The 72,089-nt window shown below is 42.6% G+C and overlaps 2 protein-coding genes across 3 annotated transcripts in view; one reads left to right on the top strand and one right to left on the bottom strand.

Annotated features, from left to right (window-relative positions):
• The first annotated feature begins 18,113 nt into the window (after positions 1-18,113).
• LOC147610745 (pentatricopeptide repeat-containing protein At2g33680-like) lies at positions 18,114-42,637 on the top strand. Of its 2 annotated transcripts, none has more exons than XM_086785217.1 (4): positions 18,114-19,062; positions 19,143-19,222; positions 39,441-39,625; positions 39,709-42,637. In XM_086785217.1, the coding sequence occupies exons 1-4, from the start codon at positions 18,921-18,923 to the stop codon at positions 41,993-41,995; spliced, it is 2,694 nt and encodes an 897-aa protein (XP_086641343.1). In that variant the 5' UTR covers positions 18,114-18,920; the 3' UTR covers positions 41,996-42,637. The 2 variants fall into 2 exon arrangements, with proteins under 2 accessions (XP_086641343.1, XP_086641342.1); XM_086785216.1 differs by having other exon boundaries at positions 18,121-19,062; positions 39,706-42,637.
• A 28,612-nt stretch (positions 42,638-71,249) lies between these two features.
• LOC147610744 (uncharacterized) overlaps positions 71,250-72,089 on the bottom strand; it is an 895-nt gene continuing 55 nt past the window's right edge. The window contains exons 1-2 of the mRNA XM_086785487.1: positions 71,735-72,089; positions 71,250-71,429 (exon numbers count right to left, since the gene is read on the bottom strand). The exon at positions 71,735-72,089 is cut by the window's right edge and continues 55 nt beyond it. Coding sequence (XP_086641613.1) covers positions 71,356-71,429; positions 71,735-72,059 — 399 coding nt within the window. The 5' untranslated portion in view covers positions 72,060-72,089 and the 3' untranslated portion in view covers positions 71,250-71,355. The remainder of the gene's footprint in view (positions 71,430-71,734) is intronic.

Below are 72,089 nucleotides of genomic sequence, written 5' to 3'. Positions count from 1 at the left end.
CAAACTCATTCTAGGTACTTTTATGCTCCCTTAGGTGAAATTCGCTGTGGGCATCACTTTGTCACTTTATTCTATTAACAGTATCATCCATTTCCACATTGTTAAGAGTGTGCACAACTCGTATTAGGGGAAGCTTCACACATTTGTTGGCCATGCCGCTCTTACTTTCGATGATATGGCATGGGCTTAATGAAACAAATTGTGGGAATTACACCCCAACGCCATAACCTTCTTAATGTGAGAGTACCAGACCGAGGACCAAATCAATGTAGATTACCTGAGGAGGTTCAAGCACAACAACGGAGGGATACATGCATAAATGACTTGCAACCACCTATCTTGCAAGCCCTTCTCCCCCCAGCCTCAACATGTCAATTTTGGATCACTATGAGCACCTATATTGAGCAATTCCAAAATCGGAATTGTCTGCTTAACCTTCCCATAGAACCAATGCCATATTTTAGCGAGGAAGCACTCCTTCCTCTACCACCTTCTCCAGAGGTCGGCTTTTGTATAGGGTTGTCCTTGCATCCTGAAGTGATTGATACCATCTTTCCAGCAAAAGTGGACACGGATCCACCGCTAGTGCAAGGGTAAGCTCATCAACTCCACAATAAGATCAACAAGCCAAGGCACTTTTCTCCCACTGGGTTTTTCCCCTCGGCTATATTCGGTGATTGGCACCAATAACAAATTTTATTCTTTTCTTTTCTTTTCTTGTTTGTTAATAAGACATTTTGCAGAGATCTCAACTAAAAACAAGAGCATACAAAACGTCCCAATAGTCCACCTACTGTGCACACAAATTTGGAAGGGGGGAGACATGCAATGCCTACAAAGAGCAAAGAGAAGCAATCTGCACAACATCAGCAATGCATCAATGCAAACGCACAACATCAACGAGCACTACAAAACAGGTGTATTCAAATCATAATCTTTTGTTCTTTATGTGCTTTTCACTTTTGCATATATTGTTTGCATGTTCACACACAGTTGGCTAGTTTAAGTTTTAAATTAGTTGTTACCATGTGATGAGTGATTTCTAGATTCTTAGAGGACTTAGTAGAAGGTATTTCTATTTGAAGACGGTGTAAGATATATGCCAACAGAGTATGCCAAGTTCTTATGCTCTCGAAGTATATTAGTTATCCCTAGTGGGAGCTACCTCTTAGATATGGGCTAGGTGCTACGATTAATAAAAAATTTACGAAACTCATGCCTTAAAAAATATATACATGTGAATCAAGACATGACGTGTCTATGGCCATGTGGAATGCTTGGTAGGACCTTGGGTTGTCTTAGCACCTTGGGGCCGATGCCTTGGTTTCCATGGGGTGAACACTGACGTCTAAAAGATTAAGAAGAAGACCTTCAAGGACGTTATCGCCTTGATAGATGCTAGTAGGACTCTGGGGTATATTATGGGTCCTCGTGATCGATGCCCTCATCTTCAGGGGGGACTCCTTATGTCAAAAAATCCTTATGTCAAAAAGAAAGAAAAGGGTCTGTCGCCCTTGAGATACTTAGCGGCCTTTAGATTCTCTTGGCGGAGGTCTCTTGGCCATTGCTTGGGTCTCATTGGGATGGAACCTTCCTCTTTATCAAGCTAAAAGTAATAATTCTCTTTAATCTTCTGCTCTTTACACACACACACACACACACACACACACAAAGAGAAAAGAAAGAAAGAAAGAAAGGTCCAATCACCATTGCTTATATTTAGGAGTAGGTTACCACTTAGGAATAACTTAAACACTTGTAGGACATTGAGACTCCGGTCATAACCTGCGGTGTACAAGCACACTTGTCTTTGCATAGCACTATCTACCACTTAGTCTTACTTTGCATAGCACTATCTACCACTTAGTCTCACTTTGACTAGTCTTTACTCACTTCTTTTAGCACTCTTTAAAACTCTAATCAGCCTTTCACTTGCATGCTTACGTGTGAGATTGTCATTGCTGTTTTTTTTCAATAAAAGGCTTTACTTGTCTTCCATTGTTTTTTGCAGCTTTTGTTTCTACCGCGCCCGAGGACGTGTGCGATTTAGGAAGGGGGGAATGTTCCACGGGAATACTCACGGGAACACGGATTATGGAAGGAGGCCGAAAGCAATTAATGCGAGAGAGTGGGATTATAGCCATGGGAACATAAAGACGCACATAATTTTTTCATATTTTTGTGCCGAAATGCAATGTAAATCGTTTTAGGCCAATGTGGGTTCTAAATGAGAGTTCTAAGTGTATTAAGCAAGGCTCACTTATGGGGTTGTCCGCCCATGTGTGAAAGAGGCCTAGGGTTAGGGTAAGTGACATCTCTACAAAAGAGATGTTAGCTAAAGAAAGTGGACGTTTTTTGGCCATTCTCATAAGCTATTGAGTGAAGCTCTTGAGCTCTCAAGCTATGGCAACTCTCTAACTCTCTCTCTATTGTACTCTAATGAGCATCAAGCTCCAATGAGTATAGCTTCACTTCATTCTCTTAATCTGTTTTAGCATCATTAAAGTAGATTAATCTATGATTAGTTGAATGCTTCTTTCTTTCTCTTGTGTATGCTGCATGCTTGCAGTGTGTGTGTGTGTGTAGTCTCCATTGATGCAAGCTCTTGCCCACTTCATTGGCAATGAGTTATTCATGGTGGATAGACTCTCTCTATGAGCTTGTGGGTTTGTGAATGTTACATTCTATGCTTGCTTCAGCTTGTGGGTTAGTAGATGCACGCTTATGGATTTGTTGGCATTAGGAAAAGCTAAGATTTAATCAATGTTTGAATGGGATTAAGAGACTGCCATGCATTGCTTGTTCTCTTGATTAGTGTAGTGGGTTTAAGGGATTGAGAGATTGATTGAGGTGCTGAATGGTTGAATCGTCAAGTGGTGGTTCGTGTATGTGAGCTCTCCCGCAAGGGATAAGCCTTCATGCACTAATCGGGTCGAGTCCTCGGATTGACATTGTGTTTCTTAACACATTTGTTGATCGGTAGTACTCTATGAGCACTATATTACACGGTAGAGAGAACCGCTCTACAATCGTGCCATCTCTACTATAAGAGACATGTTCTTCCTCTCAGCCACACCATTTTGTTGAGGTGTGTATGGCACTGTACATTGATGCCTTATGTCTTTTTCAGCCATATATGCATAAAATTCCTTGGACGTATACTCCTTCCCTTGATCTGAATGAAGGGTGCCAACTTTACATTCACGTGCATTTTCAGTGGATATGAAGTGCCTAAAGCATATAAAAACCTTTGACTTTTTCTTTAATGGATACACCCAACTATATCTAGAGTAATCATCAATAAAAGTGGCGAAGTAGAGATATCCCCCAATAGATGGTGTCCTTATAGGACCACATACATCACCATGTATAAGCTGTAATTTCTTAACAGCTCTCATAGATCCATCCTTTGGAAACGATGCCCGATGCATTTTACTAAGAATACACCCCTCAAATACATGTCTAGTAGGGGTCTCAAGAGTTGGCAACTTAGAGACCATATCATTGTTGAGATTCAAGCTCGATGTCAGCTTGTGCTAGTTGCACTATGTGCTAGCATGTTAGGTAGTAACATGTGTGAGACATAAACGACCACATCCAGCTGGTCATAGTGTGTGGACATTAGCTAGGGTTAGCTGTGTGTGGACACAACACATGTAGTGTGTTGTAGCTTATGGATTATGGGTTTATGCAATTGTGTGAGAAGGGACATGGCTTCCCTCTATAGATAGGGTTTGACTAATACATTAGGGTTTGCTCCTGTGGGTGTGTCTCCTCTCTCTCTCTCTACCTATTTTTCATCATGGTATCAGAGCCTGGTGCTCTCTATTAGGGTTTATGAGTGAGTGAGAGAAGAGGGAGAAGAAGTTGTGAAGCTTGCCATTAGAGCTGCGAAGCTTGGAGCACACCCATTTTTATCAAATCTGAGAGCTTGGCCTATCGGGTAAGGAATACTAAACATCCTTGAGCGGATTGCAGGTGCAAAAACACAAACAATATCAAGCTTGAGTTGCCCAAAGCAAAAGAAAAATTCCTATTTTGCAAGCTCTCCATTGAAGCTTGAGTGTGGTGAATGTATGAGGCAAATGGTTGCAAATCTGACAAAGAATCATGTATCTGGCAAATGGGAATGTGTTGGCAACTCATGTGTAAGCCCTACAATGAATTTGGAGCAAGTTTGATGCATTGGAGTCATTGAAAAATTACTCTTTTGAAGCCCTCACAAAAACAGAGAATAGAGGTCCATTTTTTATGCAATTAAAGCCGGTCTTTTGCAAAAATCAACACGTTGATGGATTGTGTGCATGCCTAGGAGTGTTAGGAACCTTCATGTGTCTTCAATAGCCACAATTAACTCTCCAAACCTCTCCTACAGCAGGCGGCACAGCCTGAAGGCTAGAAACAAGGTAATTTTTGGAAAGTCTTACAAAGTGGAAGCCAAATTCAAGCTTGGTGATTGATTAACTTCAAAATTTTCTTAGCAATTTTGTGACGTGGTTGGTTGGAGCAATTATGCATTTTAAAGATAATTATGAACTGATTAAATAGGCTGTAAATAGTGATTAGTGAAATAAAGGGTCATTAATTGGCTAATTACTCTCTCAACTTTTAAAGCTAATTATGAGTTGATTAAACAAGCTGTAAACAATGTGATTAATGAAACAGAGGGTCATTAATTGGCTAATTACTCTCTCAACTTTTATAATTGGTCTAATTCCTTTAACATGGAGTTAGTAGACATCATTGCTAAGTTAATGAATGCCTGGTCTCTCAATTTGGACAAGAATTGAAGAAATTAGAGCACTTTTACTACTGGTTTTTCTCAAAATAGAGAAGGGGATTTGATATTTTTGGTATGTATGCACCTTGGTTGGTGCTAGTATGCAACATTGATCTTGTTTGGGTGTCAATGCAAGTTATCCACACTTGATTGAACCACTACATTGCAATTTGAAGCCTTGGAAAGCGCACCAAAATAGGGTACTTTAGACTGCATATGCCAATTCAATTTGAATGCAATTAGAGTGTTTTTCTACATCAACAATGAAGTTCGTTGAGTACTTTAGAGTATTTGGAACGCTTATTAGAGTGTGGTTGAGCTGAGGAAGGATCATTTACAGAATTGGACGTGTGCAGAAGGTGCATTTGCATTGAGCAAATATGTCAGACAACCCAATATAGATTGTGGGTGAGACGTTGGATAGAAAGAACTTCCAGGCATGGAAGTACAAGATTAAAAGTTTTTTGAAAGGAAAAGGATTTTGGAACCTTGTTACAGGTGTGGAGCCAGAGCCGGATCTACCCCGACAAGCTACACAACAACAAGTTGTGGAGCCAGAGCCGGATCTACCCCGACAAGCTACACAACAACAACTCATAAATAGTGGTCAGAGAGAGCATACAAAGTTTTGCATTACTTATCTATATGTATCTCGGATGCTATACTCATACATATACATGAGTGATTTGCACTGCCATCATGAGTGCTTGATGCAAAATTTCCACCATGTTGTGCAAAATGTCCACCATGTTGTGCTCTACCCCCTTTCAAATCATTTTGTTTGCGGTAACAATCACATGCCATATGACCAAGCTTTCCATAGTAATGACATTCCACATTTTGCATAGATGCTTGTTGGCCTTGCCAACGTCCTCTTTCACGAGGATTACCTCTGCCTCTCTGAGGTGAATATCCATGACCACCTCTAGCACTATATGAAGGCTGAAAATTTTGTTGTGGTGACCTATCTTGCCATCCATGACCATTACCACCATGACCTCGTGATACAAATCTCCCCCTACCTCCGCTGAATCCCCTTTGTGAATAGAAAGCTTGATTCCTGCCATTATCATCATGGCTAGTAGATGCATCATGAAAAGAGTCACTGAGTTTGATTTCCTCGTTTGATTTCCTCAACAAACAAGAGGGAAACCAACTCATCAAAATCTGGTAAACTTGTACTCCGAACAGAGATAGATGTATCAAAAGACTTGTACTCCTTGCCCAAGACCATGCAAGGCAATGTCTACCAAATCATCATCAGGCATGGGGTCATTGATAGTTGCCAATGCATCTGCATACTTCTTTATCTATTGTACACAATCATGAATACTCCTTCTTTTCTGCTTCACATTATGAATTTGTTGTCTCAACTGAGACTAGCACTAGTATCTGTATCAAACAGCTTTACCAACGTATCCCATGGATCCTTGGGATTCTCAGCGTGAGTTGGAGTAGTAAGAAACAACCTACTGTTGCTTTATCTAGTACAGAGGCTGAATACAGGGGTGCAGCCATTGCTACATGTGAAGGAGTATGGTTAAAGAGTCTCGTTGCTGATTTGGGTGAGCCTATTGATGGCAAGGTTGTCATTCATTGTGATAACATGAGCAGCAGTTGGCCAAGAATCCAGTTTTTCATGCGCGGACCAAACATATAGAGGTCCACTATCATTTTGTCAGAGAGAAAGTGTTGGATGGTACAGTGGATTTGCAGTATGTAAAGACTGAAGTGCAGGTGGCCGACATCTTTACAAAGCCACTTAGCAAAGAGAAGTTTGAGTACTTCTGTACTATGTTGGGAGTATATGGGATGAGCTTGAGGGGGAGTGTTGAGAGTTTTGATAGCCCAAGCTCATCTACATCTTCATCTATGGCAGTACATCATGAGCTTGAGAGGGGTTGTTGAGATTCAAGCTCGATGTCAGCTTGTGCGAGTTGCACTATGTGCTGGCATGTTAGGTAGTAACATGTGTGAGACATAAATGACCACGTCCAACTGGTCATAGTGTGTGGACATTAGCTAGGGCTAACTGTGTGTGGATACAACACATGTAGTGTGTTGTAGCTTATGGATTATGGCTTTATACAATTGTATGAGAAGGGACATGGCTTCCCTCTATAGTTAGGATTTGACTAATACATTAGGGTTTGCTCCTGTGGGTGTGTCTCCTCTCTCTCTACCTGTTTTTCATCAATCATGCCTTTAAAGGCATAACAAACTGCCATAATTCAGATGGCCAAATCGTGCATGCCATAATTTTGCATCACTCATAGTACGAGTCATAGAGACTGAGCAAGCATCATGCTGCAACTTCTCAAATACATCCATCTTGTATAGGCCATGAAACAAGATACCTGAGACAATGATAGAATAACCATCATTTCTATCCTGAACTGTACATCTGTCATCCACAAATTTCACTATCAAGCCTGACAAGGCTAAGGCTGAAACTAACAGCAAGTTCTTCTTAATGTCTGGCACATATAAAACTTTAGAAAGAGTAAATGCGCCCCCATTTGCAGTAGTGAGTACAACTCTACCAACTCCTTTGATAGGATATGAGGAACCATTTACACATGTGATGGTTCCTACACTTGGGAAAGATTTCAGAGATGAGAACAAATTTTTTTGTAAAGTAATGTGCTTACTAGCACCACTGTTAAAGTACCAAGCATTCGATTCTGCCACCACTGACATGCATACATCATGAACAGAAGGGTCATAACTGCAATGTACTGTCCATGCCCAATCATCTTGAGCAAAACTTGCAAATTCCTTCTTCTCTGCACTTTGGTGCAGATGCATCAGGCACAACTATGCCCGATTCTTTCTTTTTCTCCTTTCTAGCCTTTTTTTGCACTCATTTATGTAGTGCCCTAGTTTCGTACAATAGTGACACTTGCCCTTCTTTTTAGGCTTATCACCTTCTTTCTCTACATCCTTACCTCAGGATTCTAATTTTGGCTTATAGCCACCATGTGAAGAAGCTTTACAAAGGCCTTTCTGATTGGCAACAAAAGCTTGGTCACCAACTCACATAACAAATCTGTTTTGCCTAGACTACTCTTTTTGCAAGAGTACTGAAACTAGGTCATCAAATATAAGGGCATTTGGATTTCCCTTCATCACAAGTCTAAGGGTAGAGGCAAAACTCTGATAAGAATCCGGCAATGCATTAAGAACTGTGGGCACCAATGTACTATCAGGATATATTTCATCCATACTAGCAAGCTGCTCCTTAAAATCTTTGATCTTGGTCAAGAAGTTGTCCATTGAGTCTCCCTCATTCATGTGCTCAAACTCCAACTGTTTGCCTAGATGTGCAACACGTGCTTCGTTGCATACCTAGTATAATGCAACAAGTGCATCCCATGCTTGTTTTGAAGTCTTACATGATCGAATATGAGGAATAATGATTCGCTTCACAGAAAGTGCAAGCAATGCATGTGCCTATGCATCTCTTCCATCCCATCTCGTTTGAGCAGCAGTGGAAGGTACTAGTGATGCATGTGGAGGAGCCACATCTATATCAAATTCTACTTCAAATGTACCTGCAGCACTTGGTTGCACTGGTAGTTGTGAAACAAGATAAGTTTCACTACCACTGACCACATTCCAAAGGCCTTTAGCAACCAGTACATGGCTCATGATATAGGACCACAATGGGTTGTTAGTCCCATTAAGGTTGTCCTCAGTAGACAACAAGTTGAATACATCACTACTGCCAGTCATGACTTTCTCCAAATGCAAAATCTTTCAATACATTAGTATTCACTGAATGCAACCCTGGATGGCTGCCAACTGACTGAATCACCTGCAAAGTGTATGAAAAATAATAGAGTAGAGAATAGAGTATTAATGGCAAAAGTATGATGGTCGATGTTGTTGAAGACACTGTCGATGTTGTTGAAGACACTGTAAATGCTGCTGCACAACAAATCTTTACCACTACACTGCCCAAACACCCAGAATTGAGTAGAACCAATCCAAAATGACGCCTCTCCAGAATGTCTGCAAAAACCTTGCGGTGCCCAAAACGTGTCCGAATCACGCCACGGACCCCGAAATTATGTATACTTTGTATACAGCACACTACAGTATAAACCTTTTTCTCCGAAGAGGGTATCTCAATCGAAGACAAAAAAACAGGGTCGTGAGAGGAGCGAGGCAGACTACTAGATCACGTGTCAACACCAAATCTGTGAAATTAGCAATGTTTTCCTGAGTCTGAATAGACATCTTGAATGCCTTATATTGTGGCTCAAGACCATGTAGACAGACTTCCACCTTATCATCATCATCTACTGAAACACTAATAGATGCAACGGATTCCACAATACCCTTGATCTTCAATGCATAGTCATTCACAGACATACTCTTTTTCTCCACAGTATGAAGTTCATTCTTCAAATGTATCTTTTGTGCCTTGGTATTCATTTCATAGAGTTTTACCAAGGTCTCCCACGCCTCCTTGGGGGACTTGGTATCCTGTATGTGACCAATCATGGTGTCCTATATGCTAATAGAGAGCCAATACATAACTTTTCTGGCTCCTTGGTTCCAATCCTTGAACTCTTTCACATCTGCAGGAGCAGTCGAATTGATCTCCGGTATCTCTGGTGCCTCTTCATGCTCACCTTCTATGTAGTCCCAGTAACCCTTTCCCATCAAGAAATTTGTTAACCTGAACCTCCAAGCATGGAAGTTGTTCTTATCAAGCTTCTCAGTAACAATCTGGTTTATGCCATCATTTGACATCTTGCCAGACACACAAATTTACCAGAAAATAATCAGAGATCATTTGCCAGTGCCTCCCGTAGAGCTCCCGACAAGGGTGTAGCCAACACAAATAGGAAAGAGTAGTTGAAGCTCTTACCCTCATACCACTTCCTGTGCTTCTCTTGCTTGCAGCTCAGCCCTTAGCATGAACCAGGCTCTGATACCATGAAAAGATGCAAGGGAGAAGAGAGCTTGAGCTCTTGCAAGCACACACACACTCACAAAACCCTAAAAAAGAACACACAAGGTGAGAGACTGAAAATCTTCTTCTTCTTCACACAACACTCAACACACCATATACAAAGATAAGAGTACACACATATGAAACGGTACTCATTCAAATACATACTAGGGTTCTCTATAGTGTGAACCCAACTAAATGAGCTGGTGCTATAACTATGCCAGTCTCTAGAATGGATGTCACACAGCCTGTCATCCCACTGGCTGCATATCACCCATGATCTCACTAACCATGCCAATGGTGTAAGTGTGGGGCCTATCTCCCAGGCCGGTCCATCAGTGTCCACCGCCTCACTAGATGAGCTCGATATCTCAACAAGCTAGATGGTCCTTTCATCTTGAGCAGGCACACAAGTTATCTATGATGAAGACTTTTAACCACTTTTGCAAGCTATATGGTACTTTCATCTTGAGTGAGCACATAAGTCTTCTATAAATACTTCTAACCACTTTTGTAAGCTAGATGGTCCTTCCATCTTGAGTGATCACACAAGCTATCTATGAAGACTTTTAACCACTTTGGCAGGTAGTGCTAAAATGAAGTGTATCAACCATTGAAACGTGGTAGTGTATTTATTAATCAAAAGGGCATGATCCTATAGGAAACAAATGTTCCACCCATTGTGGTAAATATGATCTTGTGCTAGACACATTTGATTATATCCTAAGAAATCATCCAACAAGGCTTCTTCCCTAATCACACATTCTAAGACATGATTTGTGTAGGGTAATGGCATAGGGCAGTATGGATAATGGCCTTTTAATGTTGTAGCATTGACATTCCTTAAGTCTCTCACATGTAGTAGGTTATAGAATCTTCACCCTTTCTACTCAAGGGAATATCAAGAATAAAGATACATTTTTTCTACCTTGACAACTGCATAAGAACTTTATGAAGGGACTCCATCAAATCCTTTGGCATAGTACCCTCAAAGGGCAAGTATGAAGAAAAAAGAGCCCCTAATCCCATCCCCACTAGAAGACCTTACAACAAAGGAAAGAGACAACATAGGCTCACCATATGTTTACCCAAGATGTGGGTTGTTTTGGTGTTCAATTTGACCACACCAACACTGAATGACCGTATTTGAGACCAAAACAAGAAGGCTTCTAGTGTGCACATTATTGTAGTTGAGCAAAAATCACGAAACGACTCATTGCTATGAGAACAAACCCGTAAGGAGGCAACAACTAGCCTTATCTGCTCAGGCAAGATAGCCCTGAGCCTTCTTATACCTATTATTATTGTCCATGATTCTTGCTTCCATATTGGCATAATGCACCTTAGCGTCTAACAATTTTCATCACTCAGTATAGGGACCTTAGTCTCTATACTTAAGTTTTTGTTTAGTGTTCTTGATGTTGTACATTTGCACCATGTCTCCTACGTCCATACACTTATCCTTGAGTTGGTTGTTAACCTTTGTTTACACCTTAGTTTTTCAACCATCAATCTTTAGTAGTGGATCATAATCTTCGCTCACTTTAAAGGCAGCTAACCTTTCCATGAGAGCGTTTCCCCCAAGGTTATTCATGGTTGTAATTCTGAGCCTTAGAACTAAGTGTTCCATTGGCATGATTGCATATCAAGCTCGAATGCGATATGTCATACGATAGGCCCATAGAGTTGAGTGTAACTTGTGCTTCTAATCACTCCTTGATGCTTTTATCATCTTGGTGAGAATAGTGCACAAAGTCTTATTTATGCTTTTGGCCCAATTGTTCGCTTGTGGGTAGTAAGGTATCAACTTTTGTGCACCACCAGGAATTCCTTGAGTAAGAACTCCACCACTTCATTGATAAAATGTGTACCATGATCATCCACTATTTCTAGTGGGATAATCAAAATGGATAATCACATTCTCATAGAGGAACTTGGTGGTAGCTCTCGTGCTAGCTTTTTGCGTTGGCCTCGGCCCATTTTGTGAAATAGTCTATGTTAACAAAACACAACTGGGTTCCCTTAGTACTAGGGCTAATGGGACCAAAAAACTAAAAAGGGATAATGAGATCAACAAACTAAACCCCATTTTTCAAAGAGTTGTTCCAAAGTTACTAAAGTCAAGGGCATTCGGTCCTTCTCGTGGACAATGGCAAACCTTTAGCATTTGTTACAGTGCTTGAGAAACTCCGTTGAGTCTCCAAAGAGTGTAGGCCACCAAAGTCCAATCTGGAGAACCTTGCAGGTAGTCTTGTCCCCCCCGACAAATTGTCCTCCACCTATGCCAGAATGGGCTTGTTCAAGAGCGGTGACAAAGTCATCTAGATGCACTTTCTCATGATGTCAATTGATAGGTGGACACCTTTCTAATAATGAGGTGTTTGGCTTTATCTTTTTTGATGGGGTGGGAAATCCATTGGGCAAGAAGTTGGTGATTTCTTCACTCTTGGTATATGTGGCAATGTGGAATAAAAGAGCATTCGCAGGAAGATGATCTTCCACCCCTAGAGGGGGTTCTCCACTTAGAAATCTAGAAAGTTGGTCAACATGGACATGCATAAACCCCTTTTGCAAAATGATGGGTGGTGATATCAAACTCCAAAAGAAAAAGCAACCATCCGGTGATGTGCCATGTGGTGCAAGGCTTATTCAAACCAAATGTAGCAATGCTTGATGGTCAATAAAAAACATAAAGTAGGTAATGCATGCACTTCTTCATAGCATATATGGCTAACCCCTCTCTTTTAGTGGTGGTGGTGTTACACTCGTTGTCATTAAGTTGGTGACTCTACCAAAGGTCACAAGGAAATCCATGTTATGCTTCCTTGGCTATGCTAGCATGCATCCAATAGCAAAGGATAAAGCGTCTATATGCACATGGTGGAAGATTAGATCCCAAGTTGGGGGATCTCAGGATATGTGCACTTGCCCATTTGAAGACAATCAACAAATTATGCAAAAGTCTAGCATATATGGCATATAGAAAGATAAATCTTCTATAATACCCTACATGCCCCATAAATCTTTGCACCTCTTTATAGTTGATAGGTGGTGACAAACATGGATCTTGTTTTCATGCATGGAGATGACATTCTTCTAAGAGATAATATATCCAAGGATGAAATTGTGTTTAAACTAGAAATGGCAAACACGGATCTTGTTTTCATGCTTGGAGATGACATTCTTAGAGATAATATATCCAAGGATGAAATTGTGTTTAAACTAGAAATGGCAAACACGGATCTTGTTTTCATGCATGGAGATGACATTCTTAGAGATAATATATCCAAGGATGAAATTGTGTTTAAACTAGAAATGGCATTTAAGTGGGTTTAACAAGATGCGATAAATTCTGTAACTTTGGAGACTAGCCAAAGATGAGCAAGATGCTCTTTCCACTTGGAGTGCATGCAAAGATCATTTGATGAATATCTCTAGGATATTTTGAAGGAGATCCTTGAAAGATGGACACATCAAGCATTGGAAGGTGGTAGGGGCATTGGTCAAGCCAAATGGCATGATGCAATATATGTAGGTTCCCCGAACACCATTAGCTAGTTCAATCATCACTTGGTTGTAGCTAGAGAATCCATCCAGCAACAAGCGATAAGCTTATACTTTGGTGACTCTATCTAGCATATCGTATGTGTAGGGCAAGGGATAGTGATTGCAAAATGTGGTGGTATTGACCTTTTTGAGGTTAACACACACTCTAAGGTTTCTGTTCTTTTTGAAAACAACCACTCGATGTGAATCTTGTACACAAACCCCATGTTACAAAGCTTGTCTAGCCCTTCTTCATGTGGTAGGCTCTTTGCTTGGATAGTTTTACACTTTCATGCATAGGGATGGTGTGTTTCAAGATGGCAGCCCCCTATCCAGGCAACCCCTCACCACTCTCTCTCCTTCTTACTCACCCTCCCATCCTCACCAACCTCTCCCTTGCTAGCTTTCTTCTGGCTCTCTCTCTCGATCTCTCCCTCTCCTAGCTCTCCCTCACCCACCCTCTCTCGCTCCCTCTCTCCGACCCCGCTAAGCCCATCTCTCTCTCTCTCTCTCTCTCTCTCTCTCACACACACACACACACACACACACAGAGCCCCTCCCCCGTTCTCTCCCTCTCCACGTCTCAGTTCCTCCCTCTCTCTCCCTCTCAAATCGGCAGTACTCTCCTCTCTCTCTCTCTCTCTCTCTTTCTAGAAAATTTCCCCCCTCTCTTGGGTTGTACTTCTCTCTCTTTTATATAAGCTTTTTAAAGCTTAACCCACAAGCTTTTTTAAGCTTAAAAAATAAACCCTTTTTAAGCCTGATGTTGGCACTGTGTTGTTGCCACATGGCTGATAAATCCCATATACAAGGTTTGATAAAGGGGCATACGAGTATATTATGCACTCAAAGCTACTTTTCCATTCATGTGAGTTGAGAGACAAGTAGCTTTCTCATGATGTGCATCTCTGTCACCTATGTTTATGCACACGATGCTATGATGGTTTATTATCTCTGTTGCTATGCGATGGTTTCTCTTTGCCCAGGCTTTTTTTATGATGTTATCTCAATTATCTACCGATGGCCTTGGGCCTTGTGCCCTTGCAAGTCTTCCCTTGTTTGTCGATAATTCCTTTTTTAAGGAAGCCTTCTGCCAACGTCAAACCGTTGATGCGAAACCCTGCCAAACTGGGCTCTAATATCACTATTAAAAAAAAGAGACATGGGGAAGCCTCAAACAACTCGATGTTTAATATGGTAGGGTTCAACCCTTTATATACAAGTTATGAAAAGCAAGAACTCTAAAAATATTGAAAAGCACTTTGCTAAAAACACCTTAGTAGGAAAAAGCTTATAGCCTAAAAAACCCACTTTCACATACATACTAAATTAGGATTGTTTAGACATGTGCTCGGCAGAACATGCTAGAGTGCTCCGATTTCAATGTTGTTTGGTCTGGTTAACTTATCTTAAATTCCTTGTTTAACTTGAGCTTGTTATTTCTTCAACATTGCCAACTTAATAAGTCATTGCATCCTATCCTTATTTAGGGCCTTATCATTTGGAATATGTAAGCAAGATACTCTGAAATTTATTTGCTCCATTCGGGCACCAAGTCTAGCTTAAATAAATCTACATCTAGTAATTCATCATCAATGCCTATGGGCAGGTTCTCTGTTTGAAATCCTTGACATATGGTCTTCCAATGCATGTTGTTTTCAATTCCTAACTATGACCAAATAAAACCCCATCAATAAAAGAAACTATCTTGTGATATGCCTAGTTGTACATGGTTTATTATAAGATATAACACAAGGATTGATGATCTACAAAGAACACAAATTTATTGGTAAAGAGGTAATGCATGTACTTCTTAACCACATAAACCATTGCCAATCCCTAATGCTTTGTGGTGGTGTAGTTCATTTTATGCCTCATTTAACTACCTACTCACAAAGCACACTAGGCAATCCAATTTGAATTCACCAAGTTGTGCCAGTACACAACCAATTGCAAATTGAAGGCATCTATGTGAACATGAAAAAGCACGTCCCAATTAGATGCAATTAGATGCAATTAAAAATAGGCACAATAGCTGGTGCTTTTTTCAATTCATATGCCTACTCACATTCCTAGATCCATTCAAAGATTATGAGTAATCGATTTAATGGACAAGATATCTTAGCATATAATACAATGAATCTATAATAATACTTTATATGACCCATGAATCATTACACTCCTTTATAATTAGTGGGTGGTGACAATTGCAAAAATAATTAGTGGGTGGTGACAATTTCAAAATAAGCTTCATTTTACTATCTCATCAATGGAAATTCCATTTTTTGATGCAATGTATCCCAATATGACACCATGTTTTACCCAAAATTTGTCAAAATAATGGGGAGTATGCATAACGGAAGCAATAGTTGATAAAAGATAAAGCAACATATATGAGAGAGATCAAGAACACAAGATGTATAGAAAGCTTTTATATTACCTTCTATTTCAGCCACTCCAAAGTTGGCTTAACCTTTACTCTCAAGTGTTGTGTTACTTGTGTTACAAAAAGTAAAGCCTCGTGCCCTTTATATAGGGTTCACCAAGGGCTAGGGTTGGGCCAACCCTAAATCCCTTTTCCACCCACACGCCCACTTGGGAAAGAAAAAAGGGGATTGAAGGGGAACTTAGCCTTTGCAAGGCTCTGATACCATGTCAAAATAATGGGGAGTATGCACAATGGAAGCAATAGTTGATGGCAAGATAGAGCAACATATATGAGAGATAGCAAGAACACAAGATGTATAGAAAGCTTCTATATTACCTTCTATTTTAGCCACTCCAAAGTTGGCTTAACCTTCACCCTCAAGTGTTGTGTTACTTGTGTGACAAAAAGTGAAGCCTCCTGCCCTTTATATAGAGTTTCACCAAGGGCTAGGGTTGGGCCAACCCTAAATCCCTTTTCCACCCACATGCCCACTTTATTTGGGGTGTGTTCACACCTACATGATCTCTTTCTGTCACCCTTCATCACTTGTACATCATATATTTCAACAAAATTGATATTTCAAAGGATTCAAAGATAGCGATATAATCATAAACTTTAAACTATCTTTCTTGGGCATTCTAAATGCTTTGTGAGTGCTCATCTATAAAGATTTCCAACCACTTTTGCAAGTATTCCAATACACATTAATCTCTATAAGGTCGTTGCTTCATAGGCCTTGATCCCTCAATGATTAGAATTGTGCGATGGAAAACCTTTGGCGGCACACCATTCATATCCTTATAGGTCCAAGCAAAGCAATCCTTATACTCCTCTATACGGACAATCCTTAAAGAGGTGATCTATTCCACATTTTACACAACTTTCACTAGAATTCATAGCATTTTGTGCAAGTTGTCATTGACGCCAACTTGTGGGAGCATTCAGCCACATGATGAGGACCTTGGCAATGGTAGTATTGTAATGGGATTCTCTTCCCGTAGCATTGATGTCCCTTCTCTTCCATTATGTCATGGCACATGCACTGGTGTTCCTCCTTGTATGATGTAATATTCAAGAGTGATCTCTAGAGCATTCATAAGGGTAATCAACATTCATCATCAGTTCTCTAGAGTAGTCTATATCATCTAGTGAATCCTTAATAACCACATGCTGATTGACTGGCATTAGTTTAGGTGTAGGTGGTTGTGGTGGCAGTATTGGTGGTGGTATAAATACGTATAGTATCCTATACACTCCCTTAGATTAGTTTTGCACATTCGATACATGAGTTCCTTGAACATTCCCATGAATAGGGGGTGCTGAATGCCACATGCGGTAGTTATGAAAATTATGATTATTATTGTGGCTCCACGGGTATTGGCACATAGTGGTATCATGGTCTCCCAATTGCATAAAAAATGCACATAATATGTCAAAGGTCGAGGCCTTAGATGTGAACATTCTATACTTTGTGTCTACAAAAATCACGAGTACCAAATCATTTCTCACCTTGGATAGAGATGCTAGTTCATCGGACCTTCTCTGAATTGCTATGCCAGCTCAAAGCTTACGAAGAAGCAACCGAGATGGTGGTAGATGAATCATCTAGTTGGGGCAATTCTAATATATTTTCCTCAAAAGATGATGCGAGTTTACAGCATTCATCAAGTGGCGATGTCGATGGACGAATCTTGTACTCTTCTTTGTTGGGAGCTTCGATAGGTTCAGGAGCTTACTTGGAGTGCAATGTGTGGAGTTGAGCTCGAGGGGCAGTGTTGGGATTTTGAGCTTAACTAGTGCTGTGAACATTGATGACCCGCATGGGAGATAGCTTATGCCACTGGCACGATTGGTAAAATTATGGTTAATATGCCGCTAGTGATGACATGCTATGTGACAAGCCACTTTGAAGTACTAGAGTTATGGCATAGTTATAGCATCAACTCATATAGTTGGGTTCACACTATGGACCGACCATTGTATATTATAGTAAGAGAGTACTTTCCCTTATAGTATGTACTCTTATCTCTTTAGTTTTATGGTTGTAGAGAAGAGAAGAAGATAGAAGACAATTTAGCTATCTATTTCTCTCTTATGTCTTGGTCTTTTATAGTTTGCACTCTTATCTCTTTAGTTTTATGGTTGTAGAGAAGAGAAAAAGATAGAAAAAAATCCAACCATCCATCTCTCTCTTGTGTCTTGCTCTCTCTAGTGTGTGTGTGCGCGCATGCTTGCAAGGAACTTGAAGCTCTCCCTCCCCCCCACATTCTCTTTACTAGCAACCCCCTACCTATTTCTTCAACTAAAGGAACTTGAAGCTCTCCCTCCCCCCACATTCTCTTTACTAGCAACCCCCTACCTATTTCTTCAACTATCCGTAATAGATAGTTGGGTGTTGTGACTACCAAATGGGAGGGTAGTCTTACAACCTTCTTATAGTTGTTACTTCTCTTCCTCTTCCAAGTCCACCATGGGGTGTCTCACGAGGTAATAAGGCAGGGTTTACGGCAATGGGATGTTTCATGAGGTGGGTTTACGACAACGGGAGAACGACCACCCAAGCAAAACACGTAGTCCACAAATGATGGTCTCACTCCCTCGTAGGGGCAGTTTGCTCAGGATGCAGCTACTTCAGAGTTGGCCAAAGTTGAGGCTGGGCGAGGATGCGCTGTCTGGCTGTTAGAGTTCCGCACACAGGCGGATGGGCTAGAGTTTTATAGAGTGCATGTCAAAGTAGAGCTGACTTGGAGCAGAAGAACCGCGACTTTGTGCCAATCGGTGTGCGTAGCGACAGGTGAAGGGGGAGGCCCTTAGTTCAAATCCCTATAATAAGCTTCCCAAGGCATCCGGACTATTATGTCTTAATTGTTACCGCCTGGTTGCTAACTATAGGAGGGAAAAAAACCGTGGCAAAGGTGCCCACGGGTGGCGTGAAACGAGAAGCTGCGAGCTCCGGTGCTAGGGATCTGCAAGCTGGAAGAAAGAGAGCGGGCGCCGGACGGTATTCAGCCGAAGGCCGGGGCACACGTTATGCTTTGTATAAGGGCGGGCAAGCAAAGGTTTTCAGAGTACCTCTCAGCTCACGTCAATTCAGCTCAGGTGAGGTAGGGATGGGAGTCTCTACCCCCATCACCATCAAATTCAACATCAACGTCCATGGGGTGGTGGCATCACCATCACCATCACCATAACCATCGGCATCCATGAGGAGATCGTGGGTGTACAGTTTCCGAACCATGCCATTGCCTGTCCATTGCAATAGCCTCCCCTTCATCCCCATAAGCCAATGGAAACCTACCCATTGGGGAGTGAGGCAGCTTTGTGGCAAAACCAGCAAAAGAGAAGGTTCACTATTCACTCAAAGCAATCTTTCTTATACTCCGCCCCCAGCCGGGTAACTTACTTCATGTTTTTGTTATGTGTAGACAAAGCTAGGGCTACAGAGCTTTTATGGCGCAAGTTTTTTGCAGAGCCCTCGTGTTGGTGGGACAGGAGATTCAACAAGGTGAGTGATGTTAGGTCTATCTGTTTGAAGAAAGAAAGCAAGGCCTTTTGTTGGTGGGACAATAGTCTCAATAAGGTGCGTGATTGTGGTTTCTTTGTTTGACAAAAGAGTTGGTCCTTTTATTAGCAGCCAGTTAATCGGATTCCTAGGTTGGTTATGAAGTGTTTGTCCAACCACTTTACAATTGCCATGATGCTTTTGCTATTGATTGGTATTGTTGATGTAACAAACGTGCTACAATTAAAAGAGCTCACCCCCGTGAATCGAGAATCTTGTAAAGATATATTGCACTTAAACAGACTTAAACGACGCATATACACAACATACTGAGAAGATGTTGACTGTTCATTCATATCAGTAGCTGATTCAATAGGAATATTCATATCAGTAAAGATATATTGCACTTAAACAGACTTAAATGATGCATATACACAACATACTGAGAAGATGTTGACTGTTCATTCATATCAGTAGCTGATTCAATAGGAATATTCTTCCTTTGAGGAGGTACAAAATGGGGATCCTTAATTACAATGGGGTAATCATTATATACAAAAGTAATGATATGGTTTTCATATATTTATTTGCAAGGTGGCCCCGCCAAGGGGGGTGGGGTTTCTTATCCTTGAACCAAGATATTCCCAAAATTTACATCAACCCGATCTAGGGTCATGAGGTGGAAGTCAAGATTTTCGGGATAGTCGCCCATACGCAACTCAAGGTTCGGAACCGTCTTGTCTCAAATCTCCCACGCCATGCTCGGTGCGAAGCTCACTTGGTACCTGTGGTCAGTTGCCACTGTTGGCAAGAGCCACAATTTTTGCACCGAGCGAGCACTCACATTTATGACTGATGCCATCATCAAAAATTACAGATACCTTTCTGCCGTTGATCAAACCCTCCATCCTGAGGAGATCATGCTGGCCAAGGCCAAAGTACCCAAAGAGCTTCCTCGGCACAAACTGTGCTCCTGTCACGTGCATCCCGCACTTGGATGCCACGTAGACATTTCTGTACAGAAGGTGCAGGACCTGGGATGGTGAACTGGTCCCATGTGAGCCCAGTCCGGGACGAGTCAGCCAGGGATCCATCTCAATCGTCCGAGGTCAGGTGTGCATTGTCCTGCACATGAGTCCAAGGTCAGGTGTGCACTGTCCTGCACATGAAACAGTGCCAGTCCGCGCTGTGAGTCTCCCTTTGCAATGATGTCAGATGTTCTGTGTATCTAGTTTGCAACCGGATGCCAGACCTCTGTGGGCATGTAGGTTTGCATGTAGAGATGGGGCCAGCCCATAGGGCTACCCCAGTGCGAAGATTTGCACTCTTAGTGTGGGCATGGGGGAGATGTAGAACCACCCCCAAGGGGCCAGGAGGGCCCAGGCTGTGCCCACCAGCCATGGCATGGGCTGGAAGGGCTGTCGGCCAGCCCTAGGGCTTCTGGACAGGCAGCCGACAGGGCTAAAAGCCCTACCCAGCAGGTCGGCCAGGTGTGGGGGGCAGTCCCACACCCATGCACAGGGCTGCCCAGGAGCCTGGCACTGTCCCAACAGGCATGCGCAGAGTGGCCAGCAGGTTGCATAGTGTGAAAGCATATTATTGCTAAAGACCTAGTCGTGAGGCTTTTATAAAGCTGGCCGACTGGATGCTAAGGGGAGTATAAATACTCTAGCCAAGAAACAATGAAGGCATCTCAGTTTTCACCAAGTGCTCAAGCCAATCAAGGGCCAGTCAAGCCAAGGGGATTGCCAAGCAAAGGGGTGGACTTTTGAAGGTCAAGGGCAGGGATTTCCCAGCCAAGAAAAGGTCAAGTTTTCTGTATAATAAAGCAAATACACCATCCGTGGTGGGGGCCCTACAGAGGGTAATTGGGACCCAATACTGTGTCCTCTCCATCTCCCCCTTCTCTCTCTATTTTCTGCACATCTCCTTTCAGTTTGTGCGTTAGTTCCGTCGCGAAAAGAGTGCTGATTTCTGAGTTTTGAAGTACCGATCCTTCTCCGAAGCTTCCGCATATTACAGTGGTATCAGAGCCTACTTCAAGGACAAAGATTCAGCAAAGAAAACCAGAAAATTTTTTCGCTCGTGTGGTTGGTTTTTAGACGCCAGTGGACTACCCCTTTCGGAGTGACTCCTGTCCCTCGAAGGACGGTTGGTTTTTAGCCTCCGGAAGTCTCCGGAAGTCTCCCACACAGATAGTGGATGGTCAGATTGCGTTCCGGAAAGGAATTGCATTTTCCCGCTATGGCGAGTTTCGGCGACGAGAGAGAACCAGAACCATGGGACCAGAGTGCACCAGGCAGCCCAGCTAGGGCACCCGGCTTGAGTGTCACAGACATGTTCCAGCAGCAGATGATGCGAGCAATCGCAGACCAGACAACCAAGTTGGATGAGCAGAAGGCGCGGATTTTGGCTCTGGAGGAGCGTTCTCGCTCTCCAGCGTCGCGTTTTCCATCTCCTCCTCCCTCTCCTTCCGTATCCCAGATACCAGATCCTCGTCACACAGGGACCCTCTCGCGGGGTCACAGCCGCAGCCAAGCTCCTTGCTTGAGATGCAGATGCGTGCATTGGAGATTCGACAACGAGAAGACGATGCCATGCGACGAGTGGAACACGAGCGTTACCTCAGAGCTTTGGACGCCAGATTGACACCGGCGGCGCCCTCGAATCATTTTCCCGAGAAAATGAATTTCAGTAAATATAATGGTAAACTCGATCCCACTACTCTTTATTCATGGTTACATCAATTTGAAGCTTACTTTGCCGCAGTTAGGAAAACAGATACTGACAAAGTGATCTTAGCTAGTTGGTACTTGGAAGGTGAGGCCATTCCTTGGTGGACTCAGTGGGCTCATGCCCACACCAGAGCAGGTATGGCAGCTTATGTGTGGGACGAGTTCGTCCGCGACCTTAAGCAGCGGTTTTTACCGCCCCACTACCTTGAGCGACTCGAAGACGAGTTCAGGGGAGCGCGTCAGAACTCGCAACCAGTCCTTCAGTTTGCCAATAAAATTTCGACCTTGTGTCTGCAATTAGGCTTATCTGATTCGGACAAGAAAGGGCAGTTTTTGTATGGCCTGGACACGCAAATCCAATGGGAGGTGCGTATGTTTTGGCCAGCCACCTTTGAGGACGCACTCTGGCTTGCGCAGAGTGCAGAAATGAAACACAATGGTGGCAAGCCCAAGACTTCCCAGCCGGCTTCTCCCAAGGCTAACGCCTCGGGGGGCAAAAGCCAGAACCAGACGGGGTCTTCCCCAGGACAGAGCCTTGCTCCAAGAACTCGAACAATGCGTCTAAGCTTACTCCAGACCAAAAAGCGGAGGCAGGCAAGACAGGTGGCAAGTTGAGTGCTAAGGAGCTTTCTCAGTACAAGAAGGAGGGTAGATGTTTCTTTTGTCACACAAAAGGACACACTTCTCGGGATTGTCCGAAGAAGCCTCCAAAGGCCGCCGCCGCCTCCACAGCTTCCATGGTGAGCACAGCTCCCACACAGACCCCAGCGGCTACCCCTAGTTCTTCAACCCCCGGTGCTTCAGTTGGAGCAATTATTAGCCGGGAGCTCGAAGATAAGCAGAAGGGCGCCCATGACCAGGAGTATGAGCGCAATGAATTGCTCAAGTCCTTTGGCTACATAGGTGGCCAGAGAGTCGTTGTCTTGTTTGACAGCGGCAGCACGGAGGATGTGGTCACGGAACAGGCCGCTAGGCGTGCCCGTTTCGAGCTGACTCCGGTGGACAAACAGGTTGAGGGTTTTAGCACAGGTATGACAACGAGCGTCAAGTATGAAGCTCTAGGTGCTAAGTTAGTAATTCAGGGCATAGAGTTTGTGCGTGACTTTATGGTTGCCCCTCTTGTAGGAGCAGACATAATTTTGGGTATCTAGTGGTTTCACAAGTTTCTTCTTGATGTCAAGTGGGACAAGCACACGTTCCAGATCGATCGGAATGTGTCAAACACCCCGGTGACCATTAAGTGTGAGCCAGGTATTCCAAACTTTCCGCTCATAAACCACTTGCAGGCTAAGCGAGCAGTCAGGAAAGGCGCACAGTGTGCGATGATTTACATCCAGACAGCCCAGACGGTGGCCAGTGCTTCCGAGAAGTACTCGGTTCTCCATGAAAAGTTCCAGAAGATTTTTCTTCGGGACAGTCTCCCTCCTCAGCTCCCCCCGTCCAGACCGGAGGATCACAAGATTGACCTCCTCCCAGGCTCGGAACCCCTGAGCAAGTTTCCGTATCGCCTTTCTAAGGCAATGGAATCGGAGTTGGACCGCCAACTCCAAGAATTGTTGCAAGCTGGCTTCATCCGCCCCAGCGTGTCGCCATTTGCAGCACCGATCTTGTTTGTCAAGAAGAAAGATGGGTCTTCTCGGTTGTGTGTCGATTATCGTGCACTCAACAAGCTGACTATCAAGAGCAGATTCTCGATGCCTCGAATTGACTATATTCTCGTGAGGCTGAATGGAGCTAAGGTGTTCTCTAAATTGGATTTAAAGAGTGGGTACCACCAGGTACGGATTGTAGAGGGGGACATCCCCAAGACAGCAACCTTCCGTACAAAACGGGCCCACTATGAATTTGTGGTTATGCCATTTGGATTGACGAACGCCCCAGCTACATTTAATCGCATGATGATGCGTATTTTCCGGGAGTTGATTGGAGAGTGTGTGTTCATATTTCTGGACGACATACTCATATTTTCAGCTACAGTTGAGCAGCATGACATTGATGTGGAGAAAGTCCTTAAGTTGCTGGAAAGCAACGAGCTCTATGTCAATGAAAAGAAGTCAGGATTTTATCTGTTCCAGGTACATTACTTGGGATATATAATTAGTGCTGAAGGCATTCGACTTGATCCGGCTAAAGTGGCCGAGATTGTTAACTGGGAAGAACCTCATACCGCTTATGACATTAGATCATTTGTGGGTATATGCCAGGCATATTCCACCCACATTGACAAGTTTTCTGATCTCTCGGCAGACCTCACCGATCTGCTAAAGGGAGTGAAAACAAGAAGGCAAAAGATTTGAATGACTCCAGGAGCATTGGAGGCATTCCAGAACCTCAAGGTGGCTTTATCAGAAGCGCCTTGTTTAGCCCTTGCCTCGTGGAACGAACCATTTCAAGTGATCATCGATGCGAGTAACATCGCAATTGGAGGTGTATTGCAACAAAATGTTCATCCGGTAGCTTACATGTCTCGTAAGTTACTGCCCGCCGAAAAGAACTACTTGGTCTATGATCGTGAACTCCTAGCAGTTATACAGGCCTTGAAACATTGGAAACATTTCCTGTATGGCCGTGACTTCGAGGTTCGCACTGACCATCAGGCATTGCGCTGGATTCAGACGATGCCAAGTGCACAGTGGAGTGATCAACAACACCGCTGGAGTCAGATATTCCAGCAGTTCGGTGGTATGATTGAGTACCTTCCAGGAAAGGCCAATCCAGTGGCCGATGCTTTGAGCAGGAAGTAAACTTGGCATCTCGGTCTGACACTATGGTTCTAGGAATCCCGCCAATCGGGTACCAATGCCGAATGAATAGCTGGGCAACATCCTCGGCGGTCACATTGGCCCTGCAAGGAATAAGCATAACAAATTTGCTGAACCTATCAACAATAGTTAAACACTGTGTATTACGCTTACTCGGACTGGGAGACAGATTTGTGACAAAGTCCATCGAAATGTCCTGGAAAGGACCCTCAGGAATTGGCAAAGGCTATAACAATCCTATCTTCTTTCCACGAGGAGCTTTCACCTTTTGACAAATGTCGCAGCGTTGTACATATGTAAACACATCACGCCTCATCTTTGGCCAATAGTATTGCCGTTCTAATTTCTCCAGAGTCGAATTCATGCCCCTATGACCACCTGTAATGGCGTCATGGGCATCATGGAGAAGAGCTGCCCGGAATGATTTCATGACACATAGTCGGCCTTTGTAGAAAAGCCAACCATCGCGTATCAGAAAATGGCATGGTCCTGTGGCATCCAATGCCTGTTCCCACTGTGTACCGAATTCCTCGGAATCCGCGTACGTGTGCTTCATGTCTTCTAGTCCTGTACCAACAAGGTCAAGTCTAGTGGTTTGAATCGCAGAAACTTGTCAGTCATTTTTGGAGGGCATTGTTTGATAATTTTGGTACTAAGTTGAATTTTTCCAGTGCATTCCACCCATAGACAGATGGCCAGACAGAGATATACAACCAGTTGGTCTTTGATGTGTTGAAGTGTTATGTCCACGATCAGCAAGGTAAGTGGGAATCGTTTTTGCCTTTAGTTCAAGCTGTTTTGAATGACTCTTTTTCTTCAGCTATTGGCAGGACTCCATATGAGGCAGCGTTTGGAAGGCCTTTCCAGTCGTTGTTAACCAAGACTTCGTCTTCAGTACCGGAGGCGAACAGAGTGACGGAGTCTTACCAGGAGATCCTAGAGTCCGTTAAAGACAGATTGGCTAAAGCGCAAGAGGCCTACACTCGACAGGCCAATAAAGACCGAAGGGACATGAAGTTTTCGGAAGGGGATTGGGTGTATCTTCGGATTATGAAGCAAAGATTGAAGCAGGTGGGCAAGCGATGCCCAAAGTTGTCTTTCAGGAGCTTCGGACCATTTTCCATCCGGAAAAAGATTAATGAGGTGTCTATGCAGTTAAAGCTACCTCCGAGTTGGACTATGCACGATGTATTTCATGTCAGTTGGTTAAAGCCATATGCAGGTCCACCCCCTTCAGAGGTCAAAGACGAAGCGGAACCAGACATTGTTGATGAAGCAGAAGTAATGGTTCCAGAACAAATCCTTCTGCACCGTTTCAAGCATGGCTTAGGTCAAAGACTACGACAGTTCCTCACGAAGTTTCAGGACCGAGGAACTCATGAAGCGGTATGGCTCGACAAAGAATTTTTCGAAGACTATCCGGCATTATTGACGGATTATTTGGAGGCTATGCAGCTTCCGTCAAGTTAAGCAGAAGGGATGTCACGTGTATCCCGCACTTGGATGCCACGTAGACATTTCTGTACAGAAGGTGCAGGACCAGGGATGGTGAACTGGTCCCATGTGAGCCCAGTCCGGGACGAGTCAGCCAGGGATCCATCTCAGTCGTCTGAGGTCAGGTGTGCATTGTCCTGCACATGAGTCCAAGGTCAGGTGTGCACTGTCCTCTGCACATGAAACAATGCCAGTCCGTGCTGTGAGTCTCCCTCTGGAATGATGTCAGATGTTCTGTGTATCTAGTTTGCAACCGGATGCCAGACCTCTGTGGGCATGTAGGTTTGCATGTAGAGATGGGGCCAGCCCATAGGGCTCCCCCAGTGTGAAGATTTGCACTCTTAGTGTGGGCATGGGGGAGATGTAGAACCACCCCCAAGGGGCCAGGAGGGCCCAGGCTATGCCCACCAGCCATGGCATGGGCTGGAAGGGCTGTCGGGGCCAGCCCTAGGGCTTCTGGACAGGCAGCTGACAGGGCTAAAAGCCCTACCTAGCAGGTCGGCCAGGTGTGGGGGGCAGTCCTACACCCATGCACAGGGCTGCCCAGCAGCCTGGCACTGTCCCAGCAGGCATGCGCAGAGTGGCCAGCAGGTTGCATAGTGTGAAAGCATATTATTGCTAAAGACCTAGTCGTGAGGCTTTTATAAAGCTGGCCGACTGGATGCTAAGGGGAGTATAAATACTCCAGCCAAGAAACAATGAAGGCATCTCAGTTTTCACCAAGTGCTCAAGCCAATCAAGGGCCAGTCAAGCCAAGGGGATTGCCAAGCAAAGGGGTGGACTTCTGAAGGTCAAGGGCAGGGATTTCCCAGCCAAGAAAAGGTCAAGTTTTCTGTATTTGTTTTTCAGATTTACATCATTCTAATAAAGCAAATACACCATCCGTGGTGGGGGCCCTACAGAGGGTAATTGGGACCCAATACTGTGTCCTCTCCATCTCCCCCTTCTCTCTCTATTTTCTGCACATCTCCTTTCAGTTTGTGTGTTAGTCCCGTCGCGAAAAGAGTGCTGATTTCTGAGTTTTGAAGTACCGATCCTTCTCCGAAGCTTCCGCATATTACATCTCCACTTGGTGAATATCAATAGTAGAGATACGAGGATTACCTGAGATTTCGTGAATAAAGGTTGCTCTTGTTCTTCTTGTTTGGACATACCTTGGCCATATGCCCCAGTTGGTTGCACTTGAAGCATGCTCCCGTTTGTCTTTTGGGCTGCCTTGCGTTCTTGTTGAGCCTTCTTGTACTTTGTTGAGGTTGATCGGTTGATTGTTGGGGTTCGGATGAGCTTTTAGTGTCAACATGGGATCGTTTTTTATTACCAAATCCATGCTGGGGTTTTTGTGGAGTGCACTTGGGACCATGGATATTAACATAGTTTTGGGCAAATTTAATAGCATCTACTGTTGGTTCCATAATCCATTTCTAGAAACCTCCAACTTGTAATCTGGATCTAACCCATGCATAAACATTGCCATGGTGTGGAAAGGTTTCACTTTACATTGTGCCAGATTATTGTCTTCTTGTGGATGACTACCATGAGGTTATAAATTGCACTTTCTTATAAGGTGAATTTGGGCATATTCCTGGATTCATCTAGGTATATCATTCGAATGTTTTTCCCCAACATTCTCAAATCTTGTAGTTTCCAGTAGGCCGCTATCGGGTCTATCATGGCAAAAAAGTATCCACAAACCCTTGCTACGCCATGTACTTGGGCTGAAAATCACGCCTCGAGATATACGCTTTTTTTAAAGGAACATCTAGACTTGAGATTCCTTCAATCATTGGCTGCACCAATCGAGTTGAAGTAAGTCGTCCCCACTGGTCCAACCAGTTCTTGACTATAGCGTCCTCACACTCCTTTTTCTCTCCAGAAAAAGGCACAGCCTGAAACTGTAATTGGTTTTGAGGGCCAACGAGCCTACTCAAAGCCTGTAACATTGTTTCAAGTGCGGTGAGACTACTGGTCACGGTAGTGATGGTAGCTTGCAAAGTATTAAGACTTTACTCCATCCAAACGTGGTTCCTGACCGTGAAAGGAATCTATGTGGGATCATTACCTTGACCATTAGCTTGCGGGCTTCCGGTAATGGTAGTGGCTGTTTGGTTCTCCATGGTAAGGAAGTGAAAGGTTCAAGAGGATACAAGGATGGATGAGAGGGGTGCAGCAAGGTATTCAGCCGTTGGAGATTGGGGCGTAGTGATGGCGCATGTCAAGCATGTATGAGATGGGCTGGGCTGAATTTATACTGTACGGAGCATTTATAAAAAGCATGCTTTAATTTTGTGCTTTTCTGTAAAAGTTACTGCGTAAAATAAAAGCCCCTAAAAAAAAACCCTACTTTTAGAACAAGAAAAAGCCAACGTGCTTTTTTTGTTAAAAACCAGTCTCCACATCACTAAACTTGCTTGCCCCTGCTTTTTCCTATATGCCCAGCTCCTTGCTTTTACCTGTGCCAAATCTCCCCATTTCCCCCGTTTTATATGCGCCAAATCTGCCATCTCCTGTGTAATCAGCCGCCCTGTGCTATGCCTGCTTGCCTGGTGATCAGCCTACTGGCCAGTCGGCGCACATGCTTCTGTCCTGCTGGCCAGTCCTACTGGCGCTTGCCATTACAGGCCGCCTAGATGTTGTTGCACCTCCATACTGCGGGCAAAAGCACCGCCCAGCTTGGTGTGCCTTTCCAAGCTTAGCCACCTTGGCTGGCCTAGATACCCCTTGCAGCCACACATCCAACAGTCCCTGCAGCACTTGCAGCCAGCCGCTTCCATATATCCCTAGCACAACCACACCTGGCTGCCATCAGTTGGGCTCTTCTTGTGACTGACGCATAGGAGATAACAATCAATTCTCATTGTGTATAATAAATCGTGAGGGGGATCTTCACATCTGCATCGCCCTTCTCTGCCCTCGCCGCCCAGCCCTGCCATTGGTCGCCATCGCCGTATTCTCTGCCCTTGCCCGTCAGACCAGAGCAGCTGGTTCTGTCTGCGTTTTTAGGGTTTTTCCTGTTTTTAGGGTTTGTCTGCGTTTTTAGGGTTTTTTTCCTGAAATTAGGGCTTCTCCCTTCTGTTTAGGGTTTCCCTCTTCTGATCTTTTAGGATTTCGCCTGTTTTTAAGGGTTTCTATTGTGTGTTTAGGGTTTCAGCGGCACTGTTATGGTTTCAGCTGTGTTGTCACCCTCTGCTCTGAGCCAATCTTTGGAACCTCCCTCCGTGTATACTTTGGTAGCGTACCTATTCTTAGGTGTGGGAACGTGTGCTGGGTCTTGCTTCGCTTCTGTCGGCGTGCAGCTCTCCCTCGTGCTGCCCGCCTTTGTGGTTGTGCATTCCTGTTGCCCCTTTTTCTGGGAGTCTGGGACATGGCGACCACCACTGGTCTGGAACCGGGCCCCACTTCAGATACCCCTTCTCCCTCTACCATCCAGGTCATTCTTTTAGAGGAGGAGAGCACAATAGTTTACTGCTGCATTGACACACCTTCGCGGTCTGTAGTTTATGGTCGTATAATTGCCCTTTCTCCATCCCGCTCAGAGATTTGGACTTGGTTGCAGGCTTCTCTTGCCATCACCGCTGGCCGGATTGTCGAGGTTCTTCTCTTAGGTTGTGGGATCTTCATGCTTCACCTTCCTGATGCAGAGGATGTGACTCGTCTTCTCAGTTGCTTCCATTGGTGGTTTCTGATAGGTTGATATGCCTTGTTCACTAGTACCAGGGCTTTTCGCCAGCCGACTTTGACCAGTACCTTAAGATCCTTGCTACCCTTCAATTCCCTGGTCTTTCTCCGGAGCTTTCGCCTGTTGTGAGGCGGATTGCTGCTTCCTTTGATGCTCCTTTACCACATCCTTTGCTTCTACAGTGGAGGGGGGAGCAACTATCTGCTGCACTCAAGCCTGAGGGGTAGGCATCTGCCACTGCCTTGGGATTGAGGGTCTATCATCTGCCGCCTACGCTGGGAAGGGGCTGCTAGCTGGTAAGTCTGGACTCTCTGTATCCGCCTATCACCTGGTTGCCAGCCACCCTCCTCTGGATCTCCAACTTGCTGAGGCAGGGACTGACTGTGAAGCTGAGGGTCTGGACTGGTGGTCGAGGAAAACGGGGGCACTCCTTCGCCAAATGACCATGCTGATGACACCGCAAGCACTGGCCACTCTGCCCAGTCACCACCATCATGTGCTGCTACAGGCTGTCCTCGACTACTTGTGGAAGCTGTAAGGGATCAACAACTGCCACCCTGAAAGCTCACCAGAAGCACATCGTGGCAACTCCCTGTCACTCCTTCGATTGCCTCGCAGGTGCCCTCGCAGGACCAGGCTATCTCTCTCGTTGCTTTGAGTCCTCAGGAGGGCCCCGGTTGAGAGTCTAATGTGCTCCCAGGAGATCAGCTAGCCAGCGCAGATAGAACAGCTAGACATTGTTAGGAAGGCTCGTCAAAGAAGAAAGAAGGCCAAGCGGCAGGAGAAGCGATGGCAACAGAGACAAGCTTCTGTTAGTAGTAGCCCTCCACTTTCTAGTTCTTCTGAGCCTATTGCAGAGCCGATGAAGATTGTAGTCGTGTGCGAGGCTATGTTGGCTGAACTTGATAATGTTGCTCCCTCCAGCCACATGATACCTTCAGGGACAGACATGCAGCCTCCCCCCCTCCCCATTCAGTGTTCATCCTCATAGGTATGAAGAGGCAAGACCTTGGGCACTGCCGCAACATCTCTCTGGTCCGGAGCAACAAGAATGAGAGCTAGGGAGCAGTTCTTTCATTGTGGCCCTTGGAGTTTTGATAAGGAGGCTACAGTGGACTCAGATTCTGACTGGCCTGCCCTGCTAGAGGTGGTTGTTTTTGTCATCAGAAAAGTGGGCACGGCTCTATCACTCATAGCTAGGTCTGGTTTCCCTGTGCTCTGTTTTTTTCTCTCCCAGAGTTGATATTGTTCATTGGACACCAGACCTCGCCCTACAGTATGTCAAGATGCAGTTAACCCGCAGGGTTGGCGAGTGGTTGGGACCTTTTGGAGAGCAAGTGACAGAGGCTCTTACCCCTGATTATTTTGGTCTTGTTGCTTTGAGATGGTCTGCCAGACGCTTTTTCTACCGGTCATTCTCCGAGTGTGTGAGACTTGGGTCGTGCGGCCCTGCCTCCTTGCTCCCAGTCATGGAGTGCGGCTGTTCCAGTTAGACACTTTGCTATCACCACCCATGCTCTCTTGCCTTGGTTGACGGCTGCGTATGAGACTCCTGCTTGGTGGTTGAGGCCCCTCCTTTCCCATGGTCCTCCTTCTCGGAGGATGTGGAGTCTGATTCTTCTACAAATATTGTGGCCAAATGGCCGCATCATTTTGTCTTTGCTGCCCGCACCTACGCTCGTCGCTCTTGCAGGTAGCACACCTTACTTGGTTCCTCATGAGTCTGCACTTGGTCTCCTGGAATATCAATGGTCTTCATAGTGGGGTAGCTAGGAATGGTTGTCAGTCCAAGCTTCAACTGCGATAGGAGTTAGATTCCAGGATTATGGGGCAGTTGGATGTTATTTTACTGTAGGAGCATCACATTTTCGATTCCCAAATCAATCAATATGGAAAGATTCTTGCAGGTCAGATACACATTTTGGGATCCTTCCTTGGGCAGGAGCAGTGGAGTATGTATCTCTGTTGGTGACAGATGGCTGAGCAGTGTGTGTGGCCATAGTACTTTGGTTGTTGGCAAAGCCATGTGGATTCCCTCTAGATTGGAGACACCAGATTGGGGATTCTGAATGTGTATGCTCCTACAGATGTTAGAGCCAGAGGGCAGTTTTGGTCTGATATTGTTGCGTCCCTTCCTACCTTGGATTCTTGGATTATTGGAAATAATCTTGAATCTCGGGAAGACTGTATCTGCATGGAAGGAGCCAGGCAATGAATTCTTTTGTTGGGATTGCAGCGGCTGTGAGCAGGAGGGTTGGGATTGGTTGATGTTCTCGGCACATTGTTTGGATAGTTGGCATGAGACCTTCTTTCACAGACTTTCTGGTAGTCTAGCCTTCTCTTGGGGCTTTAGGCGGCAGGCGGCTAGAGAGATTGGACAGATTCTATGTAGATCATTGGGCTGTTGTCAGAGGTGGCTCCATTGACATTCAAGCCGGGACCACTATGTCAGATTATGCGCCAGTTCATTTACTGCTTGACCCTCCCTCTGTGTCGGCCCCGGGGTGGCCTTGTAGGATCCCTGATTGTTTATTCCAACGTGGGGAGGTCAAGGAGGCCATTAGACTGCTATAGGATTGAGATTGGACAGATACAGAGGATGTTGTGGAGAGGGTGGCCCAAACCTTGGTCGAGTCGAGCCGGATTTGTCGGGAGATGGCAGAGGCATGCAAAAGGAGTATGCAGGAGGAGGAAAGAGTTATTAGGTGGTCTCTAGCCTCTATCTAGCAACTTCAGGAGAAATATCCTGGTGTTCCTTCTCTCAGGGATGACGAGGTCCGTGCTAGAGTAGCTTTGAGTGCCATACTTGAGAACAGATCTGAGTTCGAGTGTCAACTCTTCTGCTTCATTCTAGGTCCGCAAGGGGGAACAAATGAACAAAGAGTTTTTCAGGATTCATGGGCTGCGGCCTTGTCGTCATCAACTTAGGGCTTTGAGAGATTGCCAAGGCTCAGTCCGTACAGCACCAGATGAGGTTTTGGAGGTGTCCATTGAGTTCTACTCTACCTTGTTCTCTAGTGAGGTAGATTCTCCAGAGGTCGAATTCGCTAGACAGAGAGTCTAAAGTTGCACTCCCAGGCTGGTCACACAGAGGAGATGGGTAGGCGTTTGATGGCCCCTTTCACAAAAATGGAGTTGGCAACTGCTTTTTTCTCACAAAGTGTACACAGTCAGTAGAAACCTTAGGGTTTGCATCAGAAAGCATCCTGCATATTGCACAGCATTCATGCATAGCATCTAGACCATTGTAGGAACCTCAGATAGCATCCAGGATTTATCTAGGATTTTTCTGGTATTTTTCCCATCATTTTCAGCATTTATGCATCATCATTAAGCATTTAATGTTTATAGAGCAGTCGGCTAGCATCTAGTGCCAACCGACTAGCAACATTACTAGTATAAATAGGACGGCTTGACCCATTCTCTCATTCATCTCATAATTCAGCCAAGGAGCATTAAGGCGCATCCCATTCAGCCTTGCATCCACCTCAGATCCATGCATTTTGGAGAAGCGTATCATCCTTCAACAAGAGGAGCATTCAGCCCTCCATCAGCAAACGCATCAGTGCTCAGCATTCGGCCATCAGTTCACAGCATTCAGCCATCAGTAAATCTTGCGTTTTCTGCATCCATGCAGTTTTCAGCATTCATTCGTCTAGAACAGTCCCAAACAGTCCCCCTCTTAGCCCTAGCTTTGCATCCCTCCCTCATTCCATTGGGAAGAGTGCATAGGCTCGAGATTGGACATCTTTGGTGTTTCTACAGAAGTGTACAGTTCAGCCCAACACTTGGTCTTCAGAGATCTTGCGTTTGGCTTATCGTTAGTCACACCGCCGTTAGTCTCTTTAAAGATAATAAAGCAAATACTATCTCGGTAACGGGATAGGGGGCCCTTCAGTGAGTAATTCGGGACCCCATACGGTGTACAGTTCTCATCTCTCTCTCTCATCTCTCTCATAAGTTTGAAGTATTAAAGTGGATTGCTAAACTCGCAAAACTCAGGATACAAAAAAAGGTGTGAGCATTTGTGTGACAGGATCCTCCAATACGAAGACTTCCGCTGCATGTTACATCCCTACATCAGAGATGCTTGTGGGCACATGATTGGTGAGCGATCTTACATCTCTTGGACTCAGTAGGATGGAGGTCCTGACCGTCTGTGTGCTTTTGGAGGTTTGCATTCAGTGACATATCCGGCCCTAATCTTGCCTAGTGCATTGGAGGTCTCACTTCTGTGCATGCTCAACGGACTGAGATTGATGAGGTGTGTGAGTACAGGCTTTGGTTGTGGGAGAACCGACCTTTGGCAGACTTAGATTGGGATCCAAGTCAGTGGTTTTGGCCTCCATTACGACAAGGCCAAGAGATGGCTTCCTTCTTTCAGTACACTGCCAAGATTGGGCGTCGATTGCTCAGATAGTCCACACACCCTCCTTTTGGAGCCCCTCATCGGCATGCAGAGGGGATTTCTTCGGCGTTCTTGGAGAGATTTTGGAGGCAGCTTTGGGATTCATGGAGACCACACAAGACGACTTACTTTATGTGGATGCTGGCACATGTTGGTCTACCGGTGGGCAATTGGCTAGTGCAGATGGGCATTCCGGGCACGTGCTTAATTTGCTCATATGGGATCTTGGAGACTCCTCATCATTGTCTTTGGTCCTGCCAGTCCTCTCAGATGGTGTGGACAAGTTTTTCTCGGCTTCTCTGACAGATTTCTCCAGACATCGGTTACTTGGGGTGCATTTTGCATTTTTTTGGTATCCCTCGTCATGTTTAGCATTCTCAAGAATCATCGAATAGCTCAAAGACCTTTAGTATCATAGGCGCTATTACTGGTTGGTGTATTTGGAGGGCCAGATGTCAGAATCTTGTTTTCTGTATATATGTATCAAGATGTACATAGATCCTAGCCATGCTGTTGCTCAAATACTCAGTCACATTGGTCACTTAGCTCCTATTAAGCTCGAGGGACCATGAAGCATATTATCATTCCTCTTGAGAAGTGCTCTTAATTCTATGTCATTTTGAGGCACTCTCTTCTAATGGGGTATTGAGTCTAAAGATCCTCTAGTGGGGCCGCTCTCTTTTAGTGGGGGATTGAGTACAAAAATCCTTCTTGATCTTGTCTACATGAAAGGCTGATCAGCTTCAAGCACACCCTCACTAACACAAGTCTAGTGGTGGCCCTAGAAATGATAGATTCTTAGCTAGATTTTTTAAGGTTTTGTCTCTGTTGGACTTGTGAGCATGCATTCACAAGTTGAGAACATGCATTTCCACTTGGGAAGGTATGTGGCTAGGTGAGTTGGGAACATGCATGTCTAGGTCCCTATTGTTCTTGCAAATGTGCATTCATAAGTCTAGGAATGTGTATGTGGGGAACTACAAATGTGCATGGCTAGTTCTTGTGAACATGCATGGTTAAGTGTATGTTGGACTTGTGAACCTGCATATGCAATTTTGACAGGCTGCCACGTGGGAAAGTATGTGGCTATGTGAGTTCATGCATGTCTAGGTCCCTGTTGGTCTTGCAAATGTGCATTCATAAGTCTAGGAATGTGCATGCGGGTAACTACAAATGTGCATGGCTAGTTCTTGTGCATGGCCTCCAAAAGGAAACACCTAAAGCCTATGACCTTTTTTACAAACCTGGGATCATATAAATACAAAAGGGATTGGACTTGCATATTTACAGGCTCCTAAATACCCCTACATCAGATGGATTGCTGTCGGCTAGGTTCTTGGACAAACAAATGCCAAAATACCAGTAAAATGCCACATTGCCAAGATATGTCCTCTAGCTTCTTCTGATTGCCTTGGATAAAATACCTACCTTTAATCTTGGCTGTTTACTGAACCAAAAAGGTGCCTAATCACAACCTTAAACTAGGGATTAAGCACGTCCACATGTCGTGCATGTGACACTTCCAAAGCTGTCCACTCTTCATGAACTACTTCCTCTATGCCATGATCTGCAATGGGCTTATTTTCAGCACTTACATGCTGTCCATTAGGCATTTCCAGTGGCTATTTTGCTCTGACATCTATGCCTAATGGGAGTAGTCCCTCAAACATAGAGCCATTTTGGAAAACTCTACTGAATTCAGAGCTCATTTGAATTCTAAGGCCTCAGATCTGGCTCCCCGCGACTGTTGTAACCCACAAATATGCATTTAATTGCCTTGTCATCCATCTTGTCTCTTAGCTGTGGAGGCACGTGAGTATATGCAAGGTAACCAAAAGACCTGAGGTAGTCAACGGTCAACCTTAAGGTTTCTATCATACTAGGTCTTAAGTGGAGTAATGGTCTTATAGCTTTGGCAGGGCACCTATTCAAAACATGTGCTGCACAAATAATAGCCTCCATCCAAAACTTGTGAGGCAAGCCCTCACCTTTGACCATACATCTAGCCATCTCCATTAATGACCCGTTCTTTCTTTTTGCCACACCATTCTGCTTTGGTGTGTATGGCATTGTGCATTGATGTTTAATGCCTTTCTTTGCCAAATATGCTTTGAATGCATCCGACATGTATCTTCACCCCCCCCCCCCCCCCCCCCCTCCCCCCCCTCAATCTGAGTGGAGGGTCTGCACTCTACAACCTGCATTTTCAGCTCTTGCTACATAATGCTGAAAACACATAAACACCTCTGATTTTTCTTTTAAAGGGTACACCCAAGCAAATTTGGAGTAATCATCAATGAAGGTCACAAAATTAAGATGCTTCCTAAGTGATGGTGTCCTCATGGGACCACACACATCACTGTGTATGAGCTGTAATTTCTAGACAGCCCTTACAGATCCATCCTACATTTTGCTTGAAACGCATTCTTCACCTACATGTCTTAGTGGCAGCTCCACATGAGGCATATCCTACACCACTTGATGCCTTTGTAGCAACAACAAACTGCGAGAACAAATCTAGCATGCGATAACTCTGCCTCTTGCATGGCAGAAGCAGAAGTAGTGGCCAAACATGCATCTTGTGCTCTCTTCTCAAATGAGTCCAAGTGATACAGGCCTTGGTATAAAGTCTCAGAAGTCACAATCTTTTTCTCTATCACTCATTATGCATTGCATCTGTCATCCTCAAAGTTAACTACATAACCTCTTTTGGCAAAAGAGGAGATTGATAACCAATTCTTCTTTATCCTTGGCACATAAAAGTACAACTGAAATGCATAGGTCTGAACCATCTACAATTGTGCGTATGATCTCACCAATGCCTTTGACATGATAAGAAGAGTTATTTGGACATGTGACTTTCTTGCCTTTTGGGGCAGCCCTCAATGAATCAAACAAATCCCTCGTGGAGGTGATATGTCTGGAGCCTCCACTTTCAAAATACCCTATAATCTGTTTCTCATTAACATTGAGAGACAATTGCTCTTGTGATGCATAATAATTGCAAACCAAGATGTAGAGGCTTCTAACAATCCATTTGGCTGAGAGTTTGTCTGCCAAATCAATGATGTTATGTAAGCGTAAACCTCCTTCATCCTTAGGGTGGGTACAATATCTCCAAGCTCCTTTGGGGATGTAGAGGCTTCTAAAAATCCATTTGGTTGAGAGTTTGTCCGCCAAATCAATGATTTTATGTAAAGCCTAAACCTCCTTAGGGAGGGTACAATATCTCCAAGCCACTTTGGGGATATTATAGTTGTTTGAGTCTCTAGCCCATAGAAAGTTTCTGCACATAGTATCGAAAGTCTTGAGATCCCTGGTAGAGTGTCCCCATCAAGAAATAAAGTAGATGGTGGAGGGTTTAAGAAAGTCTTGACATCCTTGGTAGAGGGTCCCAGTAAGAAAGAAAGTAGATGGTGGAGGGGATTCCTGCACAAAGTTAGCTGAAATATCATCTTTGTCTGCAGGAGCATTAGGAGAGTCCATTTTCTTTCTTCTTCTTCTTGGCCTGTCTCTTGCCCTAGCTTTTTGCAATAATGACACTTGCCCTTCGTCTTGGGCTGATCTCCATCGCTCTTTGCTTTGCTTGATGGCTGTCTAAAATCAGCCCTAGACTAGTAGTAGCCACCCTTTGCCTTGCCCTTACCCTTGCCTTTGTCATTGGTGGCAAAGGCTCGATCACCGCCATGCATAACGGAAGACTTGTTCTTCGTGTAACAACAAACCCACTAGTTCTTCAAAGTGAAGTGGTTCCACGTTGCCTTGCATGGATAGGGTGAACCGTGAGAGACGTATGAAAATTCAAGTAAGTCTCTAGCAGTGAAGACAAATTGCTCTCGAAGATTTTGGATCCTTGTGAGATGATCTGCCATGTTGTCACCTTCACTCATATCAAGATTCTCAAGGTGCTGCTTGAGATATGAGACTCTAGCCTCATTCTTAGCTTGATACATGGTTTCCAATACATCCAAGCCCGTTGAGATGTCTTACAAGCTTACACCAATCAGTTTGCGATAGGCTCCCTTTTCCATGCTGCACGTTTGTCATGTAGCTTTTCATGGGTGCTCAAATGTGCTTGTAAAGGGATTACGGAACCCACCCTAGTCACGGTCGTAGAGTTGGCAACTCTTGCGCTTTTCTACTCATGGAATGACTGGCAGTGCAATCAGCCTCAATAAGTTTGGGTAGTTTTTGCCCATAGCATTTGTAGTGAGCAACCACTGGCTTAATTTAATTCCACTAGTTTAATGGAATTCTTTTGACACATTTGTGTTGTAACATGTATTGTTTTTTCTTTTTCACATAATGAAAGCATGCTGGAAAAAGCTTGGAAATTTTTAGGAGCATAGTTTTACAGCTCTAGGGTTTGAAATTCATTAACAATTTGAAGGTAAAATACAGTCCAATTTTTGAGGCTATTTGGGATGCCTGGAGTCACAAGGTTCAAATTAGCCAATTGACCATTGTTTTTCAAGAATTTTGGAGGCCTTAGATTTCTTAATCCATCTGCAGATAGCTTGTATTGGAGGTTATAAATCATGTGTAGTCTTGGGAAAATCCGATCATGTCCAACTCCTTTTTGAAGCATTTTTCTTTAGAATGGCTGGGTAAAATATACGTTACTTAAAAAAATTAAAGCATTAGGCACTATTTTGGCCATATTTAAATATTTAAACAATACTTTCAGGCATGTTCAAGGCTGAAAGGAATGGTTCCAATGTGTCTTATGAATTTGGACCATCATATGAACATGTAGCACAAAAAAGAAATCCCAATATATCTCACTGGTTGATTTAAAATCGTAGACTAAATATTTTATTACACGTGTACTATTCACCCCATGCTTTATATAATATTCAATCTTGATACAAAAAAAAGCACTTATTTTCTTGTGTGTAGGACACAAAATTGCAAGTTCCATTCATGTCATGCCCGAAATACCGAACATACCTCTATGGGATGACCTCACCATCATGAATGTTGTTGTTTACTTGTTTTTTTTTCCATGATTTAGGTCACGTAGATCTGTCCTAGAAAAGGAATTTATGAGTACACTTCTTTTCTAGAAGAGATGATAAAAAAAAACCTATGAAAGGACACCTTTATGTCTTGTTATGCTGTTGCTGACTGACTGTACTGATGGCAGAGAAGGCAGAGATGCCCTGACTTTGTGCATTCTACGACGAAGGAGGCATTGTGGGTTGATAGTTGGTTGAACCCCCTTTGGGTAGAAACACATCTAGATGCTTTGGAACAACACTGCAGTAGCTCCATGGTACGAGCAAACTACTCTGCTGCCAAGCACACAAATTCAACCAAGGCCTTTTCCAGGTCCTTATCTATGCTCTTGCCCCTCTCAACAAAGGACTACCAGGGTGATGGCATTAACTGATTTTGTTTCAATTTTGCAGCAGGCCTTTTGAAGTTGCAACATCCTTCGGCTCCTTTGGAGGTGTGAGAAAATTATGTGAAATGGGTAGGCTTCATGAAGCTATCTCAACTACGGACCATATGCAGCGGCAAGGAGTCGGTCTTTCAAACAATATCTACTTCTACCTTCTGCAGGAGTCTATTGACAAGGAAAATATGCCAGCAGGCAGGGAAGTGTATGGGCTCATTATGAAAGCTGGACTCGAGACCAACACCTTTCTGGGAAGCCAGCTCATAGGAATGTTCACAGCATGTGGAAGCCTGTCGGAAGCTAATAAGGTGTTTAGGAAACTGCCTGCACCAAATGTATTTGCATGGAGTGCAATTGTCCTTGCAAATGCAAAGCTTGGGCATGCGGAGCAAGCTATCGTATTGTATGAGCAGATGAAACTGTCAAATCTACAAGCAGATGGACACCTTTTTGTGGCTGTTTTGAAAGCATGTGCCAATGTAGCAGCACTACCTCAAGGTAAAGCGGTCCATGTGCACATGATTAGCTGTGGTCTTAAGCAGGATGTCTGCATGGGAAATGCTTTGGTTCATATGTATGCCAAGTGTGGATGCATAGGAGATGCACACACGGTGTTTGATAAATTACCAAGGCGAGATATGGTGACATGGAGTGCAATGGTCACAGGTTATACACAGCAGGGGTATGGTCAAGAGGCCCTCCAGTTAGTTCTGCGGATGCATGCAGAGGGCATTGAACCAGATGATGTCACATTTGCATGCATCCTCAAAGCATGCGCTAGCATTGGAGCTGATGATTATGGTGATCTGATTCACGCACATATCATTGAAAATGCTAAAGAGCTGGATTCTTTTGCTGGAAGCACACTTATTGACATTTATTCAAAGTGTGGGAGGCTTGATGATGCATGCAAAGTGTTTGATGAAGTGTCTGATGGGCGTACAGTAGTGGTCTGGAACGCAATGATTGCAGGATATGCAACCCATGGGCATGTAGAGGAGGCTCTTGAGCTCTTTCAGCACATGCAAGGCACAGGCTTGAAGCCAGACAAAGTCACTTTTGTCAATATTTTGTCGGCACGGTTGACTGGAGCAGGCTTAAGTCATGTAAAAGAGCTTTGTGACTGCGTTGCTGAAAATGGCTTTGAGTTAGATGCTGTGGTTGGAAGTGCTCTTTTGGACATGCACTCCGATTGTGGTAACCTGGAGGATGCGTGCAGAGTGTTTGACAATCTGATGGAGAGAGATGTGGTAACATGGAGTGCAATGGTTGCATGCTATGCTCAGCAAGGGTATGGTCATGAGGCCTTGAGTGTTCTTCAGCAAATGCAGCAAGAAGGCTTACAACCAAATCCTATCACTTTTGTTTGCGGTTTAAAAGCATGTTCTATTGTAGCAGCCCTAAAGCAGGGAAAGCTGGTGCATCACCATGCAGTAGAGTATGGTTGTGAGTCAGACCTTTTTGTCGGAAGCACGCTTATTGACGTGTATGTTAAATGCAAGAGCCTTACGGATGCACGTGCTGTGTTTGACAAACTGCCAAGGCGTGATTCAGTGACTTGGAATGCCATTATTGAAGGTTACGTTCAGCTAACCGGTCATGATGGGGTGCTGCAACTTTTCCATGACATGCAATGTCAAGGCTTAAAGCCGAATAATGTGACATTTGCATCTGTTCTCTCTGCTTGCTCTCACTTAGGCCTAGTAGATAAAAGCTGCCAAACTTTTCAGCTGATGGAGGAGCATGCCATCATGCCCACTGTTGACCACTACAATTGCATGGTAGATCTTTTTGGCCGCTCAGGTCACCTTAAGAAGTCAGAAGATCTGCTTCGAGCTATGCCCTACTCACACAACATGGTCGGATGGAGGTCTTTGCTCAGCCACTGCAGGACACATGAAAATGTAGAGCTGGGACGACGATGTTTTGATCTCGTTGTCTCAGTAGATGGCAGACACTCGGCAGGTTATATGCTCATGTCAAACATTTACAACCGTGCAGGCATGTGGGAGGATGCAGGCAAAGTAGAAGTAATGAGGAACTTTGCGAATGCATGGAAGTTACCTGGCAAGGCTTCTGTTCAGGTCCATAGTGGGCTGAATGATTTTACTATGGCAGAAAAAAGCCACCCTCGAAGGGATGAAATGTTTGTGAAGCTGAACAGGTTGTGTATGGAAATGAAAGTGGAAGGTTATATGCCTGGCTTGGACTTGTCTTGTCTATCCTTGACAAAGTGCAGTGACATGTTTTCCTCCTCAGCCCGAGGGCTTTCCCTGTACCAACAGTCATATTGGGGGTAGATAGCAGCAAGATGAAGGTTTACTCTTCCAGTGATTGAATGGCTGCAAGCTGAACAGCAGCACGGGGGGCAGTTGGGGATCAGTTAGCACATATGCACAAAGTCACCGCCCCAAGAACAAGGCTTGCAGTTTTCTCAGCTAAAAGGCTACAATAGGCAACAAACTAACCTTTGAGGTAAACATCTTTGTGTGCTAATCAACAAAAGAAGAAGAAGAAGTGATATTCTTATCATTATGTTTCCAGAGCCAAAAAAATACAACAGGAGGTTTGGTAGTAATGCAGAGCTGCTGCATCAATTTATTATCAGCGCATTCCACAACCTCTACAAGAGTTTGAAAGTGCCCACATCTTAGCGTCTCCATAATGTTTTCAGCTTGTTTGAAATATGGAGCTGCAATACTGAGCAGTGCCAACAATAAGATGGTAGCAATAGAATCTACATCGGAAGTGTTGCACTGAGTAAGGAGACTGTAGCAAGACAAATACAAAAGGAGGTCATCATGCCCATAGTGGCATTGTTGCATTTTTTGTGGCATACAAAATGTGCCATTGTGTCCTTGTGTTTGTGTTTTTCTCTCTTTCTTTTTTCATATTCTTTGATGCAAATAGATTCTTGGCCATGAGCATTTTTGAAAAAGAAATGAATGTGCACCTACATTGAATCCTACATGAAGGACTTGTCTGAAGGAAATATAGAACTTGACCAAGATGGAAGCACAATAACTTAGTTTCATTTTCATACTTGGAAGATAATGAATTTGGTGAACCACCACAAACCTCAAATGCATGCAATTGCTATTTGATTGATCAAGAGCTATAACAAGGTTGGCCTGCATGAATTATGGTGTGATGAAGGCAACAACACCCAAAGCTCTTACTTGAGATGTACACAAGCTCATTTGTGAATACACTGGGCATTGGAAGAAATATGGAATCAACAAAGGCCCTCTAAATATAAAGGTAAGTTCACCTACGATTTGAATATGTTTTAATACTAAATAAGAAAAGTTTCAGCTCAAAATTTAAATTCAAATCTTGATGTTGTGCATGTATCATAGGTTTCTCTCTAATTGGTGTAGCAATCTATACTTGAACTCTTCTTAGAAGGGCAAATATTCCATTCCTCCCTTGACTGCATTCAACAAGTCATGGATGTACATGTGGTTGATTTTCCCGAGGTGGAGGCCATAGATGCTTTATCCTAGTGCCTTGCAATCATGGCTTATTTTTTAAGACCACTGTTTTCGAGTATTCGGTGTTATCCAACCATCAGCACCTTTTCTTTGGTTGATTTGTTTGTTTTGCACATTACTTTTACTTTGTGCTTGTTGCTCTACTTTCCCTTTATTTTGTGCCATACTTTGTTTCGCATTTGCATTCATCACCTCATTTATCATTTGTGTTTGTTTTGGCAATTTTTGGTTTCTCGTGCACCAATGGAGGAGGGATTAAGTTCTGAGAGGGTTGCAACTTCAGTGTTGGGCATTCAAATGTAAAATGCCCAAACTTGTGACATTTAAAACATGAGCCAGCAAAAGGAGACCAGTTTAATTCATATGGCTTTTCCCCATGGGAACATTAGCAATTTCAATTTCAATGCTTTCAGGTGTTGGCACATCTGTATCCCACAACACAGAATTTATTTCTATTTCCCATGATTCTCAATGCACACACTACTTTTCCCAAAGTATGAGCTATTTGTGGCACTGCATCCTGTAGATCAATGGTGGGGAAATTCACCACCTCGACCCATACTGGGCATTGATGTTTAGCAGCCCTTGATAGTGAGCAGTAGGCACCCATGGCAGCACGTGCACCATTTGCCTGGCGTAGAAGTGAGATGTAATCTCAAACAACTTTTTCTTTGCCTGTAGTGAGTTAAGGAGGAGTTTTGAGAAACCTCATAGTAAACTCCTTTAACACATTTTTTGGCCAAAAGATTATTGATCCACTGATGAATATCCCTAGTTGAGGGCATATGTCCAAGGAAAAACAATATTACAGCTTGCTGTGAGAATTTACTCACTTTAGGCATTATGGTTTCTCTCCACAACACCACTTTTACATACAGTTTTTCCTTCCTTCACTTGTTCTGTGCCAATTCATAGTCTTTGTGTAAAACATTATATAGAAATCGAATTTCTTGATTCTTTGCAAGTTTGATTCGTTTGGCTTTTGTTTCCTTGGGATCAAAGTGGCATCAGGTATATACATTATGAATCTCCTTAAAAGAACCCATCTTTATACAATCTTTTTTTCTTTTTTTTGATTTTTACCTTGGGTAATGTAATACACTTGCACAAAAGGAAACCAAGATGTGGAGCCATGTGGCACGCTTGTAAAAAGCGTGCTAATGCTGGTGCATGCTAAAAACAACGCAGTTCATAGTGTAAGATGGATCATGAACGGGAGCTACTTTTGTCTATAACCCAAGAGATTGGAGACTCAGATCATGTAGGTCAATAAAGGGCTATTTTGAATCCCTTCTAATTGCTTCCACCACAAGGTTCTGGACTCACCGCTATTATTAACCAGCAACTTCATGCTGGTAACCTTGATCCAGCTAACGAACATACATAAATCTCAAGAACACATGATGATAATATGAAGGCCTCAAATTCAAACATTGTTGTGGGCTAAATCTCTTTCAGGGCTTGAATTTGAAGGAGATCTTATCCTCCTGAATAGAAAGTTGTAAAGAAAGGGATGTACAAGAACATAGCACTGCCGCCCCTCTTCCCTTTTGGAAGAGAGCAGCTGCACACCCCAGCCTCTTGGACTGGCAAGGTCTTCGAGCCCAAGAACTTTCTTCGTTGCACAGTCACGAGGAGCACCAAGTAATCGGGAATCTTGGAAGTGCATCTTTCGAGGAGGTAGTTAAATCGCACGCTTGGCCTGTAGTATGCTTGGATGGGTCATCACGGGCGAAGAGGCATTAGTTCCTACTATGCTGGGCTTGGGGCAATTGTGCATCTTACACTTGACTACTAACATCTTCGCCATGGAGGAGCACGAAGCGGCCTCGGCCCTTGCTCGGGGCACTACTTTGGTGGATATGTATGCAAAATGTGGCTTTCTTGTTGTGCAAAAGCATAGCTAGTCTTCCATTTCAAGACACGTCTCATGGAATGCAGCTCTACCAGAGAATTTGTCAATCGTAAGCATCTTAACAAAGCACTGATGTGTTTTGATGAGATGCAGATTAAAGGTGTCTCCACAAATGCAACGGCTAAACTATTTTGAACAAATGTAGCATGAGGACCACTCTCTAAATGCAATGACCTTTTCTTTCATCAAGAAATATTGTGGCAGCATAAGGGTAGCTGACAAAAAGAAACAAATTCATGATAAGATTGCTAGACAAGGTTTTTTTGGAAATGTTATGGTGATTGGTAGGGCTGTGCTTGATATGTATGCTAAGTGTGGTGCTCTTGCCAAAGCACCACACTTGACGATGTACATATCTTGGAATCAGTGCACTCCAAGAGACAACATTCCGCAAAAGAAGCTCCTCAAGCATGCCCTCTTTAGGCTTAACTATTTGATCAAGCTACCTTGATAGCCACTGCAAGAGAAGCTTTTCCTGCATCTTAATTTTGTTCCTAATTTGAATGTTTTTTTTTACAGATTGCAGCTTTGGTTACGAGGTCGAAGATATCTCGTGCGCACCGACAATGTTTATAGCTCTAAATTGATCCAGTGATCATGAAACAGTATCACACGAGACTCGTCGCATCATCGACTTCAGTATCGTAGGCTGACAAAGGTATTCCTATTTTCTCTCTCTTTTATATTCGAACAAACTAATGGCTACTTTCAACATTGAAGGTGTATCTTTGGTCCCCTTTCCATACCGAGAGTGTTATTTGAGAAACAGGGGAAAGACACGTTCCCTTATGTTTATAAAATGTTGGGGAGGACTGTGCTATCTCCCCGCCATACTTTATGTATAGTTTTTTTTAACTCGCACAAACAAGCACAAAATTTGTACGACTTGAACGACGTGTAACTCAAATTCAGATGTGCTAACCAATTTATAATTATCCTTTTTGCAAGGTACTCAAGATCTCCATCGATCATCATAAGCATAGGCGTGCAATTTATCAATAGTGGACATGCTTCTAGCACCCTTTCCAAGTATGTTTACAAATTTATGTTCGTTCGATTACTTCAAAATATTTATAAGTAATACTGCATGATTGTATGTTTTTTAATTTTGAACTTTGTCTTTGAGATATGTCCATCAAAACTGCCAAAGATTTTCTCTATAGGTAACATGGCAAACCAAAACTTAGGAAATACACACCTACGACGAAGACGTGCTGCAGAAATTAGGACTTCGAGGAAAAGAAAATAGTAACTACTATTGCCAAATGCTTCCACGTGGTATAATGTGGAGATGTTATATGAGCAATGGTGTTTTGAGTGTGATATTTTTGTTGGCAACATTCCACTATGTCCTGGATGTGGTGTGTGTTCATTTTTGACAAATGGGCATCGTACTGAAAGTGAAAGCTGAAAGTGAAAGTTGCACAACTAATGTGCGTTGTTACTCGATGTTGCAGACAAATATTGTGTTAAAGCACAGTGGTGTGCTTGCTATACAACTATAAAAAGAATATGAGTAGGCAAGCAATTATAGTGCCCCTACTTCCATATTACATTTGCTGGTTGCTAACAAGCAACCAGCTACATACCCAACTTCTTAGCATCCTAGATGTGTCAATGAGCGTCACTTCCACAGCAAATGCCATCGCGGCCTCTTGAATGCCATCACAAGAGGAACTCCAGAGAGAAGATCTAATATTAGAGAATCACTTAATCTGTTGGTCGACTGATTACGTGCATGTAGAATATATACAAGTGCACACACACACACACACACACACACACACACACACACACACACACACACACACACACACATATATATATATATAGAGAGAGAGAGAGAGAGGGAGAGAGGAGAACATCTCATAGTAAAAGATGATAAAAGGGCTAATACATTGAAGTGATGGCATCAATAATATTTCCCAAAATCACACACCTATGTATCAAAGCAGAACTATTCTTTCAAACAAAAATTTGCTGTGAGAAGAGATTATGAGTAAATATTATATTTCATGGTATTCTTTTTAGACAACTAAAAAGTACCCTAAATCACAACTACAACAAAATTATGCCTTTCAATTCATGAAAGAACATATCCATATATATATATATATATATATATATATATATATATGTATATATACATTCGAAGCAAATCTTCTCATTGCTTATACTATGATACAACCTAGGAATCAACATGTTTTATCTTGGAAGGAAACACAAAGGCTTCTCATGGATTTCCACATGCTCCCATGGATGGCGGGATACCATTTTTTCTGTCTGCATCACAAAACATGATGATCCAATAGAGAAGCTCAGGCTCTGAGGGGCTTCTTGAGAGAGAGGGGGTTTTGGGGCGGTTTTGGGGCGGGGGCGGGGGCGGACGCCGGGGGGCCGGCGGGGCCTGGCAGTTTCCGGGGATTCTGGGAGGGGCTTTTGATGGGCGAGCGGAGCGACTGGACGCGGTCGACTTCGGCAGATAGCGTTTTGAGGGAGGCGAGGCTGGAGGAGGAGGAAGAAGAGAGCGTGCTGGCGGAGTGGTTGGAGGCGGACGAAGAGGCCCTGGAGGGCGGTCCAGACGACGGGAATGGCAAGAAGGCGAGTGGGTCCTCCCAAAACGTGTAGCACCACACGCACGAGCACAACAAGAACACCAGGAAGAAGACGCACAGCAGCACCAGCAATATCAGCACCGCAATCTCCAGAAACTCGTTCTGCATGGCCAGCACCGACATCTCACGCCGTCACCACCACCACCCCCACCACCAGAGTCATTCATGCATCCACCATAACTACTTACGGTTTCAACATATCCTCCATACCAAGCATAAATACCACCTAATACCCCCCATTCAAACTGCATCTTCGCACAATCATTCGGGGAAGGTGCATTTGTGTGTGCCTCTCCTTCCTTTAGCCCCTAGGTATCGTACCCGGGTCCTCATCATGAAACCCAACGGTTCTACCAGCTGAGCTACACGCCCCGTTGTTGGTACCAAGTAATCATTCTAAAACCTCTTTCCATGAATTCTTGCTACGGAATAGCTTCACTTGATCGGGACCTGGATGTTTACATTCACTAGATCGAGACCTCGATGTTTACATTCGGAAGAGTGATCCCTCTCCCCAAACCATAGGGGTTTGTAGTTGATTCTTTAAATTTTGAGCTCGGTTGTTTTCGGTGGCCCTCTTGGCCAACAAGTGGTTAGCAAGTGTCATGAACCCCTTCAAAAATAATCCTTGCTTTCATATCTTTTTATTCTCGATGGGCATGCCCTTAAAAAAAAGTTTGGCGACTAATCTACTATATTTATTACAACCCAGATGTGTTGGTTAGAAAACACACACCCACCATCCAGCAAGTTATAAGGACATCTCCATTATAGCTGGTGTGATTTGAACCCACAACCTTGGAGAAAAAAATCGCTTTATCTACTGCCGTGTTGACAAGGTGGGGTTGCCTTTTGCTCTCATATCCTTTTACTTTCTTCAAATCCTCCTGCATGAGGCCTCATTTTCCACACACAATAGGTAGTTGTGGTATGATTGTGTCATTCTCTTTCTCTTGTAAAGGAGACAATAGAGGGTAGCCATCATGCATTTGAGGCTAGCCACCATTGATATGTGTAAGATACCTCTTACTATGTGATAAAACTAACAAGGTGTATTGCTTTTTATTGTGCACATTCTAGAGAGACACTCTTACTATGTGATATGTGTAAGATACCTCTTACTCTGTGATAAAACTAACAAGGTGTATTGCTTTTTATTGTGCACATTCTAGAGAGACACTCGAGAGAGAAGTGATAAATTAATGAGAAAAACTCAAGACCTTGAGAAAATAAGATTAGACAAATGATTAGGGCTAATTATGAGAAAATTGGATCAAAGCTATAAGTGCACAATTTTATTCAGACCCTCCATGTGCACATGTACACCCCCCAACACCTTGATTGGGTTGAGGGGAAAAAATAACTTTAGGAAATGTTGAGAAAAAAATTAATAAGTAAATTAAAATATTCTTCATGCACATTGAAAATTAAACACATGCTTGGTTATAAAATATTAGCCTTGGCAACAACTGTGGGAATATGTACATTGATTTGTCTAAGATTAATAGACTAAGGTTGAATTTTGGGGCAAAAGGAATAAAATAAAAGAGAAGATAGTTATGGAGACTATTACTTGGAGTGAAAACCATGCATAAGAAGGGTAGTTCACTAAGAGTAAGGGTTAGTTGCATAAGGAAGAAGCAGTTGCATATAAGGAAGAAGCAGTTGCATATGGAAAATGGATGGCTACATGCATTTTTAGCTGTAGTTGCATAGGATACCAACCTTGCGTTATCTAGGGGAGTATGTGAAGTGATTAGTTGTCATTTTCAAGTATATAAAGGCCCCCTAGTCCTTGTGAAATACACAAATTTTTTCATGAAGGGGAGAAGAGAGTACTTTGCATTGTTTTTAGTACCTACAAATCATTTTATCTAGTACAATTATTATTTTATACTTAGGGTACTTCAATTGCATACGTACCAGAGCCTTAGGACCATTATAATACATTACGGGCTTTAGAAAAACTCGTGGACGTCTAAGAGCCTATGCATCATACGTACAAAGCATCATGTGGAGTGATCAACCATCGTTTTCAAGTATATAAAGCCCCCTAGTCCTTGTGAAATACACAACTTTTCATGAAGGAGAAGAGAGTATTGGTTTCAGCACTTGCACATCATTTTGCCTAGTACAATCATTGTTTTGCACTTTGGGTACTTTAATTGCATATGTACAAGAGCCTTAGGACCATTGCAACACATTGGGGAGCTTTAGAAAAACTCATGGACTTTGAGGAGCCTATGCATCATATCTACTTCGTCTTTGCACTCTACTCCAACCCCAAAGCTAGGCCAAAAAGAAATAGTCAACTCTCATATTCAAAAAATACTACTTTCTTGCTATTTCTTGTATTTAAAATGAGTTAATCATCCTAATTCAAATTTAATAAATAAATTAGCAATTTAATATACAATGCCCTAGAAAGATTTATCTACACTCGTCGAGGGTAAGGTTTTATTAAGGTAGTGTGACTAGAAAGGTTTTAAAAGCCTAAATTGACCCTTTATCCTCAAAAGGAATATAAATTAGATTAAGGTGTGGTTGATGGGATAAGGTTTTTCACATATCCCAAAACCATATAATTAATTAATCTTTATTTAGCACATCAACCTTAGACTAAATAAAAGAATTAATTATTTTAGACACCATACACAATTATGTGTTTTGCATCTAGATTAATCTAAGCTAGGGTTAGGCTAAGAAAATTGACCCAACCTTATAATTAGGAGAAATAGTCCAGATTGAATCAAAATTACAAATTGAGAAAACACACACGCACATGTGAAATTTGATAATGCTGTAGAGTTCAAATTTAATAAATTCATTACAAGGGAGATTTAGATTTTAAAGTGACTTGAATAACGAAATTTAGGTGTAAATTAGATTACTAATTATGCTAGAGTTTAGAGAGAGAACTACACTTGTTACCTCATAAATCAAGGGTATGGATGCACAAAATATTACCCCCCAGAGATGTGTAAATCCAAACCTTAATTTTTGAAAAGAAGTAAGGAGTAAAAGACCCATATGCAGCTAATTTATCACTAGAAAAACCTTGTTCAAATTCATAGTTTATCTCTCTAGAAATTGGTGAAGAAAATAATGAAACCTTAGAAAGTAGAAAATAAGCTTTATATATTAAGGTGACCTTAGAAAAGTTTATGATAAGGAGTCTAGATTAAGGACCTTAGGGATCCTAAATCATGAGGATATAGACTCATACCATACTTGGACAACATGTCCAAGCACTGTCTCTGCAGTAATCCAATACCATGTGGTGACCTAATCACCTCAATGCCCAAGAAATATCTGAGCTCCCCCAGATCCTTCATCTCAAACTTCTGTCTAAGCAAGATCTTTACATCAAAGATCTTTGCATCGTGGTCCCCCGTAATGATCAGGTCATCTACATAGATGACCTGATAGCTACGTAGGTCATTCTCAGCCTTAGACAGTCAGTCAGTCAGTCCAAGTCCCTTAACCCACTTGAAGAGATGCATTCATGCATGTAGAGTCAGTAGAAGCCTTAGAGTTTGCATCAAGACATGTGCGCATTTATGCATAGCATTCATCCCATATGCATGTAGGCCATCTGGACCATTGCAGAAGCCTTCAAATATCATCTAGCATTCATCAGAATTTATCTAGTATTATTCGCATAATTTACAGCATTTATTGGGCATTTTTACATCATTTATATATTTTTGCCAGGACAGATGCAGTCGGCCAGATCTGTAGCTAGCCGACCAGCATCCCTTGTCCATCTATCAAGAGGGGCATGCAGTGGCCTATGAAAGCCGTAGATTGCATGATGCAGAGACCCATATGGACATTATGAAAAAGAGCTCTTCGCTGTAGTTCATGCATTGAAAATATGGAAGCATTATCTTCTTGGGACTGAATTTATAGTCAAAATCGATCACCAAAGTTTGAGGTACTTTTTATCTCAAACAACGCTCTCAGAGAAGCAAATGAGAATGGCAAATTTCCTTTCAAGTTTCTATGTTCGATTTTCAGATTGTACACACCCCCGGAAAGAACAATGTAGTGGCAAATGCCTTGTCTAGGAGACCATATGGCTGCCGTTTCAATGGCCTCACATGGGGACTTGACTGCCATGCATTATTTATACCATTTGGATGCTGATTTTTGCCATATTTGGGCTGATTTGATGGCTGGTCACACACATGCCACTTATGTGATCAAAGAGGGTCATCTCATGAAGAATAACTGCTTATGTGTGGTGAAGGATATGCATCCACCAAAGGTTATGGAGGAATGTCACGCTCCACCTTATGCTGGTCATAGAGGTATTTTACCTGCGACACGCATGATAGAGAGATATTTCTTTTGGCCAAGCATGCGTAAAGACATTGAGGCTTATGTACGCGCTTGTATTACTTGCCAGAAGGTAAAATTTGATAGGCAAAAGCTTCTAGGTTTGCTTCAGCCTTTGCCTATTCCTTCGCATCCATGGGAAAGCATTACTATGGACTTCATTATGGACTTGCCTAGATCCCCGCAAGGGAATGATGCTATTTGGACCATTGTGGATAGGTTTAGTAAGCAAGCTCACTTCTTGTCAGTCAAGAAAACCATTAAAGCCGATCATATGGTGAAGCATCATGATATGCCTAAGTCCATTGTTGGGGACAGATCCCAGGACTATGAGCCTCTTTTGGAGGGCTTGTCACATGCACTCTGTACTGTAGTGCATGCTGACAAGATGGCTCATCATCATCAGTGCAACATTGTACATTATTAGTACCTTTTTAGGATGATATTTGTCGTACGCCGTGACCCCATTGTAATCCTTAGTCTAGGATAAGGTGAGGAGCTTGGCTGAACCAAATCCTTCTTCAAAATCTCATTAACCTGCGTCATGATTTCCTCTATTGAGCGCTTGAAAAATCTAGATGCGACCTCAAGAAGTTAAAAAAAATGTATTAAAAAGACCTTTCCAGGACACATGTAGTTAGATGAATTCGACTTATTCGGAGTTTTGATTGGAGAGATATGATGTCTCATCAAACTTACAATGGTTTATACTGCTTCAATTATGTGTATCATGCATATTTTCTTGACATGTTTGAAATAATTGTTTTAATATCATATTCGTGTAGTATATATGTGTCATATGTTTATAGAAGCATGTGAAGGTACCATATAGGCTCCATATAGGTTCATGGATTACTGTGTGGATGTCATACGCTAGGTGCATCGAACGAAGGCAGTTGTTTGAGACCTTGATCCCTCTCGGTAGAATGTGGGTGTTCTCCTAGCACGATTGGTGTGATGGAAAAGAAAGTGGCTCATGATCAATTCCGAGAGAGTGATTGTTGGTGGGTGATGAGTATGCGAGATGGTACTACACATACATGGCCCCCCTGGCACCAGCCACTAGAGGGTGCTAGCTTCAGGGATACGTGATGATTGGTAGAAGTGGCTCTTTGCATAGTGGGATTTCATGACTATGGAAGATGTGAGACATGTTGGCTCCTCCATGCATTAGTTCGCACAGAGATCTAGGAGTGATCAGGCTTAGCAGTGCATGCCATCTAAGGAACACTGTTATGGTGCAAGGAGATATGTGATGGTGATGTTGCAACATTGTGATAACATTGTGATGTGTTACTAAATCAATGATGATATGTGATTGTAATTATTGTTGAACATGTGAAACTTATAAAAGTTATAATGGCTTGTTTTCATGAAAGAATTATTTCAAGAGGAGTTTTACGTGTGTGAACATTGTTAGGAAAGAAAGCAAGATGGTAAAGAAAATTCAAGGGTACAGGTTAGAAGATGACTTCTTGTATTTCAACAATTGCTATGTGTTTCTAAAGGTGGAGAATTGAAGAGAAGAATATTGAGTGAGGCTCATGATGTCATCATTCCAAGCTTCATAAGCTGTCATAGATTTAAAGCCTTAATTGGACAGCAGTTCAATACATAATTGGCACACATGACCGCTTCAAGACAAAATCTAGAAGGTATATCCTTGATTTTGAGCATACATCTAGCCATTTCCATGAGTGTCCAATTCCAACATTCAGCTACAACATTCTCCTGTGGTGTATAAGGAGTAGAACACTAATGAGAAATGCCATGGGACAACATGAAAGCAGCAAACTCATTTGACAAATATTCCCCCCCTTTGTCGGTATATGCAATGTCACCAGCTTATGATTGCAAGAATTTTTAGCGAGAGGAAGAAATTGACGAGAAATCCATGAAGGCATCTGACTTGACTTTCAGACCATACACCTGACAGAAGCATGTGTAGTCATCAATAAAAGTCATGAAGTATAAATTTCCACCGAAAGAGGGAGCCCATATAGGACCACAGAGATCACTGTGCACTAGCTACAATCCACACGAGTGGCACGGACAATACCATCTTTAGAAACTTGAACTGATGATGCATCTTTCCAGTATACATCCCTCACATACATGCTTGTGGGGAAGACCTGCATAGGCGGTAGGTAGCTCATGAACCATAGCTTAACGTTGATCATAGTAGAAGAGATGGAAAATTTAAGTGACCATACCGATGATGCCAAAGTTTAGGGTCACGTTGAGCCTATGGGGCGTGGAAACAGTCAAGGCATCTTCATGAGGATCAGTACTCCTTTCACACATGTCAAGCCTGTATAGACCATTGTACAATGTACCAGACAAGAGAAGTGCATCAGAATAAGTTCTGTGAATGGAACAATAACGATCATAAAACTAAATCTTCAAGCCAGCTTTAAGGGCTCTAATGAATCACTAATCTCTAATTAATTGACACAATTGAGCACATCATTGGATAGAGCAAAGGAATGCCAATCTTTATGCCTCAACAAATGTAGAAATTAATCTAAAATAGGGGATTAATTAGACTCTTAGTTATGGTCTCCTCTTTTAAGGTAAAATTAAGAAAAGAGAGTCAAATTTCTCCAATTGATGAAAACATTAATGTGATTAGGTGTTTTGATGCGTCTAGATGCTCTCAAAATTATCAAAAACACCAAGTTTGACTACTCATATGATCAATTTAGACTCCAATTAACACATTTTCTTAATTTTTGGCCTCTTGAACAAGATTAATCACCCTTAATGACAAAAACCAGCCCATTAAAAGAAATTAGTCAAATTCAAGGTTTTTTGAATGGTTTTAAAATTTTTTTGAGAGATTAAGCTACTCCTAATGCTTGCTAACACTCTCAATCCAAACAATTTCAACAACAAACACACAATTAAACTAAAATTAATAATCTTAGTTCTATGTTTAACACTAAAGAGGGCTAACATTCACTAAAAATTACATTGTTTGATGCAATGGATACAAACTAAGTCTAATACAAACTATGTGCAAGCCCTAAGAACATGTTAAACTAAAAAAAACAACAAATTAATCAAAAAATTAAGCAAAAAGCATTCTTTTCAAAAAAGAAAAAGAGAGCTATTCTACACCAAATCTCACATAAATCACCATTAAATCCATGTCTTTTTCATGGTGGGAAACCATTAATCAAGATAATGGGCAATGGGTTATGCGTAGATTAAAGGCAAAATGATGGAAAAAGCCAAGGGATGGCTCCCCGGCGCGGCAGCAGCGCCAAAAATGTTATGGCTCACCCTAACCCTCCTTGAAACACTTCCAAAAAGAGATTACCTGGTGAACCACAACTATCGTGAGGATCTTTTCAATGGCCGAGCTCGTAACCCTTGAGGTCTCCAAGCTCTACAACTCCTTGAGAAGCAATTTCATCATGCCTCGCGAGCGTTGTCACACCGCCATGTTGCACTACGGGTCCTCGTCCCTCCTCTCACCTCACTTCACTCACACACACTCACTAGCATGCATTAGGGAGAGAGATTAGCAAGAGGATTAGAAAGAGCAAGACTCAATTGCACAATGGGAGAGTCTTGTACTATGAGAGATATTCACTTATATACATGGCTATAAGTGTTCACACTCACTTAAACTGTGGCCGACCGGGCACTTTAGGCTCATAACAGGCCTAATGCTATTACAATGACTAATCTCATAATATATCCATAAATTATATCACTTAGGACTTCATCCTATCTTGCTACCACACACTCTTGAAGTGAGAATCGCCATAAATACTCCGTCACACCATTACGGGCACCCATCCAAGTTGTAGCTTTGGATACTATTACATTATATCTTGAATGTATGACCCTTTGGTGTATCTACTATGACTCCTTGATGTAAGATAATGGTGGTAGATCTTGTTAATCATAGAATTGGATTAACAGCATGGCTGAAACCCAATTGTCATCCTGCAAGGCATCAAAGTGAGAAAGTGGCTCCTTATTTAGTACGATATAAGCGACAAGGGATGTGTCTACAAAATGAGATGCATGTCTAGAGCCCGCTCATGTCCTTCCGCCTAACAAAGGTTCACGTAGCTTGCTGTCATGCAAAGTAGCCCACAGCTGGCACAGAATCCACTGAGAATCATGAATAGCTGCATCCTCTTCAATTAATGCATCACCCAAAGCATCCGTATTAAGGGATTACTAATCTAGAGCAATAGTAGGGATATTGTTAAATTGTTGAGTCTATTGATGGGCTGCAACAGCAAGTGGCTAAGTCAGAGCCAAGGGAGGCTCAGAGGAGTCAGCACCAGTATCAAACAAAGGCGAAAATGTATCAAATACATCCGGAGCGTCAATGGGATGGTGATAGACAATAGGAAAGCATGGGTTGAGATACATATTCATCAAAGACGACATCTCTAGATACAATTAGCTTCCAAAAACATCTCTAGATACAATTAGCTTCCAACTGGATGGAACATATAGCATGATATCCTTTTCTTTCAATGCTATACCCCACAAAGATACATTTCAAAGCATTTCCTTCAAGAGTATGTCTATATTGTGCTAGTGCTTGTACATAAGCTAGACAGTTGAATACATGCATATAAGTAATGGTTGGAATTTTATCATTGCAAGCTTCATAAGCTGTCATAGATTTAAAGCCTTAATTGGACAGCAGTTCAATACATAATTGGCACACATGACCGCTTCAAGATAAAATCTAGAAGGTATATCCTTGATTTTGAGCATACATCTAGCCATTTCCATGAGTGTCCAATTCCAACATTCAGCTACAACATTCTCCTATGGTGTATAAGGAGTAGAACACTAATGAGAAATGCCATGGGACAACATGAAAGCAGCAAACTCATTTGACAAATATTCCCCCCCTTTGTCGGTATATGCAATGTCACCAGCTTATGATTGCAAGAATTTTTAGCAAGAGGAAGAAATTGACAAGAAATCCATGAAGGCATCTGACTTGACTTTCAGACCATACACCTGACAGAAGCATGCGTAGTCATCAATAAAAGTCATGAAGTACAAATTTCCACCGGAAGAGGGAGCCCATATAGGACCACAGAGATCACTGTGCACTAGCTACAATCCACACGAGTGGCAAGGACAATGCCATCGTTAGAAACTTGAACTGATGATGCATCTTTCCAGTATACATCCCTCACATACATGCTTGTGGGGGACCTGCATAGGCGGCAGGTAGCTCATGATTGACGTTGATCATAGTAGAAGAGATGGAAAATTTAAGTGACCATACCGATGATGCCAAAGTTTAGGGTCATGTTGAGCCTGTGGGGCGTGGAAACAGTCAAGGCATCTTCATGAGGATCAGTACTTCTTTCATACATGTCAAGCCTGTATAGATCATTATACGATGTACCAGACAAGAGAAGTGCATCAGAATAAGTTCTGTGAATGGAACAACAACGATCATAAAACTAAATCTTCAAGCCAGCTTTGGCAAGTGCTTTTACACTAATTAAGGGTTCTAATTAATCACTAATCCCTAATTAATTGACACAATTGAGCACATCATTGGATAGAGCAAAGGAATGCCAATCTTTATGTCTCAACAAATGTAGAAATTAATCTAAAATAGGGGATTAATTAGACTCTTAGTTATGGTCTCCTCTTTTAAGATAAAATTAAGAAAAGAGAGTCAAATTTTTTCAATTGATGAAAACATTAATGTGATTAGGTGTTTTGATGCGTCTCTCAAAACACTCAAAAACACCAACTTGACTACTTATACGATCAATTTAGACTCCAATTAACACATTTTCTAATTTTTTGGCCTCTTGAACAAGATTAATCACCCTTAATGACAAAAACCAGCCCATTAAAAGAAATTAGTCAAATTCAAGGATTTTTTTAATGGTTTTAAGAATTTTTTTGAGAGATTAAGCTACTCCTAATGCTTGCTAACACTCTAATCCAAACAATTTCAACAACAAACACACAATTAAACTAAAATTAATGATCTTAGTTCTATGTTTAACACTAAAGAGGGCTAACATTCACTAAAAATTACATTGTTTGATGCAATGGATACAAACTAAGTCTAATACAAGATATGTGCAAGCCCTAAGAACATGTAAAACTAAAAAAAACAACAATTAATCAAAAAATTAAGCAAAAAGCATTCTTTTCAAAAACAAAAAAGAGAGCTATTCTACACCAAATCTCACATAAATCACCATCAAATCCATGTCTTTTTCATGGTGGAAAACCATTAATCAAGATAATGGGCAATGGGTTATGCGTAGATTAAAGGCAAAATGATGAAAAAAGCCAAGGGATGGCTCCCCGGGCACAGCAGCGCCAAAAATGTTATGGCTCACCCTAACCCTCCTTGAAACACTTCCAAAAAGAGATTACCTCTGGTGAACCACAATTGTCGTGAGGATCTTTCCAATGGCCGAGCTCGTAACCCTTAAGGTCTCCAAGCTCTACAACTCCTTGAGAAGCAATTTTACCGTGCCTCGTGAGCGTTGTCACACCGCCATGTTACACTACGGGTCCTCGTCTCCCTCCCCTCATCTCACTTCACTCACACACACTCACTAGCATGCATTAGGGAGAGAGATTAGCAAGAGGATTAGAAAGAGCAAGACTCAATTGCACAATGGGAGAGTCTTGTACTATGAGAGATATTCACTTATATACATGGCCATAAGTGTTCACACTCACTTAAACTGTGGCCGACCGGGCACTTTAGGCTCATAAGAGGCCTTATGCTATTACAATGACTACTCTCATAATATATCCATAAATTATATCACTTAGGACTTCATCCTATCTTGCTGCCACACACACTTGAAGTGAGAATCGCCATAAATACTCCGTCACACCATTACGGGCACCCATCCAAGTTGTAGCTTTGGATACTATTGCATTATATCTTGAATGTATGACCCTTTGGTGTATCTACTATGACTCCTTGATGTAAGATAATGGCGGTAGATCTTGTTAATCCTAGAATTGGATGAACAGCATGGCTGAAACCCAATTGTCATCCTCCAAGGCATCAAAGTGAGAAAGTGGTTTTTCATTTAGTACGGTATAAGCGACAAGGGATGTGTCTACAAAATGAGATGCATGTCTAGAGCCAGCTCATGTCCTGCCGCCTAACAAAGGTTCACGTAGCTTGCTGTCATGCAAAGTAGCCCACAGCTAGCACAGAATCCAATGAGAATCATGAATAGCTACATCATCCTCTTCAATTAATGCATCACCCAAAGAATCCGTATTAAGGGATTACTAATCTAGAGCAATAGTAGGGATATTGTTAAACTGTTGAGTCTATTGATGGGCTGCAACAGCAAGTGGCTAAGTCAAAGCCAAGGGAGGCTCAGAGGAGTCAGCAGCAGTATTAAACAAAGGCGAAAATGTATCAAATACATCCGGAGCGTCAATGGGATGGTGATAGACAATAGGAAAGCATGGGTTGAGATACATATTCATCAAAGACGACATCTCTAGATACAATTAGCTTCCAAAGACAACATCTCTAGATACAATTAGCTTCCAACAACTGGATGGAACATATAGCATGATATCCTTTTCTTTCAATGCTATACCCCACAAAGATACATTTCAAAGCATTTCCTTCAAGAGTATGCCTATATTGTGCTAGTACTTGTACATAAGCTAGATAGTTGAATATATGCATATAAGTAATGGTTGGAATTTTATCATTCCAAGCTTCATAAGCTGTCATAGATTTAAAGCCTTAATTGGATAGGAGTTAATACATAATTGGCACACATGACCGCTTCAAGATAAAATCTAGAAGGTATATCCTTGATTTTGAGCATACATCTAGCCATTTCCATGAGTGTCCAATTCCAACATTCAGCTACAACATTCTCCTGTGGTGTATAAGGAGTAGAATACTAATGAGAAATGCCATGGGACAACATGAAAGCAGCAAACTCATTTGACAAATATTCCCCCCCTTTGTCGGTATATGCAATGTCACCAGCTTATGATTGCAAGAATTTTTAGCAAGAGGAAGAAATTGACAAGAAATCCATGAAGGCATCTGACTTGACTTTCAGACCATACACCTGACAGAAGCATGTGTAGTCATCAATAAAGGTCATGAAGTACAAATTTCCACCGGAAGAGGGAGCCCATATAGGACCACAGAGATCACTATGCACTAGCTACAATCCACACGAGTGGCACGGACAATGCCATCTTTAGAAACTTGAACTGATGATGCTTCTTTCCAGTATACATCCCTCACATACATGCTTGTGGGGGACGTGCATAGGCGGTAGGTAGCTCATGAACCATAGCTTGACATTGATCATAGTAGAAGAGATGGAAAATTTAAGTGACCATACCGATGATGCCAAAGTTTAGGGTCACGTTGAGCTTGTGGGGCGTGGAAACAGTCAAGGCATCTTCATGAGGATCAGTACTCCTTTCATACATGTCAAGCCTGTATAGACCATTGTACAATGTACCATACAAGAGAAGTGCATCAGAATCAGTTCTGTGAATGGAACAACAACGATCATAAAACTAAATCTTCAAGCCAGCTTTGGCAAGTGCTTAGATAGAAATGAGATTCTTGCAGATTCTAAGTACATATAAGGTGTCGGCAAGAGTATAAGGATCCCCAAAGCATGAAGTTAATTCCACATTGCCAATTCCTTTGATGGCATAGAATGCATTGTTAGCACACAAAACTGTTTCACCTGATGGAGCATCTCTCAAGGTATTCATGAAGTAATGTGCTTAGTGGCACCCGAATCAAAGTATCAATTAGCATTTGACAAGGACAGATAAGAAGCACGCAAATCACTGCATGTTACTGTCATCATGTGCAAAATTTTCTTCCTCTACATTGGCACTTGTTGTGGCAACAAGTCGTCGTCGATGTTTTTTCTTCTTCTCACTCTCCTTCTGCTTTTGACAATCCTCTAAAACATGACAAGGTTTCCAACAATAATTGCATCTCTTCTTCTTCTTAGCTAGCTCCTCTTTGGGCTTAGGGTTATTTGAGTGGGCTAGTACTTTTGCCTTAGGCTAGCATGAGATGGAGCCCCAGATTTGCCTTTGCCACAATGGGAGGCAACAAATTCCTAATCAGAAGCAAGCATATTGTTCCTATTGGAATGAGATTGCTTTTCATGAAAGCAAGAGAGTCACAAACTCATCAAAGGTATACAACTCTGAATTGATCTTTATTAGAAGAAGGCAAAGTGTGGTAGCAACTCCCTGATATGATTCAGGTAGGCCATTGAGAATGGTAGAGATAAGAGAACTATCCATAATAACCTCATCAATATTGATCAATTGTTCCTTAACACGAGTCAGAAAGGCATCCATAGATTCACCCTTGTCAGATGCTCCAGTTCAAGCTTTTTCCAAAGATAGGCAACTCAAGCTTCATTATGGATCTAATATAGAGAGGCAAGGACATCCCATGCACTCTTAGCAGATGAACATGGTCGGATGCGAGGAATAACTTGCCGTTTGTTTGCAAGAGAGAGAAATAAGTGCATGCGCCTATGCATAGTTGGCATCCCATCTTAGTTGTTCCAGTGTAGGAGGAATAGGTGCAAACTGTACACTACCACTACAACCAGATTCACTGGTTCCAAGAGCGGATCCAAAGGATGTGTTGATAGTAGATGAGGGCCCAATAGGTAGGGTGTTAGCACTAGATACATATACCCACCACAGGTTCCGTGCCACCAGAACATGACGCATCATATATACCCGCATGGGATAGTTGGTTCCATCTAACTTGTCCTCAGCGTGGCGTGGACAGCATGCCAAACAATTTATTGGTATTTCCAGACATGTTACACAATAAAGGAATATATAGACTGAAGTCTATTTGATACATGGATTACATGTAAGGGATTCAAAGTACTTCAAATTTCTATAGAGAGATGTGTAAACTTACCACCAAAAACATGTTGTGAAATCAGGGTGCAGAGTCAAATGGGAAGCAGTAGGTCAAAATCAGCTAATCAAAAGCTGATGTGAAATCAACAAGACGGATGCAGAGGTGGAATCAGCAGTTTGATGCTAACGTGGAGCCAGTAGGCCCGATGCTAATGTAGAGATAGATCCAAAGCTGACAAGGAATCAACAAAACGAAAGCTGATGTAGAATCAGTAAGTGTGGTGATGATGTGGAGTCAACGGGTCTGAAGGTGACATGGTGTTAACAGATCCAAAGCTGACTTGTCATCAGCAACAGATCTGCAGAGCTGACATGGAGGTAGAAGGTCTAATGATGCTGACTTGGTGATAGTAGATTGGAATCGGGCATTCGTGTAATTTGAGTCTGCTGAAAGTAAACCTGACCAAAAAAGTAAACCCAACCAACTGTTGAATTTGAAATGCGAAGCACTGACTGCTGAAGATAGGAAACCGAAGATAGAAAAACAAACTTTTGAATGTAGAGCAAAGTGCTAAATGCTGAAAGCCCAGAGCCATGCACTGAAAGTGGATAGTGAAGCGCTAACATCTAAAGATTGAAAGCTAGACACTGAATGTGGAAAGCATTAGGTTGAGCTACATATGAAAACCTATGTTGAAAGCTGAGTGAAGAGCTAGTGCAGGGTGAGCCTTGAATGTACGTTAGTATCAAGAAAAAATAACATCAATGTACAAAAGAAGGCAAAACCCTAGATCTCATTGAAAGTGTGCAGAGCAAGATCTTACCTATAATGAGCAATGACGCCAATGAGATGAAGATCAGCAAGAGTGGTAATAGAAAGAGAGCTCTGAAACACTTGGTTGTTTTGAAGCGTGCAGCACTGGGACAGTGTTTGGCACAACGAAGAGCTACTGGATGTGAAGCCAAACTCTTAACCCTAGGCACTGTCTTTAAGACAGCAAGGCTTTGACTGATACCAATGATGGATGTGAAAGAAAATGCTATGCAGCACAGACAAAACACGCACATGAGCTCAAAGAACATCAAAGATGATAGTGATAGCTCGAATGTACTTGAATGAGATAATGAGTGAGTGGAGTACAATTCTAGTATCCCTAGCACTAGGGATGATGCGGTTTTGCTAACACACTAAGGGTGTGTTCTCAACAACGGGGAAAAAACTCATGCTAGCACAGGGTAAAAAGTGCCCGTGAGATTAGCGTTGTTCACACCTGAACTTCTCAAAGGAAAAAGAGATAACAAGTGGCACCAAGGATGGCATTGTCAAGCTAGCACCACTGGTGGAGCTAAGGATGAATTTGATGATAGCACTGAGATGAGAGGAGGCCAGGATGTGCTCCTCCTCTCTCTGCCATTACCTCTCTAATTGGGTTGCCTTATCTCTTGCAGGGTCCCCTAGGGAGGAAAGGTGTCTCTTAACTTTAGAGAAGTCTCAGTGTGGGGAGAGCTCGAAGAACCCATTGCCACAACATGTAATCTCCAAAATCTTGGTGAAGCTGAGCCACTAGAACTTTGGCTCCCATGATGAGCTGAGAAATAGTCTCCCCCACCTGCATGGTAAGATTATTAAGCTCATGTGTTATTAAATCGTAATAATTTCATGGCTTGAAGGTGGCCAAGATTTGCTACCAAAGGGTTGGCCAACCGAGGAAGTGATCTGCTGCAAACTGGCTATACCATCGGCGGGTCAGCTTCTTCCTCAAGGGCTACGGGAAAGAGAAACAACTATTGAGCATCATCCTTTTTGAGTCCTGTAGAGCCGTACGTTTTGAGAAACTACCTTACATGATTTTCTTATGCATCCTCAGTGATAGCACCTTTGAAGGATACTAATTTCACTTGCATTTGGCTGAGAACAAGAGTAGAACAATTGCTAAGGGTTCTGACCCTTAGCAACAATGAGGATCAGCCATAGTTGGGGAAGCAAGGGAGGTGTGGGGAAGAGTAAAAATGGGGGAGGTTTCTAGAACTGTCTACGGCTTCAATTGAGTGGGTTTATCCAGGGTGAAGAACTAACAAAAGTTGTGGTTTTAGGGGCATACACACTATAACGACAGCAAAAAGAAAGAGTGTCCTTGACCTCTGTGAGAATCCCACTGGGATCACAAAATTTTTAATTAACTATAAATGAACTATTGGGGCTGCTCACTCTACATCTGCAATCACTCTACACAAAAGGAAGAGAACGAGAGAACTTAGCAGGTTATACTCTGGGAACTATACATGTTAAGGATGATCTATAGTGCACACATGTTAGATTTGTTAGACCTTCCACTCTAGCTTCTCTTGTTACCCTAGCTACACATGAATCTCCTATGTTTGATTACCCCACACACTCACACCACTTACCTTATCCCTTCACGTAAGTATGTGAAAGTATGCAAAACACACAAGAGAGCAAGATGCAACATAGACAAATGCAAAATCAGACTATATTTATATTACTCAACCACATTATTTCTCACAATCGTCTTATAATAGCATGATATATCATTCTACTCACACCCCACCAACGTCTTGTGCCTCTCTCTCTCTCTCTCTCTCTATTAGGCCACCTTGAAGTGTACACCATTATCGTCATCGGACGAGTAGGGGGAGAATCATATCTCCATCAATGTGAGAAGGGGGAAGAATATCTAAGAGGATCATATAATCTATCTGATATACAACTCAATGTGAGAAGGGGGAAGAATATCTAAGAGGATCATATAATCTATCTGATATACAACTCACCATGGGAAAGACAAAAATAAATATATTATAATGATATATGCATAGGCTAAGGGTGGCCATACACAAAGGAGCCGTGGTGAAAGTCAGTGATGACAAGAAACTTATTCATGCCAGATATTGGTGGTGATAATGGATCACAAGAGTGACAAATGGAGGAGATCAACAAGATGGATGGAGTAGCTCAATGATGATGAAAGATGGAGGAGCTCAACAGTGTGAATGGAGGAGCTTGGCAGTGCTATCTACAATATTGAGGGCCGTTCCTTTTGGCTTCCAAGGTTGTGCAAACAACAAGGTTCTTGGAACCCAAATTGATAGGTTCCATTTGTACAAGACTTGGGCTTTAAGTAGCTTGATGGGGGGGGCTTCTTAGGGTTTAGATAGATCTCTATTGAGTGGGGGTCGTTCTTGGTATATTTTCACTCAAGATTGGGCTTTGGCCTAAATGGTGTCTACCACAAGTCCTTGCATAGGCATCATAATTTCCCTAGCTAGCCAACATTGGGTACCCATTCCTTTTTTATGGCCTCCCTAAAGGTTTGTTGAGGTTGAGGTTTGGGATGGTCTCCATCTCACTTGGTGAGGTTTTGGTTCTCCCATAGAGTTGGAGGGGTTGGTCAACTTGATGAGGCAAGAATGAGGTGTAGTGTTAGAGGTTACCTATGGTGGTGGCTTGTAAATAAGTGGAGGCCAAGTCTTGGAATGAGGTGTAACATTAGAGGTGGGAGCTCGAGCATCATGGTCTTTCTTTAGCTCTGACAATGAAATCCATGGCTACAATCCATCCCCTCCAAGTATGATGCTGTCTCTTATGGTGCCTGAAGAGGTTAGATAAGATTGCATGATGCAGGTTATATCCCATAAGAAACTCCACTTCAAAATAATTAAAAATCATGGATTGATAATTGTTTTACCGTTATAATGGTTGTTGTAGGTGTGAGGGGTTGGATGGCCTAACGAGGTCCATATCTTCCAAGATAAACATTATGGATAGCCTTAATGTCCACAAGGCTGGCTACAACGTTGCTAGTTAGCCTTGCTAAGGAAACTCTAGCCCAAGATGAGTGGGCTCCATGGGTGTTCCTATTTTGGCCGCATGATGGAGATCGTCTACATGTACAAAGATCTGTATGCTTGGGGGTCAACGGCCTCTTTGGGTATTTCTTTATTGGGCGGCCCACCTCAAGGCATGCCCCCTCCATTTTTCATTGTTAGCCTCTCGTTTCTTCTCTTTTTCTTGTGGATTTGGAAGAGCATGTCCTTGGTGAGAGGTACATGGTAGCGCTTCACCTTGCTACCATTGAAGTATCCTTCCATCTCAATCCTATCTAGGTTATATCTTTATTAAACCTTAAGGATGAATTTTTGTCACTTGGTAGGGAACTTGGCCTCTTTGTACTTAGGTTTTCAGTTGGTGCTCTTGACATTATATATCAGCACCATGTCTCCTACCTTCATCATGAGCACACCTCCTCGTGATGCCATCTTACCCTTCTTATAAAGAATTCTTACTATAAAAAATCCCACCTTCCTAACTAATGAGGCATCTCGCTCTATACTTTTTTATGAGATGGGGGGAAAAATGGAGCATGTTGGGAAGACTTCCACCCCTAGAGGGAATTCTCCATTTAGAATTCTAGAAAGGTTGTCAACATAGGCATACATAATCCCTTTCACACGATCATGGTGAAATCAAACTCCAACAACAGAATGAGAAACCATTTGCTGGTGATGCACCCCATGGTGCAAGGCTTATTCACCAAATATAACAATACTTTTGATGGTTGGCAAAGAAAATAAATTTGGTAAGTTAGTAGAGGTAATTCTTGTATTTCTTCACACATGGCATGTATCAATGTGGCTGTGTAGTTGCATTTACCATCATTGCGTTGATGGCTAGTAAAAGCCATAGGGAAGTGCTCCCTCAAATATGCTAATTATTAATAGAAAATGTTGAAGAGTAAATATGCACATGGAAATTATATCCCAATTGGAGGATATGAAGATGGACGCACTATGCTAAAGCCTTCTTCAGTTTCTCATATGCCCATTGACAATAGTGGATAGATGCATGCCCATTGACCTTCATCTATCCATTTAAAGAGAATCAATATCTTATATAAAGGTCTGGCATATATGGCATACAAGAAGATGAATTTGTAATACCTTATGAAGTTCCCCATGAATCTCTACACCCCTTTATTGTCGATGAAGTGGTGGCAATTCTAAGATCACACAGATCTTGTTTTTATATGTAGAAATGCTATTTTTAGAGATAATGTGTCCAAGAAAGATATCTTGTTTAGCTTGGACTTGGAATTTCAGTGGGTTTAATGAGATGGGATAGAGTCTATACCTCTCAAAAAAACTAGCCAAAGATGAGCAAGATGCTCCTTTCACTTAGAGGACTGCATGCATAGGTTGTTGATGGAGAAGGATGGTGTCGATGGAGAAGGATGGTGTATTTCACCACTTGGTGATATGTCAATGTATTTTAAGGAAACAAAATCATGAAATTTCTTGATCAAGGCTATCCTTCTTGCTCCAACAGGGTGGGGGCGATGAGGTTCTTGGAAATGAACATTGGCTTGGATTCTTCACCTGGCCCAGCCATTAAGGTTTATTTCTTTAACCTCAATGGGGTCAACATATGAAGCATGTGGCTCTCTTCTCGGGCTTCCTTGAGGCTTCTCTTCATGTGTGTACCACCATGTCCCTGATGTTGTAGGACTCAAAGTACTTGGGCATTTAAACGCCTCAAATCTTCCTCTTGAGGCTTGGTGATTCTTTGAGTTTTGCCTCCTTTTGTGCCTTAGCCTTGACTTCATTGTGCTTTTTTCTGGCAGCTTGGCGTGCTTGAAGCTTGTGGGCTCTGCGAGTTTTATAGACCACTACCTTGGTCTAAAATATTGACCTTTTTTAGGTCAACTTCTCAATGTTGATGAGTGTAGGTTTCAGGTGAATCCATTACCTTAACATAGAAAAGCCACATAGGGAGAAGCTACTTCTTAGGATTTCTATGTGATTTTCTCCTTCTTGGTCAAGTGGAAATGGGGGAAATATAGAAAACTTGATCCTTCTCTATAGAGGAGTGCTCCCTAGATACATTACTAGTAGCTACTCTTGGCTCAAAATTGTTGTTGGCTCTGAAAAGGGATGCTGCACTACACACATTAATAGGGAGGTGATTTCATGTCATCCAATCATCCAAACCTTGTTCTAAGCTTTTTTGGAAGAGTGTCCATGGTTACAAATACATGGACCCAATCCCTCAGAGTCATTAGCCTCTAGTGGAGGTTTGTATTCTGGGTTCTCATCTTCACCATTGTTGTAACATTTACACATGATAAAAGTGGTACATATAGTTGTGTTAGACACATTGGCAAGAATGCCTCGACCCATGGGATCATTCTTCCATGTTTTTAGGTTTATCGTTAAGTATTGGTTCTCTTTGCATATATAATGTGATTGGTTTTCCAATTGAGCACTAGCCTTGCTTCTCTCATGTAAAGCCTTTCAAGAATCATCATGTATGACTCTCTTCTCTGAAAATCATCATGCATGAATCTCTTCTTTGAAAATTAAAGGTTTGTTGGTGTTCCTATCAGTAAGACAAGGCATGTGCCTACTACAAGTGGTAGGCTACCCCAAGCCTCCCAAGAATCCTTGGTGATTATGTTGACACCAGCACCACCATCCTAGATCATAGACCATAAGGCCCTTGTACACACATGTTACAACATGGCATTCATTTCTCATCACTTTCAAAATAGTGCCCCATCTTATGTACGTTGGGCTAAGCTTTATTTTTGGTTATGGAGGGATAATGTTTCATGAGGTATCATTCGTCCTCCTCCTCCTCCTCGGCTTTAGGTTCAACTTTGTGCGCTCTTAAATTCCCATTCATGCAATTTGACAAATTTCTCAAAAGTTGTAAATTTCCTTGAAAAAGATAATGTAACAAAACTCTAACCTCTGAGGATAAGAAAGTTGTGAGGCTTAACATATGTCACGCAACAGAGGTGATACTCACACTCATTACGTTCACTCACTCTAAGGTAGGCTAGGACCTACCAATGCGTAAGGGATATGCACTAATCCTTCCCTAGGAGGTGATGCCTTTGAAGGGGATGAGATAAAGTCATCAATAATCACCTTGTTGGCCAACTTTCACCTCCCACTCGCTTCATCTAGCAATGTGGGGATTGGTTGGATTTATTCTAGTGGTAGCGGTGGCTCTAGAATTTGTTTTATTTGTAGCCTCTTGAGAATGGTTATGGGATTATTTGAGGCCTTAGGTAAACTTTAAGCTTCCTTGATTAGTTCTATAATTGGTTATGGGATAGAGTTAGGGAGATATACTCATGTGGGATTAGTGGTTCATACTCAACCACTTTATCTAGCGCACTGACTCTAGCCTAAACCTTCCTCACAAACTCTTAGGCTTGCTTCATTTCTCTTTCTCCAACATAGGGTTGGGGTACTCCTTGAGTTTCTTGAAGATTTCTGTAGTCTATGGATTTTTCTTCCTTGAGGAGAGTGGGTTTGAGTGAGAGATCACTCGATGTCTTTACAAGGGAGGTAGCTTTGAAGCTCTCATTCGAACCACTTTTAATGGTCATGATGCCATTGCCTTTTATACCTAATCATACGTTATGTTTATTCATGCTTCTTTGAGGTCTTATTCTTCTCTCTATGTAATAAAGTGGATTTTCGGACGCACATGCACATGGTAGGCACATGGGACTTAGGGACATTCACACATGTGGTGTTAGGGCATGTGGATCTTGGTACTATAGAAGGCACCAGCCCTAGGACTAATGTATATTATGATACCTTTTGACCATTTTATGACTATTATGTCCTTTCTTCTTAGGATGATTCATGGCATTCTTTTTATGTCTAGGTGCTACTCCCTATGTGATGAAGAGTGGATCTATGGTGGTACTTCCTTCATCTCTATCCTTAGATCCCTTCATTCCATTGGTATCCGAGCTAGATTCCCTTCATTTCATTGGTAGTATCAGGGCCATATCTTCCCTTCGTTGCATTGGTATCAGAGATACATTCCCTTCATTACATTGGTAACAGATATAGATTCCCTTCATTGCTTCAATGAATGCCAAAAGAATTATAAGTCCTAACACTGGGCAGTAGCCATATAGGGCTAAACAAGTAAGGCTACAAAATGGAGTAACATAAAAGTACGTATTGCTAGTTGTTGGGAGTGGCACTTGTATGCATAGGTGCCCACAATGAACAATACTTCTAAGCATTTGGCTTCGCAGAGTTCTTGGAGCTCTAGCTCATCAGCAAAGAAGGTTTGGCATCATAGAGCTTTTAGCTCTTAACTAAGTAGAGCATTATCATGCAGATCATCAATGTTTAATTATTTAAAAAAAGAGTGAGTGCTTCATCCCCCTTTTTTTCAAGGCTAAGCACACCAAAGAAGGAGAAACTTTTAAACAAGTATCATCAAGCTCTAGTTCTTTAAGCTTACAGCTTTAATGTTTGCCATCACTAGTATGAGGAGAAGGGAACAAGAGATGAGAAGTCGATAGCTCTTAACTGAAGAGGAGAAAGGCAAGCTAAGTGTGGCCCCAGTGTGAGAAGGGAAAAGAAGAGATGAGAAGTCGATAGCTCTCAACTGAAGAGGAGAAAGGCAAGCTAAGTGTGGCCCCAGTGTGAGAAGGGAAAAGAAGATGAGAAAAATTATTGAGCAAAAACAAAAATATAAAAAAGAAGGGCACTCATTTGCATCAAACCTTAGGGTTTTTTTTCTTTTACCCCTTTTCACACTCCTTAGTCCTTTCACACTCTCCTCTTTCTTTTTCATATCTTGGTATTCACACTCCTCAATCTTTCACATCCTCTACCCCTCTACTTTTTGATCATCTCACACAAACACCCGAGGGCATGTGGGCATTGTCCGAGGTGTTGGTGAGTAGTGCCCGTGGATCCGAGGTGTTGATGGGTGGCTCGGGGATGCGTGCGTGTAGAATTAGGCGAGACATGAGCTCCCGAGTGTTCGAGGAATGTGTTGTAGGCGTCATATATCACTCGAGAGGGGGTCATAGTAGGACCCATCGCACGCGTGCCGCCGAGGGCGTCCGTCGTATATCACTCCAGCTGGGGTCGTAGTAGGACCCACTCGCATGCACGCCCGAGGGCATCTGTCGAGCTGTCGGGATGTTCGGGGCTGAATCACGATCATGTGGCACTTCTCGCCCATCATTTAGATGTCTGGAATGCTACTAATTTTGGTTCGAAGCCACCAGATTTCAAAACTTCGCGGGTCAATTTAGGCCACTTCAGGTTACCCCCACTGTTTCCCTATCGTAGATAATGTCGTGCTTAAGTTTTCAATTTTTGAATTTAGTTTTCTCATTTCTTAAGTAAAATGTGCTTAATTTTCGTTTGCCTCAAAAAACTAGCTCTTAGTAGCACTCAAACCCATGAGATTTGCCACCTATACCACATCCAATAACTTAGAACCAAATATGAACATTACTAACAAATAAAACCATTCATAGATTACATTTGATTGAATTGGCAACAAGAATCCCTCTTGGCAACAGATAATTCTTTAGATCTAAATTGTATGGCAAGTGTCTTCATTAATAATTATTGGAGATCTGAGTGCTCAATGGTGCACCTGTCTTCATGGGAGGGAAGAAGACCTTGAATCGTGCTGCAAGTTTACCAAAATTTAGGCTCAGTATGTAGAGTAAGGAAAACACTAGTCCTCCTAAATAGTAAAAGAAAAATCTTGAGTTGGAAGAAACATTTCTTTCCCCAAACAAAGGCATTTTTAGAAACCTTGAAGATTAGCAAGCTTTGAATTTGCAAAGACAATCTCTCTCTCTCTTTCTCTCTCTCTCTCTCTCTCACACACACACACACACACACACACACACACTTCCTCTCTCTCTCACACTCACACACACACACGCACGCACGCACTCACGTGTAGTACACAAAATTAGGTGAACTTACAGAAGATGGTGGCTATTTTGGTTTCACACTCCGCCAATTTCGTGGTGAGAACCTTCTTGATGTCGATGGAGTCTTGGCGGACGGGCGGTGGAGGTTTTTGGCTGCCGACGATGAAGCTAGTTTTGGTCTCGAGGGTACGGGTGGGGATGAGGCTGGTGGCATCTTGTTTCATGACTTGGATTTCTTTGAGAACGGCCCTTTCGAGGAGGGCGATGCCCGTGGCCTGCCACCTCTCCCTCTCCTTCAGCTTCCCCAGCTCCATCCATGGCAGGGCGAAATGGGGCAAACCCTTCGAGTTCAGGCTGTGAGTATGAGCGGCGGCCATCAATTCAAGCTTTGCGCGCGCTCGCTCTTT

Source organism: Cibotium barometz, chromosome 48 (genome assembly GCF_041138505.1).
Source record: "Cibotium barometz isolate CiBa-2024 chromosome 48, ASM4113850v1, whole genome shotgun sequence".
In the NCBI taxonomy this organism is placed as follows: Eukaryota; Viridiplantae; Streptophyta; class Polypodiopsida; order Cyatheales; family Cibotiaceae; genus Cibotium; species Cibotium barometz.
This window is presented reverse-complemented; position numbering and strand designations above follow the sequence as displayed.

Excerpts from the sequence above, each read along its gene's own strand:
- LOC147610745 (XM_086785216.1), top strand. The coding sequence starts at position 18,921 with ATGAGGAGATCGTGGGTGTACAGTTTCCGAACCATGCCATTGCCTGTC. Across the intron at positions 19,063-19,142 it reads CAAAACCAGCAAAAGAGAAG|ACAAAGCTAGGGCTACAGAG; the intron begins GTTCACTATTCA and ends TGTTATGTGTAG. Across the intron at positions 19,223-39,440 it reads GGGACAGGAGATTCAACAAG|AGAAGGCAGAGATGCCCTGA; the intron begins GTGAGTGATGTT and ends TACTGATGGCAG.